Source organism: Schistocerca serialis, chromosome 4, assembly GCF_023864345.2.
Source record: "Schistocerca serialis cubense isolate TAMUIC-IGC-003099 chromosome 4, iqSchSeri2.2, whole genome shotgun sequence".
In the NCBI taxonomy this organism is placed as follows: Eukaryota; Metazoa; Arthropoda; class Insecta; order Orthoptera; family Acrididae; genus Schistocerca; species Schistocerca serialis.
The window spans coordinates 14,527,481-14,599,569 of NC_064641.1; positions in this window are offsets into that span (position 1 = coordinate 14,527,481).

Below are 72,089 nucleotides of genomic sequence, written 5' to 3' on the forward strand. Positions count from 1 at the left end.
CCGCAGAAAAAGCAAATGCTTGATAGAAAGAAGACTGGAAGTTTGCTACACGAGAATGTCGGCGAATGGTGCAGCACATAGCAAACTCCGTCAGCCGGAATATTTTAACAACAGAGACGCGGGCATATCGGTTGGAGTCCGCAGATGAAATTTGTTGCCTTAGCGGCGCCTTTCAAAGGAAAAGAAAATTGCGGATTCGCGTCGGGGGAACATTTATGAAACCTTTAAGACGCACATAAATAGGTCGATGAAATACCGGTTAGAATTCTCCGCGCTCCTCCGATCTCCTCTTCCGCCGTGTTTGTGAGCCACGCTTCCGAACGCCGGCTGTGAAAAGAATACGGAATGGGCGGGCGGCGAGTGTCGGAAGGCTTCGTTACGGGGGGCGGTCGGCTGGGGGCGGCTGACAGGAGCCCTCGTTAACACCGCCTCCGTTTCCTCCCTGGGTGCTGCCCTTTCCCCTTGACGGTCTCTGTCCGGACTGGCGTCCCGGCTGAACGTTCAAAAGACGCGGCACAGCCCGCTGATCGCCAGCGATGCTACGTCACGGATGCGTGCCGCGCAAACGCTGCGCGCCATTTTCAGCATCGGTAAAACTACGCCTAATCGTCTCGCGGGATCTGTCGCGTAATTGGTCCGAAACCACCGTGCCAGTTGTACCGAACTCCAAATGCCGCTGTAGACAGACTTACTTTTCCGACACAGATGAATACGTTTTGAAAGCTACTTACATCTACATTTGTTGATGTAAACACTGTTCGACATTTGTGGCTGTGTCCTTCAAAACTTTTTTTATAATGAATATTGTGTTTCACGGCATTTGAATGATTACGTTATGGCATTTTCGTACTATTACTATTTTTATACATTTGACTCCTAGTCTTAACGTAACAGTTTACGTAAATCACGAACGTTGTACTTCTAACTTCCCACGCCAGATGGTGGGTACTATGTTTTTTAAAAAACTGTGTTATACCTCATTTCATGTTATTCATATTTTATTCTTTTTCATTTTCTTTTTCTCTTTTACTTGTCCTGCACTCTGACAACTTATTATCGATTAAAAAACAATACGCCAGTGTATTTTAGATGTTTCCTTCCCCCTTCGTCTGCTATGTTTTTTACGTACATTTTAAATTTGAATTACTTCATGAGTCACAAATTCACAAGAGGTATTGTGTTAATATCTTGCAAAACCAGTAATATTAGGTATTCACGTGGCACATGTCACATAGAGGGCGTTCCAAGCCCTGTCACACCGAGGTCTGCTCTACAGGAGCATGTAAAGAGCGGCATCAGCTTTTGTGATCGCTCTAAGCTTGTGGTTATAGCTTGCCTACCAATTTAAATTGTATATTACAGGTATGTTCCTACCAACTGTTATGTTCATACGCAGGTATAGTTGTGATTCTCGGTTTTATACTCTCTGATCGTTATGTGAAAATTTTTAACTTCTAGCACTGAGGATGGTCACTAAGTGACCGAAAATCGATTTTGCTGACAATAAAACAACAAAATACAGCCAAAGCTGATTTTCCCTCCAATTCTATCCTTTAGTAAAGGTTGTATGATTACAAACCTGGCTGCCTCTTGGATTGACATGGCATGGGAGAGGGGGGGGGGGGAGGTGGAGGGAAGCCGTGGATTTTCGTATGCTAGGTCACATCAGAGCGCTCCGTAGAAAGAAAGGGTACTCCGGAAGTAATGGCCGGAATTTCCAAGAAGCTACAGAATATCACTGGGCTATATTACGTACGAAAACACTAAAAGTAATCTACACTAAAGCGCTAAAGAAACTGGTATAGGCATGCGTATTCAGATACAGAGATATGTAAAGAGGCAGAATTCGGCGCTGCGGTCGGCAACTACTACATAAGACAACAAGTGTCTGGCGCAATTGTTAGATCGGTTGCTGCCGCTGCAATGGCAGCTTATCAAGATGTAGGTGAGTTTGAAAGTGGTATTATAGTCGGCGCACGATCGATGGAACACAGCATCCCCTGAGTGTCAGCAGGGGACTGTGGAAGGTGGTGGAGGCTCTGTAATGAGGTGGGGCGTGTGCTGTGGCAGTGATATGGGACCCCTGATACGCCCAGATACGACACTCTGACTGGTGACACGTACGTAAGCATCCCGTCCGATCACCTGCATCCATTCATGTCCACTATGCATTCCGACGGACTTGGGCAATTCCAGCAGGATAATGCGACACCTCTACACCTCCAGAACTTCTACAGAGTGGCTCCAGAAACGCTCTTCTAAGGTTGAACACTTCCGCTTGAGGATATCTGGGATGCCTTGTAACTTGCTGTTCAGAAGAGATCCCCATCCCCTCGTACTCTGACGGACTTATGGACAGCCCTGGAGGATTCATGGTGTCAGTTCCCTTCAGCACTATTCCAGACATTAGTCGAGTCCATGGGACGTCGTGTTGAGTCACTTCTGCCGGCCGCGGTGGTCGTGCGGTTCTAGGCGCTTCAGTCCGGAACCGCGCTGCTGCTACGGGCGCAGGTTCGAAAGCTGCCTCGGGCATGGATGTGTGTGATGTCCTTAGGTTAGTTAGGTTTAAGTAGTTCTAAGGGGGGTGGGGGGACTGATGACCTCAGATGTTACGTCTCATAGTGCTTAGAGCCATTTGAAATTTGCGGTACTTTTGTGTGGTCGCGGGGGCCCTACGCGATATTAGGCAGATGAAGGAGTTTCTTTGGCTCTTCAGTGTAATACACCTGTGTGTTAAATGGGGGTGTCAAATTAAGCGTCTTGACTCCACGACCTCAATGCAGCATTCTTGTGCTCTAGTTGTTAATTGAGGATATTTTTTTATAAATAATATTAGCAAAACAGTTTAAATTATAGTACTGGTCAACCAGTACTTCCACAAACAGTATTTCAGACTGAATCTGAACTCACACTAACATAGCTCGACTGTAGCTTTGTAAGTAGGTTGTTTAGGTTTTTATGTTGGTAACGCCACGTAGCGCTCTGTATTAAAATCGCTGACTGTGCTGTGTGCAGTCTGTGGCTGGTTGGACTCATTGTTGGATTATTCGCTATTGTAGTGTTGGGCAGTTGAAGGTGAGCCGCCAGCAGTGGTGGATGTGGCGAGAGTTTTGAGATGTTAATATGAGTGGACGATCTGGATGTGTGAGAAAAAGGAAATGTGTCAAAACAGATGTCAACAATGACTTTTGAACGCTATTAAGGTAAATACATTGTTTGTTCCTATCAAAATCTTTCATTTGCCAACTATATGCCTATCAGTAGTTAGTGCTTTCAGTAGTTAGAATCTTTTACTTAGCTGGTAGTATTGGCGCTCGCTGTACTGCAGTAGTTCGAGTAACGAAGATTTTTGTGAGGTAAGTGGTTCATGATGGGTGTAGGTTATTGTTACTCAGGGCTATTGTATTGTAGGGATTATTAAAAGTCAAACTGCGTTGCGCTAAAATATTGTATGCCAGTTTAGTGATGATCAGAATAGCTAAAGTGAAAACTGTCTGAGTACGTTTAGTTTTACTCAGCTGTTTCGGTATCTAATAACGTAGTTTACCAGCACAGTCATTCTCTACATTCAAAGGGGAAGTTTCATATTTCTTTACATTCGAAGGAGCAGTTTCAATGTCATTAGATCCGGAGTAACTACGATTTTGATTAAAACTACTCGGTTAAATTGATTAGAGCAGATCGCAAATTCCAGCGAGCGTGTAATATTTCCGGCTTAAGGCCGGTATTACACTTGTCAAAATTGATATGTCGAATATTTATGTCAAAGAAGTTTGACAGTGTAATAGGGAACTTTGTCAATCCTCGCCTTTCGTCCAAGAAGTATGATCAAATCTAGAGCCTCTCCGTATAACAGCTGCACTCCGTCTTCAGGCCACAACTGGCCCATCGGTACCGTCCGACCGCCGTGTCATCCTCAGTTGAGGATGCGGAGAGGAGGGACGTGTGGTCAGCACACCGCTCGCCCGGTCGTTACGATGGTTTTCTTTGACCGGAGCCGCTACTATTCGGTCGAGTAGCTCCTCAATTGGCATCACGAAGCTGAGTGCACCCCGAAAAATGGCAACAGCGCATGGCGGCTGGATGGTCACCCATCCAAGTGCCGACCACGCCCGACAGAGCCTCTCTGTAGATTTTATCATAAAAGTCGTTCGTCTCCTATTCACTGCAATGTGAAATGTAACCGCTTGGAAGGGGGTGGAAGGAGATTACACACCTACATCTACATACATACTCCGCAATCCACCATAAGGTGCGTGGCGGAGGGTACCTCGTACCACAACTAGCATCTTCTCTCCCTGTTCCACTCCCAAACAGAACGAGGGAAAAATGACTGCCTATATGCATCTGTACGAGCCCTAATCTCTCTTATCTTTGTGGCCTTTCCGCGAAATGTAAGTTGGCGGCAGTAAAATTGTACTGCAGTCAGCCTCAAATGCTGGTTCTCTAAATTTCCTAAGTAGCGATTCACGAAAAGAAGCCCTCCTTTCCTCCAGAGACTCCCACCCGAGTTCCTGAAGCATTTCCGTAACACTCGCGTGATGATCAGACCTACAAGTAACAAATCTGGCAGCCCACCTCTAAATTGCTTCTATGTCCTCCCTCAATCCGACCTGATAGGGATCCCAAACGCTCGAGCAGTACTCAAGAATAGGTCTTATTAGTGTTTTTATAAGCGATCACCTTTACAGATGAAGCACATCTTCCCAAAATTGTACCACTGAACCGAAAACGACTATCCGCCTTCCCCACAACTTCCATTACATGTTTGTCCCACTTCATATCGCTCTGCGATGTTACGCCCAAATATTTAATCGACGTGACTGTGTCAAGCGCTACACTACTAATGGAGTATTGAAACATTACGGGATTCTTTTTCCTATTCATCTGCGTTAATTTACATTTATCTATATTTAGAGTTAGCTGCCATTCTTTACACCAATCACGAATCCTGTCCAAGTCATCTTGTATCCTCCTACAGTCACTCAACGACGACACCTTCGCGTATACCACAGCATCATCAGCAAATAGCCGCACGTTGCTACCCACCCTATCCAAAAGGTCATTTATGTAGATAGAAAACAACAGCGGACCTACCACACTTCCCTGGGTCACTCCAGACGATACCCTCACCTCCGATGCACACTCACCATCGAGGACGACGTACTGGGTTCTATTACTTAAGAAGTCTTCGAGCCTCTCACATATTTGGGAACCAATCCCATATGCTCGTACATTAGTTAGGAGTCTGTAGTGGGGCACCGAATCAAACGCTTTCCGGAAGTCAAGGAATATGGCGTCCGTCTGATACCCTTCGTCCATGGTTTGTAAGATATCATGTGGAAAAAGGGCGAGTTGCGCTTCGCAGGAGCGATGCTTTCTAAAGCCGTGCTGATGCATGGACAGCAGCTTCTCTGTCTCAAGGAAATTCATTATATTCGAACTGAGAATATGTTCGAGAATCGTAATGTACAGGGTGGCGCAGGGAAACGGGAAATTTCGAAACAACGTCATTTCCATGGATAAATTCAGAAAACTAGTATCTTATTAACGAAAGTGAATGTAGTGCCATTATTCAATATTTCTTTACAATCAAAATGTCCAAAAGTGTCTCTTTACTTTTTAAAGATGACATCGGAAAGATGTGCTCCCATTCGGCGTTCACACTCTAACAGCCTGTTATGAAAACTCTGGAATGCGCGGTGTGGCAAATCTTGGGGAATGGCAGTGATTTCGGTTTCAATGTTCTCCTTCAGTTCACGGATTGTTGCAGGACGTGTACGGTACACCTTGCCTTTAAGATATCCCCACAGGAAGAAGTCGCACACACTAAGATCAGGGGATCTCGCAGGCCATGCAATGTCACCGTTACGTGAAATAATGCGTCTTCCAAACAATTGACGAACTGCTGCCATCGATTGTCGAGCAGTGTGTGACGTGGCTCCGTCCTGCTGAAACCACATGTTTTCGACGTTAAGATTAAGCTCGTACAGTCTCGGTGTAAAGAGTGTTTGAAGCATTTCAACATATCGAGCGGATGTTTCTGTCACTGCACTACCATCCTCACGTTCAAAAAAATAAGGGCCGACAACACCATGACATGATACAGCACACCATATTGTGACCTTGGCGCTGTGTAGCGGTCGCTGGTGAAACTCGCAAGGATTGTCCCGTGCCCAATAACGAAAATTCTGTTCGTTCACGAATCCGTTCAGGTGGAAATGGGCTTCGTCTGATATCCACAAGTTACCAAGGAAATTCGCGTCCTCGTTGATTTTAGCCAATATCTGGCTACTAAACTCCTTACGTGACGCTGGGTCTCGTTCATGTAAGTGTTGCACAATCTGCAACTTATAGGGATGGAAGTCTAATTCGTGCAGTATTCTTTGTGAGCTTCGTCGCTTAATCCCTAGCGAAGATGCATGCTGTCGAACGGAGCGGCGAGGACTTGTCTCGATTGCAGCTCTAGCAGCTGCAATGTTCTCTGGGCTACGTACCGCTGGAATGCCACCTGGAGGTTTCTTTTTCAAGGCAGATCCTGTTTGTTCAAAATTACGCATCCACGTTGTAATCGCATGCGCAGATGGGACACGCCCATGACGTCCAAGCTGGTAATGCTGTCAAAATGTTCTCTGCGCGGCAGTCGCACCATCACCATTTTTGTAAAACGCTCTCACGGCTACTGCACGTTCCGCACCAGTCCAGTTCTCCATGATTACTAAATGGTAGACTTGGCCACTGTTTCGATAGAGTGTATCGATACGTGGAACTGTTTCAGTGTTTCGGAACGGCTGTCGTTCACTGTTTCGAAACCGTGGTGTTTCATTTCGCCCCTGTCTCCGACAACCGGACCAGATTCGATGTCGAGCCAGACACAGAAACTCCATCGCTGTTTCAAAATAAGGCTGTTTCAGTCCACCTGTGCTTGGAACGGACTAATTGTATCGAAACAGTGATGTTTCATTCCGCTCTGTGTCGGACGAGATTCGGGCTCGGCACATGTACTCAAACACAACATACCACTTCATGAAACACTTTCAAGAGTGTCGAAATCTTTTTGACAAGCAATAGCATGAAGCTTAAGATATCCGAAAATAAAGCTTTGTTTTTACCTGACTGTCCTATCCCGAAATGGCGTAACATCTGCTTTATAAACACTAACCAAACAATAAAACAACGCATACTATTCACATTCAAAATAATAAATATGTGAAAATCATTCAGTTAAATTACACCTTTTTTATAACATACGTTTCTCTGTTCATGTACAGTAATCATATTAAGAAACGCAAGTAAGCCTACAACATTGTGAATAAAAAAAAGGCGTAGAGTGACAGTTATTAGACATATAAATAAATTTGATGTAGGTATAATTGCAAGCAATCTGTTTGACATATCACTTATAGTGTAATGGTGAACGGGAAGGGCTGGGAAGCATGGTGAATTTATAGTAACGGTTCGAAACACCTTGGAAGACAAAATTTTTTTCTGTTATATTTTGTTATTTATTCGAATTATTTGTCATTATTTGCGAGGCTATAGTCACTGTGCCTATTATCCACAATGATTCCCTTTGTGTGCATGGAAATTAGCAGGATGGGTATATTACCCATACTAGCGGAATGTGGGAATCCCAGTAGCATATCCGTTGTTTCTGCAGTTTGCTCCCACCTCCAGTTCCGTTCGTGGTGGTTCTTCTGTCTTCGGCTATGGCTGTCCTCAGCCAATTGAAAAGTATGAAAGTCACACGACACAAAAGCAGCGCATTTGCTGCAGAAAACCCGAAACTGCCAAGACGCCTAAGTGATAGTTTCATGCTTTCTGCGATATGATTAGCGCTCTCGCACCTCATTTGTGTTTATATGGACATACTTATACAGTAGACATTCAAGACGATAAAATGTGTAGGTTTATTAGATTAAAAAACACAAACTGTTTCACTGTTTCGAAACAGCGTATCGAAACATTACACTGTACTGTTTCATTTGTTTCGAAACAGTTACGTGTTTCAGTTTGCCCATCTCTACTAAACGGCAATGCGTTCACATCAATTGTGCAAAGTTTCGAACATCTGCCGGCGCTACAGTGCTGCCAACTGCAACGTTCAAAATTTCCTGTTCCCCTGCGCCACCCTGTACAAAATTGTTAAGGCTTTCTTGGCCACTAGTTGGCAGACTGCCTATTGGTTTTCTGTGTTGTTCCGTCGCGGTCTCCCGCAGTAACAGTCGCACCGCCGGCGAAGACGTAACGGAGTACTTGTGCGAAGTGCTGTGTCGCTCCTAGAGTAGCTAGAGGCGGGGCGGCCACTGTTCTCTGGCGGGCGCAGGTGGCGGCTTCGGCCGGACTGCCACCGCAGTGGCCGACCAGACCCCGCGCCGGTAAACTCGTCTCGTCTCGGCGGATCCAATAAACGCGGCGAGCGGCGGGCCCATTGTGGGCAGCGCTTTGTCCCGACTCTGGCCCTTCCAATTAATTCCTGAATCGGAGGCAATTACTTAGGGAAACAATATGGCCTGCGCGGCGGTGATACAGCCGGCGCAAACAACCCTCCGCCGGCTGTTTGGGGTCGTTACTGAGCCCCAGCTGCCCCAACCGGGCACCCCGTGTTCCCCGTTTCAGTTCCGCGTCTTTCCATCGCTCTGGTACCACAGTTTCCAAGTTGCACCCACAATCTTCTTTTTCCTCCGCGTCAGTCCTAAAATGCAGAGGGCCCGATTATACAGGCTGAAAAGTATTTAAAGGGGATTACGACGCCTCTCCAACAAATTCCAGTAGATCCAGAATGAGATTTTCACTCTGCAGCGTGGCGTGCGCTAATGTGAAACTTCCAGGCAGATTAAAACTGTGTGCCGGAGCGAGACTCGAACTCAGGACCTTTGGAAGGTAGGAGACGAGGTACTGGCAGAAGTACAGCTGTGAGGACGGGGCGTGAGTCGTGCTTGGGTAGCTCAGATGGTAGAGCACTTTCCTACGAAAGGCAAAGGTCCCGAGTTCGAGTCTCGGTCCGGCACACAGTTTTAATCTGCCAGGACGTTTCAATTGCAGTAGATATTTAGCAATTTCGAAGCAGTGGTGGGCTCGCTATTAACGTATAAATACATATTTAAGATAGAAAAGAGAAACATTGTTACCAGAAACCAGTGTGCAGCTTTTCATTTGAAATTTAATAAATCATTTTCAGAGGAAAAATTAGTGACAGAAAAAAGTGCTAGGAGCGAAGGAGAATCGACTCCCGCGCCATAGAGCTTCTGTGTCACGCTCGTACCGATTGATATATTAATTTGCGACCAATAGTAATTCCTTATTTCAAAACACTCAGATTAGGACCCTTTGGGCTCTGTACAGGGTGAAAAGTATTTAAACCGACAAACTCTGGGAGGTTGTAGGGGAAATCAAAACAAATATTTTTCCTTAATGCCATTTTATCCTATGAGAAGTATTTAAACCAGTAGAGGAACATTTCACTGGCGGCAAATTAATTAAACCAACAAACACTTTTCCATTTTCTTATGACCAAGAGACAACACATTAACACAAGCCAATTTCAATTACAGTAGATTTTGAAAAATGTCTCCATTGGCATGTAAACAAAGGTTACCTGTTGGATCATATTCTATCTGACACGGGCAAAAGCCTCAGGAGTATCCTGAATTGTTCCTGCTGCTGCTACTATCCGGGCAACCAGATCCTCTTCTGATGCTACAGGAGTTGCATAAACGAGGTTGCGCATCTCTCCCCACACATATCTGAGGATCGAGCAGGCCACGGTACAGGACCACCTCTGCCAATCCACGTTTCTGGGAACCGTCGGCTCAGGAATCGACGCACACGACGACTGAAATGTGCCGGCGCCCCGTCATGTTGGAACCACATGCGTTGTCTTGTAGGGAGCGGGACGTCTTCCAGTAATTCTGGAAACGCTCTCGGGAGAATATTGTAATAGTGCCTACCATTCAATGGCCTAGGTGGCAGATACAGCCCAGTTAAACAGTCCCCAACGACACCGACCCACACATTAACGAAGAACCGCACTTGATGAGCGCTAGTAACTGTGGCATGTGGGTTATCCCCACTCCAAACATGCGAATTCTGCATGCTGAAGACTCCATCACGCCCGAACGTTGCTTCATCGGTAAACAACACAAGGGATGGAAATGTAGGATGCATTTCACACTGTTGCAGGTACCACTGCGAAAATTGTGCTCTGGGTAGCTTTACTTCTGCCAGTACCTCGTCTCCTACCTTCCAAAGGTCCCGAGTTCGAGTCTCGGTCCGGCACACAGTTTTAATCTGCCAGGAAGTTTCATATTAGCGCACACACCGCTGCAGAGTGAAAATCGCATTCTGGATCTACTGGAATTGGTTGGGTAAGCGCCGTAATCTCCTTCTACACCTTCTCTCTTTCCGCCTTGCTCGTCTCCTTTCTTTTCCCATTTTCGTCTCCTCCTCCTCCTTCGTATCCTTTCATCCCCTTCCCCTTCTCTGTCTCCTCCTACTTCTCTCCACCTCCTCTTCGCCCGCTCTCTATTTCCATCTCTTCCTTCCCACACTCTATTTCATCTCCTCCCTCTCTCTGTCGATCTCCTCTCCCCCCCCCCCCCCCCCCCCCCTCTGCCGGCCGAAGTAGCCGCGCGGTTCTGGCGCTGCAGTCTGGAACCGCGAGACCGCTACGGTCGCAGGTTCGAATCCTGCCTCGGGCATGGATGTGTGTGATGTCCTTAGGTTAGTTACGTTTAACTAGTTCTAAGTTCTAGGGGACTAATGACCTCAGCAGTTGAGTCCCATAGTGCTCAGAGCCATTTGAACCATTTGAACTCCCCCCCCCCCCCTGTTTGACCTTGAGCCTTGTTTATTGTCATTCCAAATAAAGCGTTGATTGGGAACTGAAGGCCGGCTGCTGTGGCCGGGCGGTTCTAGGCGCTTCAGTCCGGAACCGCGGTGCTGCTATGGTCGCGGGTTCGAATCCTGCCTCGGGCATGGCTGTGTGTGATGTCCTTAGGTTAATTAGGCTTAAGTGTAGAGGACTGATGACCCCAGATGTTATGTCCCATACTGCTTAGAGCCATTTGAACCATTTTTTGAGAATTGAAGTCGCTAAAAATGAGAGGGTAAATCGGTTGGGGTCATTGGTATAACTAGGGTATGAGAAAGCCCTCTCCAACTACTGTATATTGGCTTATCAGCTTCACAGTCAGTTTTTCGCGTAGTTTTAATTTGCAAAAAAATGTTCAAATGTGTGTGAAATCTTATGGGACTTAACTGCTAAGGTCATCAGTCCCTAAGCTTACACACAACTTAACCTAAATTATCCTAAGGACAAACACACACACGCATGCCCGAGGGAGGACTCGAACCTCCGCCGGGATCAGCCGCACAGTCCATGACTGCAGCGCCCAAGACCGCTCGGCTAAACCCGCGCGGCTTTAATTTGCAAGTGAGTAGAATTACTAAGTTTCGGACGATTCAGATTCTGTGGTTGTATTCTAATCGTAAGTCAGTGGGCCATAAATACAAGTTTTCTGTAAAACTATATGCGAGAAAGGAGACAAAACAACATATTGTTGTGTGTACAATTTTTGTAAAGAACATTATGTAGGGAGAAACGATTTGTCTAATGATTTAAATGCCCTACTATCGTAGTTAACATTAGCTACGAGAATGAAAACTAAACCGCACATTTTCAGAGAACAGCATACCACGAAACAGAACAGTTTATTCTTTCTCGCAGTCCCTTTCAACAGAAAACCTGTACATAATTGTGATTAAAATTCTTCTGCGTATTATGCCGCGTCATTGCTAAAAACTAACAACAATAATAAACTAAAACCGACGATTCGGCCGAATTGCAACGGCCTTCCTCAGGGCACGTGCCTAACAACAAAATAACAGCAATGACGCGGCATAATACCCAGAAGAATTTTAATCACTATGACACCGGCCGCGGAAGCCTACGCTCTTATATCTGTACATTGTTGTTTAAAAAGAAATTATGTCGTCTACGCCCGTCTCAATGTTTATTAGAGTATCGCGTAAAAATTAGCAGTAAAACAGAAAAGTTTTTCAGGTTTTTGCTAACAACTTTTCCCCTTTATGTATTGTACTTACCTTTATGAAACATATATATTAAAAAGATATGTAGCCGATGTCCGTCTGAATGTTTATTTGAGTACCGTGTAAAATTGTGAAGTAAATCGGTCAAGTCCTTATCGTGTTTTTTACTAAGAACATTTACCTTTTACACAATATATGTATTTTTACATTATATATACTTTAAAAAGTAGCACATTTTTGTCGAAATGTTTGTTAGAGTATCGTATAAAATTAGAAGTAAATCAGTCAAGAAAGTTTCGATTTTTGCTTACAACGTTTCCCCTTATATATGTCCGCCCCGATAGCTGAGTGGTCAGCGTGACACCATACCTTCCTACGAGCCCGGGTTCGATTCCCGGCTGGGTCGGAGATTTTCTCCGCTCAGCGACTGGGTGTTGTGTTGTCTTCATCATCTTTTCATCCCCATCCGGCGCGCAGGTCGCCCAATATGGCGTCGAGTGTAATAAGGCCTGCACCAAGGCAGCCGTACCTGCCCCGCAATGACGCCAAACGCCCATTTCCATTTTCCCTTATATATTTTTTATTACAGTACTGCATAAAAATCGTAAGTAAATCGGTCAGGAACTTTTTAAGAGTTTTGGTAATAACGTTAAACACCTTATTTTTCTAAAATACATAAAAAGCTATATACATAAGACGGCACTCCAGTAGGGACATAAACACGCCCGTGTTCGAACACAATGTCGTGTCAAAATTTCAACACAGACATTGAAGAACTTTCGGAGATTTAAGCGTTTGAACAAGCGATTATTTACTGTTTTATGTACATGTATTGTATGTAGTAAGAGAGCTGAATGTCATGTGTTTTTCTGTTCGCAGGTGAGACTGATCCCAACCAAGCATCGCTGAGAGCTGTTATGTGAGTAACTGTTTCCAGTAGAATACTTACCGCGTGCAGCGGCTGTGCTATCTATTTTTGCTTCTCTGTACTGACTGTTCTGCACGTCAAAGACATTCGTACCTGTTGGCTGTGTATGTTGCCTTTTACACACATAACACGTCCTTTTTGAACAGCGTGCGCGCAATGCCAGTAATTTCTAGAGAGCTGCGCTTTTGTTTCGTGCGCACATTTTTGTTTCGTCCGCGCGTGCGCAGATGATAGTAAAGCATCGCACCTAGCCCGGCGGCGCCACTGTCGCAGCTAGCAATCTATTCACACTCGTGACGCTCCCACCCAACAGGAAACATATACATCAGTCCCACTGACAAGCGCGGTATCCATCCTGCAAGCATTAATTATCGTTTCTTCTCCGCCCGCCCCTCCCATTCTTCCTCTTTTTCGCTGTTTATTCGCTGAACTCTACCGCTCGATACGCGCGCTCACTTCGCACACACAACGCAGCCTTAGCCGACCGAAAACATTTTCAGAATCGAGCGGAACGGTCTCTGCTACGTTCATTTTTTTCCGTCGGTTAAATAATTTAAATGATTTCCGCTTCAGAGTACCTCACCGAGAGCCGACTCAGTCGTTGCGATGCGGCATTGATTAATATTGAGAGCTGGGCTCCGAAAGCTCTCCTCTGGAACATTTTTATGCAGATATTCACCGTACATTAGGAGATGTAACTGCTTTTTGGAACTGCGCTCGCTAGCAGGATCCTTTCTTTCTTCCCCTCCGCATTGTGCTCAATCCGTTACGCGCGTAACGACTTTTTATTACAGTTCTGTTCAGCTGTACGCATACAGCTCGCCGCTTGCTCGCTGTATTGGCAAACGAGAGATCAGGGGGAAGCTCTCTGTTAATAATGGGGAAATTTATTTAGACGTCGAAATTGCAACTTGTCAGCAGTGAGTTGTACAGAGATCACATTAAGGCACTCTTTTACGGCTGTAAAGTAGCAACTGCTACTCTGTGCGATTTCAGTGGGTATATAAATATTACGTGCAGACTGGTACGTGGTCGAATCGCATTATCTCTGGATTTGCAGGACACAGCCACTCGGTGGAGAAGTTGGGAGACAAAAGAAGTATTATGAGCTGTTGACAAAAAACAAATCGCGGCAACAATGTAAGGGAGTAGACTTTGTTGCGGTCTAAAGCAGAATACTGCATGCCGTTCTGAAAATACTTTCACGAACTCAGTTTCGTGATGAGCATAAGTTCCAGAGACGTAGTGATGTTAAACTGTCACTTCTTTACAACATATTTGAATAACAGCCAGATACACTGCTATGTAAATTGTTTATATTTTATATCATTCACGATGAGCCCATTTCGGCAAATAGCCATCGTCAGTGACGGTCGTAATACAGTGGTCTTGTAACTGAGATCTGAAAAGCTATAATACGCCATACAGAAAATCTGATATATATCTCCAGTGTACGTTTGGGAGGAAGTAATAATTATAAAAAAAAGAGAGGACATGACAGCAATGATGTTACATGTAAGGTAAAACACCTAATGATGTAATATAGTTTTTCAGGTCTTATGTACAAGACCATTATATTAGTATTATATATATTTGCTGAAATGGGCTCATCGTGAATGATATAAAATGTAAACAATTTACATAGCAGTGTACTTGGCTGTTATTCGTAATAAGTCATTAAAAGACATATTTTGTACTGCGGGCTCCAGAGAACAAAACTTTACAACGTACTCTAATTCCAGACCAATATCGGTCAGAATGTGCTTTGCATTGCCCTTTTGTGTGTATAACAATTAAATGCCGCATACAGATTGAGTTAACCATAAGCGACTCGTATACTCACTCGAGCACTTCATTCTGTAATTCATCCTAGTTTACTGGTTTTTAAGGGGCAAACAAATTTCATTCCTTCAATCGTACCCGTTTTCATCCAACATCTGAGCAAAATGGCACTCCGAACAGGTGCTGCTGTTATTACGGACGACTTCGTGATCGTTGTCAGACACCATTCGACCAAAATTCATTACAATTTCGTCCATACTACCCTCCACGTATCCGCCGGTTTACCAGACCACATCCTTTGCACTGATGATAAGTTGACCACGTTTGCCACAGTTTATTGCGGTTACATACCAGCACTCTTTTCTCATTTTAGTGAGCTTTTCCATTGTAATTCCCCCATTTCTTCGCTATACGTCTTTCAACTTTCGGTCATACCAACCCTTCAGCCCTCACAGACATACGGAGACAGCTGCTGGGCTGTTAGCCCAAGAATTTTCAGCCGTTCGGTGAAACTGTACGCCTTTTCAGCACTTTTAAATCTTTGAATCAACTCAAACCGTTTGTAGGCTTCATTTTCGCATGGTGATCCCTGCCGCCAGATTTTTTTTCCTTCAATACAATGAGATGATCCTTACACGAAACTCAGTCGATCCAAAAACAAAACAAAAAATTGCCAGTTACTCATTTTTATGGACAACACACGTTTGACCAAAACTTTGATTATGGCAAAATTGTTTTCGCAAAAGAGCATCTAAAGTTTCAGAAGACTCTTTCCCTGTATCTTCTATCCCGATTTCCCTGAACTGACCCAGTTAAAGAAAACACTCTGTACGTATAGATAGCTTGTTTTCTAGGCAGCGTATCACGTTGAATCGTGTACCGCATTTTAAGTTAGACCTCCAACAACGCAACTGTGCAAACTGCATCCAGTGTCGTGCAGTAGCTTTTGCGTGATGCGCGTACAAACATACAGACAGAAAAACAAAAATCCTACAAATAATTATTTTGGCTTCTGCTGCCGTTATAAAGAGACTTCATATGAAGTTTTCTTAAATATTTCCTAAGTACAGGTGTCGGCCAGTTACAATTTTATTAAATGTATAGATAATCATGCTGCTTTTATCAGCAAATAGAATAGGATTCAACACTGGGATTCTTGTTGTTGCTGTGGTCTTCATGCAGCTCTCCATGCTACTTACTCTATCCTGTGCAAGCTTCATCATCTCCCAGTACCTACTGCAGCCTACATCCTTCTGAATCTGCTTAGTGTATTCATCTCTTGGTCTCCCTCTACGATTTTTACCCTCCACGCTGCCCTCCAATACTAAATTGGTGATCCCTTGATGCCTCAAAACATGTCCTACTAACCGATCCCTTCTTCTAGTCACGTTGTGCCACAGACTCCTCCCCAATTCTATTCAATACCTCCTCATTAGTTATGTGATCTACCCATCTAATCTTCAGCATTCTTCTGTAGCACCAATTTTCGAAAGCTTCTATTCTCTTCTCGTCCAAACTATTTATCGTCCACGTTTCACTTCCATACATGGCTACACTCCATACGAATACTTTCAGAAACGACTCCGTGACATTTAAATGTATACTCGATGTTAACAAATTTTTCGTTCTCAGAAACGCTTTCCTTGCCATTGCCAGTCTACATTTTATAGCCTCTCTACTTCGACCATCATCAGTTATTTTGCTCCCCAAATAGCAAAACTCCTTTACTACTTTAAGTGTCTCGTTTCGTAATCTAATTCCCTCAGCAGACACCCGAGTTAATTCGACTACATTCCATTATCCTCGTTTTGCTTTTGTTGATGTTCATCCTATACCCTCCTTTCAAGACACTGTCCATTCCGTTCAGCTGCTCTTCCGAGTCCTTCTTTGCTGTCTCTGACAGAATTACAATGTCATCGGCGAACCTCAAAGTTTTTATTTCTTCTCCACGGATTTTAATACCTACTCCGAACTTTTCTTTTGTTTCATTTATTGCTTGCTCAATATACAGATTCTGGGATTCTTACCAGTTAGTATTTGGGCGGGAAATACGGCACTCGGTTGTGCGAGGGAATACGGGGGGGGAGGGGGGAGGGAGGGAGGGGGGTGTCGCAGTGACGTTTGAGATATTGCGGTACATTGATGACGGGCATAAAGCGCCGATTGATGGTTTGTCGCTGCCTCCCTGTCGAGATGGCGCGGTGTGTCGTTTGCAGAGGCGTCAGCGGCCGCGCTCTGTACACGCGAGTCGCAGCAGCCGCTCTCACGACTCCCCCCCCCCCCCTCCCCCTCTCCCGCTCCCCTCCCCCCCCACCACCCGCTGTTAGTTGACGCTGTTTCCATATTTCAAGCGCGCCGTAATAGTCGCACCGCATTAACTCCGCGCGGGGGAGAGAGAGTCCCGTGCTCTTTACGATTTTTAGTATTCACGGCGGAATGGCGAGCCGCGAAATTTAAATCCCCAGTGTGGCCTGCCGGCGTTTTTCGTACCCTCTCGCCCACAGTCGGCGCGCAATAAAAAACTATGTTCTCTTCCTCCCTCTCACTCACTCTCTCCCTCTCTCTCTCTCTTTGTTTGGTTAGGCATAATTCTGCGCTTAATATTCAACAGCTGTGCATCATTTTTCAGGGCCTGGCCGTGGTGTGCAGTCCTCTGCTCCAATAAGCGCCACTTTCTCCCCCTCCCATTTCTCTCCAGACCGAGAAATTTATACCGAAGATAATGACGTCGGCGTTCGACATCCTTGTTTCTGTTTATGGTTCTACTCATAAATCGGCAACGAGAGACATCTAGTTCATCACGTAGCAAACCGGTATCCATGAACGATTTACATCAAATCTCTTGTATAGCGTGAGGCAGAAAATAGGCGGAAAATATGAATTACTCTATTCCTGTTAGCCGTTCATCTTTGGCGCTCCCCACTGTTTCTTTGACAGTGTCCTTTCGTGAGGGCTGCATAGGCGCGGTTATTTGTGTTTCGTCCGACAGAATACAGTTTTACTCATCTTTCGGTGATTCCTTCTTTTGCATTCCTGTCCACACGCCTTTCCTGTCAGAAAAATGCGTAATGTTCACCGGCTGCAAAAAGCTGTAGCGGAAACTAGACGCGCTACACATCCGTATAGGTCGCATCAAAAAGATTTCCAGTATCAGGTTAGGTGAGCGATTAACTGAAAGGTATTTTGTGAGTTGTTTGATACAAAACACCTCCAAGTCTGTGGCTAATCTTAAGCTACGGTTTCCTCATTCACACGCAATCAAACGTACCTGAGAGCTTGTTACACATGCTCGAAACTGCTTTGAGACTCTCCAGTGTACCATGCGTTTTTCAGAAAACTAGGCCGGCCGGGGTGGCCGAGCGGTTCTAGGCGCTACCGTCTGGAACCCCGCGACCGCTACGGTCGCAGGTTCGAATCCTGCCTCGGGCATGGATGTGTGTGATGTCCTTAGGTTAGTTAGGTTTAAGTAGTTCTAAGTTCAAATGGTTCAAATGGCTCTGAGCACTATGGGACTCAACTGCTGTGGTCATAAGTCCCCTAGAACTTAGAACTACTTAAACCTAACTAACCTAAGGACAGCACACAACACCCAGCCATCACGAGGCAGAGAAAATCCCTGACCCCGCCGGGAATCGAACCCGGGAACCCGGGCGTGGGAAGCGAGAACGCTACCGCACGACCACGAGATGCGGGCAAAGTAGTTCTAAGCTTTAGGGGACTGATGACCTTAGATGTTAAGTCCCATAGTGCTCAGAGCCATTTGAACCAGAAAACTAGAAATATGGAACCTGCCTGTTGCCCTTAGTCTATGGTTCGGAGCATACCTTGCGAGAAAAGGGCAAGCAGTGCTTCACATGAGTGATGCTTTGTAAATCAGTTTTGGTTTGTGGCTGGAAGCTATCCCGTATTCAAACTGAGAATATACTCTAGAATTCTGCATCAAACTGACATTCGGGATATTCGCGCGTAATTTTGGCGGTCCGTTCTTTTACCCTTCGCATACAAACAACTTTCTGGGAGGGCAACCACAGTTCAGAGAAATTATGAATGACAATAAGAACACTCACCACTCAGTAACCATTCAAATTATCGTAAAAATTATAGACATTAAAAAGTCAAGAGTGATGAGGCGTTTTCAAAAACCATATAGCTGTGTGGAAGTGCTTCATTCGCAACTACTGGTTTCACGTCGGTATAGACACATCTTCAGGTTTGTCTGTCAAGAATACAAATCAGTGAGTGAAAATTTTGAAATGGCGGAAATGCACAGCCATAGTGTTGACATTCAACAACAAACAATGCCGAGCACTGACAATGGATATATTCCATAATATAATTCCTTAATGGCCGAAAGCCATAATTGTGTAAAACTTTTTGTTGTGCCTATCGCGACTCAACATAGCCGCTATGTGGTGCGTAGCAACTGTCCCTCTCTAATATTGTTACATTCCGTCCTCGATTTTCCATTGTTTGATATTTCATAATATAGATGGACAATTACGGAGTCCCAGCTTTGTGGAAGTTATCCACTTTAAGAGGCAAAACCACAGTTGTGGGTGTCATAATAAAATTGAGTACACCCAACAGATACTTGTCAACAGTACAAATCATGAGTGCTGAGCCAGGCCCACAAGAAAAGGGAGAAAGAAAGTAACAATGAACGGGATACGATTGTGAACGGTCATAAAATGCCTAAAAAAATTAACTAACGTCTATGCAAAGTATTGCAAGTTGGACGGGAAATATCATCCAAAAAATATTACTCTAGTATGGAACCAAAACGTCGAGAATGGAAGAAATTTGAAAAATAGCTTACCGGAAAAAACCCCGAAGGATGTATTATAATATCCGTTAGACACCAGCTCTATAAAAGCAGTGAAGTAAAGCTTAAAATGCCGCGTAATGCGCGTGCGTTCGCGGTATTGCCAACAGGCCGATGTGGTGTATGCAGCCCGTGGAGGCTGGCAGTTTACTGGAAGGTGGAAGGCCACAGTGTCTGAGAGGAAAAGAAAGTAAACACACGAGCAGCTGCGAGGAGGGAAACAACTGGAGACTCTGAACCGCATTACGTAACTTCAGAAAGCCTTTATTTGGCGTAGATATAAAACGAAAAATGAAACATAATATTCTTTACATTCAGTACCTGAATATTAAAAAATTAGCAAAGGTGTACTATTTGAGTATTGTGCAGTTGCTAAATTAAAGAGAAAATCACTTTAGTAGCTAACGGAGACAATTCAAATAATAAAAATTCAATAGTATATTGAAGTGTCTCAATTCAATCTGATTATTCAGAGTTGAACCTGAGGCTTGCTTTAATGCCGTCATGATATGTATTTCTTTCTTCCAAAGCATTTAAAACATTTACTTTTGTTTCCTTAAATATGCAGTTTTTTTCAGTATTGGAAATGGAGTGATCTGTTTCTTTTAGATGAGCTGAGATAGCTGATTTGGAGCCGGCGACGTTTAAGTGTTCTTTAAACTGTATGTTAAAATTGCGCCCAGTCTGACCTACGTATTTGTGGGGGCAGTCATTGCAGGCGGTCTCATGAACCCCAGAGCCCTTATACACCCATGCTCATAAATTAAGGATAATTGCAGAACGTAGCACTACACAAAACTGGCGCTAGTAGCATAGGCACATAGGCAACACACACACAACACAGTCCACGGTATTGGCGATAAGTTGAGAACCCGGCCCGAAACACACGTGCTTCAAAACGCCGCCGCGCGGGATTAGCTGAGCGGTCTCAGGCACTGCACTCATGGATTGTGCGGCTGGTCCCGGCGGAGGTTCGGGTCCTCCCTCGGGCATGGGTGTGTGTGTTTGTCCTCAGGATAATTTAGGTTAAGTAGTGTGTAAGCTTAGGGACTGATGACCTTAGCAGTTCAGTCCCATAAGATTTCACACACATTTTATTTCATTTCAAAACGCCGCTGTTTCCTGCGCATGTACCCCTACATCAATATTGGTTATGATCACCATGCACACGTACACAGGCCGCACAACGGTTTGGCATACTCTGGATCAGGTGGTCGAGCAGCTGCTGGGGTATAGCTTCCCATTCTTGCACCAGTACCTGTCGGAGCTCCTGGAGTGTCCTATTTGTCTGAAGACGTGCAGCGATACGTTGACCGAGAGCATCCCAGACGTGCTCGATGGGGTTTAGGTCTGGAGAACAGGCAAACCACTCCATTCGCCTGATGCCTTCTGTTTTAAGGTACTCCTCCACGATGGCAGATCGGTGGGGCCATGCGTTATCATCCATCAGGAGGAAGGCGGGACCCACTGCACCCCTGAAAAGGTGGACATACTGGTGCAAAATGACGTCCCGAAACCCCTGACCTGTTACAGTTCCTCTGTCAAAGACATGGAGGGGTGTACGTGCACCAATCATAATCCCACGCCACACCATCAAACCATGACCTCCATACAGGTCCCTTTCATGGACATTAAGGGGTTGGTATCTGCTTCCTGGTTCACGCCAGATGAAAACCCGGCGATAATCACTGTTCAGACTGTACCTGGACTCGTCCGTGAATATAACCTGGGACCACTGTTCCAGTGACCATGTTCTGTGTTCTTGACACCGGGCTTTTTACGGGCTGTCCTGTGACCAGGGGTCAGTGGAATGCACCTTGCAGGTCTGCGGGTGAATAAACCATGTCTGTTCAGTCGTCTGTAGACTGTGCGTCTGGAGACAACTGTTCCAGTGGCTGCGGTAAGGTTCCTAGCAAGCTACCTGCAGTACTTCGTGGGCGTCTGCGGGAACTGATGATGAGATATCGGTCTTCTTGTGGTGTTGTATACTGAGGACATCCCATACTGTAGCGCCTGGACACGTTTCCAGTGTGCTGGAATCTTGAGATCACACTTGTCGCACACGGAGGACCCGTGCTACGACCTGCTGTGTTTGACCAGCCTCCAGTCGCCCTAGTATTCTACCCCTCATAACGTCATCAATATGTGTTCTTTGAGCGATTTTGAACACACAGTCACTATCAGCAGGTTTGAAAACGCCTGCACACTTTCTCGCTGAACCGTACCCTGACACGCCCCAACACACCTCTGTGTATGTGGACTGCTGCCAGCGCCACCGTGCGACGACCGCAGGTCTGATTTAATTTAATTTAATTTAATGTCAAGTTCCGTAGGACCAAATTGAGGAGCAAATCTCCAAGGTCATGGAACGTGTCAGTACATGAACTTACAACGTAAAAAGTAATAACAGATAAAAATAAATGTTCATGAACCTGAAAGAAAATCAGTCCATAAGTTTAAGCAAACGCTATCAGCAATACAATGAGAATCATCTTAATTTTTCAAGGAACTCCTCGACAGAATAGAAGGAGTGACCCATGAGGAAACTCTTCAGTTTCGATTTGAAAGCGCGTGGATTAATGCTAAGATTTTTGAATTCGAGTGGCAGCTTATTGAAAATGGATGCAGCAGTATACTGCACACCTTTTTGCACAAGAGTTAAGGAAGTCCGATCCAAATGGAGGTTTGATTTCTGCCGAGTATTAACCGAGTGAAAGCTGCTTATTCTTGGAAATAAACTAATATTGGCAACAAGAAACGACAACAAGGAATATACATATTGAGAGGCCAATGTCAAAATACCCAGTCTCGTGAACAGAGATCGACAAGAGGTTCGTAAACTCACACCACTTATTGCCCGAACCGCCCGTTTCTGATCCAAAAATATCCTTCTAGAATGGGAAGAGTTACCCCAAAATATAATACCATACGACATAAGTGAATGAAAATAAGCAAAGTAGACTAATTTACGTGTCGAAATATCACTCACTTTCGATACCGTTCGAATAGTGAAAATGGCAGTATTAAGTCTTTGAACAAGATCCTGAACGTGGGCTTTCCACGACAGCTTACTATCTATCTGAACACCTAGGAATTTGAACTGTTCAGTTTCACTAATCATATGCCCGTTCTGTGAGATTAAAACGTCAGGTTTTGTTGAAATGTGTGTTAGGAACTGAAAAAACTGAGTCTTACTGTGATTTAACGTTAGTTTATTTTCTACAAGCCATGAACTGAGGTCATGTACTGCTCTACTTGAAACCGAGTCAATGTTGCACACAACATCCTTTACTACCAAGCTAGTGTCATCAGCAAACAGAAATATTTTAGAGTTACCCATAATACTAGAGGGCATATCATTTATATAAACAAGGAACAGGAGCGGCCCCAACACTGATCCCTGGGGCACCCCGCACTTGACAGTACCCCACTCAGATCCCACATCACAGGCGTTATCAACATTCTGAATAATGACCTTTTGCTGCCTGTTGCTAAAGTAAGAGGTGAACCAGTTGTGAGCTACTCCCCTTGTTCCGTAAAGGTCCAACTTCTGGAGCAATATGCCTTTGTCAAATCAAAAAATACGCCAAGCGTTCGAAACTTTTTGTTTAGCCCATCGAGTACCTTACAGAGAAAAGAGAATATAGCATTTTCAGTTGTCAAACGACTTCTAAAGCCGAACTGTACATTTGATAGCAAATCGTGTGATATAAAATGATCAATTAACCTTACATACACAGCCTTTTCGATAACGTTTGCAAACACTGATGGCATAGAGATACGTCTAAAATTATTTACATTATCCCTTTCTCCGTTTTTATAAAGCGGCTTTACTACTGAGTATTTTAATCGCTCAGGAAACTGACCATTCATAAAGGAAAAATTACAAATATGGCTAAATACAGGGCTAACATGTGCAGCACAGTACTTTAATATTCTGCTAGACACTCCATCATAGCCATGGGAGTCCTTAGTCTTCAGTGATTTAATTATTGACTCAATTCCCCCCCCCCCTCCTTGTATTTCAGACATCAATCTCAGAAAGGCATTTGCCAAGAAAGTTATACGATTTCCTGTGGAAACTAAATTTTTATTTAATTCACCAACAATGCTCAGATAATGTTTGTTAAATACTGTACATATATCTGATTTATCAGTGACAGAAATATTTTTACTGCGAACTGACATTATATCGTCAGCCTTGTGCTGCTGACCAGACACTTCCTTCACAACTGACCATATGGTTTTAATTTTATCCTGTGAATTAGCTATTCTATTTGCATACCACATACTTTTTGCCTTACTAATAACATTTTAAGCACCTTACAATACTGTTTGTAATGAGCTACTGTAGCTTGATTGTGACTACTTCTAACATTTTGATATAATTCCCGCTTTGTTGCACATGATATCCTTATCCCACTAGTGAGCCAACCGGGCTGTCCATTACTGCTAGTACCCCGTTTAGAATGTTCTAATGGAAAGCAACTCTCAAAGACCATGAGAAATGTGTTATGGAAAGCATTGTATTTATCATCTATATTATCGGCACTATAAACGTCTTACCACTCTTGTTCCTTGACAAGTTTTGAAAAACTCACTATTGCTGTTGGATTAACTTTCCTACGTAGTTTGTAATTAAATACGACATTGGTTAGAGTACAAAAACCTTCTAGTGTTAAAATTTGTGCATCATGGTCTGAAAGGCCATTCACCCTTTTACTAACAGAATGCCCATCTAGTAATGAAGAATGAATAAAAATATTGTCTATGACTGTGCTACTGTTCCCCTGCACCCTAGTTGGAAAAAACACAGTTTGCATCAGATCATATGAATTTAGGAGATGTACCAACATCCTGATGCACCACATGGTCCTACCCCGAGGTGATTTAAACCCGCAAACCGCCCACCAGAGCGTTGTTTCGCCATGTATCACCATTATCCTTCATTTATGAGCATCAGTGCAGTTATTGTATTCGGCCTTTTCACTGCTCCTGTATCTAATACCAACTTTCCTTGCAATAATGAATGCTGAATGGATATTTTTCTTTTTTAACTTTCTGCCAACACATTCCGATACACTACCAGAATCTGTACTCTACTGTAACTTGGCCTGACACTATTTTGATAAGATGGAATTAACATTATGGTCGAACCAACACTAGCATCACCTGCGCTTTTTTTTGAAGTCGCTTCGGACTCACTGCTGCAGTCTGGAGTCTGTGTTAATTGCGGGTTGGCTCCCTGTATGTTGTCGCTGATAACTTCTGAAGGAGCAGATGGACAAAGACAGTGAACACGTCACAGAAATATCAGGTACATGTAGTGATGTCGTCAAAAAAAGAGCTCTATCTCTTTTTCTATAGATTGACAGCCACTCTGCACTGACACGCACGCAACCCGCTGGGAAACGAGCGGCACGAAGTGAGTGCCTCTTCGGGCTCGGAGGGACAGAAGTAGCCGAGTCGACGCGGCTATTGACTTGCGCGCATAAATTATCGGCGCGGACCGGCCGCTGGTCGGTAGACGCGATGGCGCTGTCAGCGGTCCGCCATGATTGATCTGCGTATTTGGGCGCGTAGACGCGCGCTGCGTGGCGCGTGGCGCGGGCAGAATGCCGGCTGAATAATGCATGCGGGCCGGCTTTGTCGCCGCAGCCACTCGCGGCGCCAGATAACGCCGTCACGGAATTTTAAATAGGCGCGTCCTGTGTGTTGCGCGCCATCGACGCAGCCCGCGACATCGGACCTACTCTAACGAAGGCATTGTCGGGGCGCATCGGCCGGCGCGGAATGCGATTTGTTCTGGCGGTGAAAGCGGCAGAAACCTTGCCGTGGGTGTACCGACGGGATGGGACGTGCTGGGTGGAAACAGCTGGTCTTTCGTTCGAAAAACTTTCGGGGATGCGGTCGCGTGACATCTTCGACAACCAACGACATTTCGACAGAGGAACCACGCCCCCACCCCTCCCACTTTCAAAGCACATGTAGAGGAGAGATCACTGTGCGTGGCATTTCAAACCCTTGGTGGACAAAAGATGACATATGCAGAAGAACGATACACACCGTAAACAAGCAAAGATAAGCAATGCTGTACCTTACAAGGAGGCTGCTATCGACGGGGCCACCTAACGAACATGTTTAATAAAATCCTCGGAGACAGTAATAAACATTTTACTTTCATTCGAAGTTGAACATTATTTTTTTCACTTCACTATAGTAGACACAGAAGCCACAAATGTTCACTGTTAATGAAATAATTAAAAAATAAAAAGCCGCCCGCTGTGGACGAGCGGTTCTCCGCCCTTCATTCCGGAACCGCTCTGCTGCTACGGTCACAGGTTCGAATCCTGCCTCGGGCATGGATGTGTGTGATGTCCTTAGGTTAGTTAGATTTAAGTAGCTCTAAGTCTAGAGGACTGATGACCTCAGATGTTATGTCCCATAGTGCTTACAGCCATTTGAAAAATGAAAACATATGTTATCGGCCCAATCAAAGAGACTGATTTCCTTCTTCAGACCATACAGTTTCCGTGAGCTGTGGAGTGACACCTGTTAAATACAACACACATCTAAGTAAGTGTCAGTATATTATACACTACTCGCCATTAAAATTGCTACACCACGAAGCTGAGTGCTACAGACGCGAAATTTAACCGACAGGAAGAAGATGCTGTGATATGCAAATGATCAGCTTTTCAGAGAATTCACACAAGGTTGGCGCCGGTGGCGACACCTACAATGTGCTCACATGAGGAAAGTTTCCAACCGATTTCTCATACACAAACAGCAGTTGACCGGCGTTGCCTGGTGAAACGTTACTGTGATGCCTCGTGTAAAGGGGAGAAATGCGTACCATCACGTTTCCGACTTTGATAAAGGTCGGATTGTAGCCTATCGCGATTACGGTCTATCGTATCGCGACATTGCTGCTCGCGTTGGTCGAGATCCAATGACTGTTAGCAGAATATGGAATCGGTGGGATCAGGAGGGTATACGGAGCGCTGTGCACGATCCCAACGGCCTCGTATCACTAGCAGTCGAGATGACAGGCATCTTATCCGAACGGCTGTAACGGATCGTACAGCCGCGTCTCGACCCCTGACTCAACAGATGGGGACGTTTGCAAGACAACAACCATGTGCACCAACAGTTCGACGACGTTTGCAGCAGCATAGACTATCAGCTGCGGTTACCCTTGACGCTGCATCACAGTCAGGAGCGCCTGCTATGGTGTACTCAACGACGAACCGGGGTGCACGAATGGCAAAACGTCATTTTTTGGGATGAATCCAGGTTCTGTTTACAGCATCACGATGGTCGCATCCGTGTTTGGCGACATCGCGGTGAACGCACATTGGAAGCGTGTATTCGTCATCGCCATACTGGCGTATCACCCGACGTGATGGTATGGGGTGCCATTGGTTACACGTCTCGGTCACCTCTTGTTCGCATTGACTGCACTTTGAACAGTGGACGCTACGTTTCGTATGTGTTACAACCCGTGGCTCTACCCTTCATTCGGTCACTGAAAAACCCTAGATTTCAGCGGGATAATGCACGACCGCATGTAGCAGGTCCTCTACCGGCCTTTCTGGATACAGAAAATGTTCGACTGCTGCCCTGGCCAGCACATTCTCGAGATCTCTCACCAATTGAAAACGTATGGTCAATGATGGCCAGTCACTACTCTTGATGAACTGTGATATCGTGTTGAAGCTGCATGGGCAGCTGTACCTGTACACTGCACCCACGCTCTGTTTGACTCAATGCCCAGGCGTATCAAGGCCGTTATTACGGCCAGAGGTGGTTGTTCTGGGTACTGATTTCTCAGGATCTATGCACCGAAATTGCGTGAAAATGTAATCAAATGGTTCAATTGTCTCTGAGCACTATGGGACTTAACATCTATGGTCATCAGTCCCCTAGAACGTAGAACTACTTAAACCTAACTAACCTAAGGACATCACACAACACCCAGTCATCACGAAAATGTAATCACATGTCAGTTCTAATATAATATATTTGTCCAATGAATACCCGTTTATTATCTGCATTTCTTCTTGATGTAGCAATTTTAATGGCCAGCAGTGTAATTTATATATTTTATCCCAGTTACGGATCAGAAAAACTTTTGTAATATCGTTATTGTTATGTGAAAGAACCAAGAGGGAACAATAAAAAAAGAATACCAAAACCCATTTCTCGTATTAGAAAGAGTGTAAAGAAGGGATGCATTCGCCCTAATGTTCAATTTATACATCGAAGAATCAATGACGAAATTAAAAGAATCGCTCATATCAATGTGAGTTGCGCTAATGACATTATTAACCTCATTGAAAGTGAAGAAGCATTACATGAAATGAACAGTCTAATGAGTTCAGAATATGGATTGAGAGTAAACCGACGAAAGACGAAAGTAGTGTGGGGTAGCAGAAATGCGATTAGCAGTGAATTTAATGTGAAAATTGATGACCATGGCGCAGATGAAGTTAAGGAATTCTGCTATTGGAAGCAAACACACACGTGATTGAAGAAGCAAGGAGGGCATGAAAATCAGGTTAGCGCAGGCTAAAATGCCATTCTTGGCCAAAATAGGTCTACTTGGGTCAAAGCCAGGTCTTAATCTGCGGAGGAAAGTTTTGAAAATGTGCGCTTGGAGCACATTACTGACCTCAGTGAAAGTCAAGAAACTTTGCGGGACATGTTGAATGGAAAGAACTTCTAATGAGTACAGAATATGGTGTGAGAGCAAACCAGGCTGAGGGAAAATCGGAAAAGAAAATAATCGAAATGTTTGGCATGTGTAGGATGTTAAAGAATAGAGAACTGACAAGAAATGAGCAGATTCTCAGCAGACTCGACGAAGAAAGGAACATATTGAAAACACTGACAAGAAGAAGGGACGAGATGAATGCACATGTGTTTAGACATCGAGGAATAACTTCTATGGTACCAGAGAGGAGATGTACAGAGCAAAAACTATAGACGAAGACAGAGACTGAAATGCATCGGACAAAAAATTGAGGATGCTGGGTGTGGAAATATTACTCTGAGATGATGTTGGCACGAGGGAGGCAGCATCAGACAAGTCAGAAGGCTGATGATCAAAAGTAGGTCACCGTTCGTTTGTTAATTACGAACATAAACCGAAACAATACAAACCGATAAAACAATTACTAAAATATTGGCAACTTCTATTATGTTAGCATTGAGTTGTATATTTTGGAATAACTTCACAATATATCACATTTTTATGACGGTTATTCTTGAATAATATCATCTGCAGCGTCATTAGTCCAGTATCGCGTAGAACCATAGATTAAATACAACACTACCAGTCACAAAAAGAGCGGGTAAGTGGAGAATTGAGAATCTCATGAACGCACGCACGTACTTTCGGAACTCCAGAAATACTGTAATTAGTATTTTTGTAATAAAAAGAATATGCCTCGCAACGCAGGTGCTTTTCACCTACAAATGATTCTTTTACTAGCTCCATGCGTGTTAGCCATTTGAAGATATTTAGTTTAAATTAAAAAAAAAAAAGCTATACCTGTGGGCGTTATGTGTAACGATTTAAAACTAAATTCCGGCCGGTTACTGTGTTCCACTACGAACTACAGTTCTAAAGCAATATCGTCATTTGAAAAATAGCATATACTGTACAATACACCAGTATCTAACCCAATTACAAATCTACATTTTTAACGGGAGTGAAAATAATTTATGAAGCATCGGTTGATGTTTTCCTATAACGTATTTCTTAATGTTTCATTTCGGGTTAACTTTAAATGCACATTGTGAGTTTAAATACCTTGCACAAGAATCGTTTTCAGCATAAAGCGGTCCTTACCAATACACGACAGATAAGCTCAAATTGCTCTGAGCACTATGGGACTTAATTTCAAACTTAGAACTACTTAAACCTAACTAACCTAAGGACATCACACACATCCATGCCCGAGGCAGGATTCGAACCTGCTACCGTAGCGGTCGCGCGGTTCCAGACTGTAGCGCCTAGAACCGCTCAGCCACTCTGGCCGGCGACAGATAAACCATAGGGTTAAGACATTCGAATAAAGAAATACTGCAGTATTGAATCGCAAAGGACTGGTGCTAACCTTCAACAGGTATTGAGCTGTTATGGTACCGTTGCCATTTTTCCCCTTATTCTCCGTGATGCTGGATATGCCAGTCGGTCGGTTGACCTGAACGGAGAATTATCCCAGAATTTAACTGTAATTTTTCTGAAATTTTATAACACGCCCGTTATTTGCAGCGCTGAATTCGCGTCTTGCTTCAGATACAATATGTTTAAAAAAAAGATTCATCTAAAAAACAAAGTCGTTGAATGGAGGCAAAGATAGGAAAAACAGCATTCAGGAAACTTGACGAGTAGCTCTCTGGTCTGTTGCTGGCAATACAGCCGTAATTGGCAGAAGAGTTTGAGGCGCGCCAATTAGCTTAGTCAACCACCCAGAAACGACGTTTCCAAAATACGCTGACAACAGCCTGACAGCGACACTCAGTTCCTCTTCCCCCCCCCCCCCCCCTACCACCCACGCCCCTTGAAACTCCTGCACCGCACTCCAGTTTTGTATACGCAGGGGCTCCTTTCGCTCGAACGACTTCGAATGGCAAAACATACCCAGCTTCTAGTAGTTAATCATGCGTACAAGCTATCGAAGCCTCACAAAAAGTGATTGGCCAAAATTAAAGATAAATTAAATAGTTAAGTCCTATAAAAATCGGAATTATATACGGTACACTTCTAAGCTGAAGCGCCTTGTGAGGTGAAGATGATATTACAAAATCGAAATTAAACCATTGGTTGTCACGAGTGCCGCTACATTATCAGGGACGCGTACTGCGTACCAGCCCGGCGGTCAGTACTTCCGTATTCTGTGCGTTGCACACTTCACATTCGCGTGTGTCGTATTTCTGTTCCATGCTCATATAAACAAATTCACACACAGCTAACACTTGTATATTTTCGTAATGTAAACCTAAACCATGTTTTTGCTACTGGTTAGGCGTATTTTTTTTAACAGCGACGTACTTTAAACCAACGTGAATTTAATGCAGTTCTTTCACAATGCAGCTTTGTCTGGAACGACATGTCGGACATTCAACAAAGCTTCGGCGCGAGCTGAGATCGAAGTCACGACAGGGACGTGCAGAGTAAAATTACATGAAACGATGCTTTGTGCCACATATGTTTCAATTCTTTTTATTTATGATGCATCCTCAGTGACGATTTTGTGATCTTATTATTCTGTATGTATCCTCCTGGAATTTCACTTAGTTGGCGGGCTTCCTGGTGTACGCAGGCAATCTACCTGTGCGACACGTAAGGAATAAGATCACAAAATCACCACTGAAGATGCTCCGTAAATTAAACACTAGCGAAACGAATATGGCACGAAACAAATTTCCTCGCATTCCGATGTATAGAAAGGCCACATCTCCATGCTTTGTTATATTCCCGACACTGTCGTTCCAAACATAGCTGGATTGTGAAAAACTGCAATACATTTACCGTACTTTCCCGTGCTCCGCAATTAAAAAGAAATACACAAATGCCGATCCAGAGCCAAGTAACATTGTTTAGGTTAGCAGTGTGATAATATTCCATTGTGTCATAGCTGTGAATGTGTTCATATGGACACGAAAGAGAAATACGACACCTACAAAGGCAAAATGTTGAAAGCGGTCTTTGTAACAAACACCGATCAGTACTTTTATGTGACGCCAGCCACCTGCTTTAATACACAAGATACACTTACCAACCTTCCTGATTTAGGCAGGAGACTCCCGATTTTTCACTTTTTCTCCTGCCTCCCGATTATTCCATTATGTCTCCCAATATTTAGATAATTATCGTCAACCTAATGCACTCCTGGAAATGGAAAAAAGAACACATTGACACCGGTGTGTCAGACCCACCATACTTGCTCCGGACACTGCGAGAGGGCTGTACAAGCAATGATCACACGCACGGCACAGCGGACACACCAGGAACCGCGGTGTTGGCCGTCGAATGGCGCTAGCTGCGCAGCATTTGTGCACCGCCGCCGTCAGTGTCAGCCAGTTTGCCGTGGCATACGGAGCTCCATCGCAGTCTTTAACACTGGTAGCATGCCGCGACAGCGTGGACGTGAACCGTATGTGCAGTTGACGGACTTTGAGCGAGGGCGTATAATGGGCATGCGGGAGGCCGGGTGGACGTACCGCCGAATTGCTCAACACGTGGGGCGTGAGGTCTCCACAGTACATCGATGTTGTCGCCAGAGGTCGGCGGAAGGTGCACGTGCCCGTCGACCTGGGACCGGACCGCAGCGACGCACGGATGCACGCCAAGACCGTAGGATCCTACGCAGTGCCGTAGGGGACCGCACCGCCACTTCCCAGCAAATTAGGGACACTGTTGCTCCTGGGGTATCGGCGAGGACCATTCGCAACCGTCTCCATGAAGCTGGGCTACGGTCCCGCACACCGTTAGGCCGTCTTCCGCTCACGCCCCAACATCGTGCAGCCCGCCTCCAGTGGTGTCGCGACAGGCGTGAATGGAGGGACGAATGAAGACGTGTCGTCTTCAGCGATGAGAGTCGCTTCTGCCTTGGTGCCAATGATGGTCGTATGCGTGTTTGGCGCCGTGCAGGTGAGCGCCACAATCAGGACTGCATACGACCGAGGCACACAGGGCCAACACCCGGCATCATGGTGCGGGGAGCGATCTCCTACACTGGCCGTACACCACTGGTGATCGTCGAGGGGACAATGAATAGTGCACGGTATATCCAAACCGTCATCGAACCCATCGTTCTACCATTCCTAGACCGGCAAGGGAACTTGCTGTTCCAACAGGACAATGCACGTCTGCATGTATCCCGTGCCACCCAACGTGCTCTAGAAGGTGTAAGTCAACTACCCTGGCCAGCAAGATCTCCGGATCTGTCCCCCATTGAGCATGTTTGGGACTGGATGAAGCGTCGTCTCACGCGGTCTGCACGTCCAGCACGAACGCTGGTCCAACTGAGGCGCCAGGTGGAAATGGCATGGCAAGCCGTTCCACAGGACTACATCCAGCATCTCTACGATCGTCTCCGTGGGAGAATAGCAGCCTGCATTGCTGCGAAAGGTGGATATACACTGTACTAGTGCCGACATTGTGCATGCTCTGTTGCCTGTGTCTATGTGCCTGTGGTTCTGTCAGTGTGATCATGTGATGTATCTGACCCCAGGAATGTGTCAATAAAGTTTCCCCTTCCTGGGACAATGAATTCACGGTGTTATTATTTCAATTTCCAGGAGTGTATATTTGTTTTGAAAACCCGCCATTTCAATTATCTTTCGGCCGGTGATCGGATATACTTCACTCAATACTATTTTGTAATGTTCATGGAAATCAGAAAGTTGCGCGAGATCTGTATATCGATTGTTATTTTTCCTCATTCTTGCGCATTTTGTGAAGTGTGTACTCGCATTGCTCAGTATTGTGTTCTGGGCTCTTATCTGTGTGTTGTTATTGTGCTTAAGTGAAGTCGCTTATTACTCAACGTTTTTATAAAGGGCTAAATATGTAGAATGGATGATTAAGCGGATTAGTTTGTTGCTTCAATCCCTGAAAGGCTTTATTTTCGTGTAAGCGGTTATTTCATATGTATATTATTCAACGTATTCACACTATTTTGATTTAATGATTCGTTTCTCACTGTGGCAAAAAATATGCAACGCAATTTTCTTGAAGCAGCATTCGGAACAATTTCTGTGCTTTATCAAGTTTAGGAAAGGATTATCGCTAGCACTTTCTTGTCTTCGCGATGTGACATTTGTATGTCGCATGGTCGAAAAAATTATGTTTCAAAACACGGGTGAACGAAAAAGCACCAAGACAATGTTAAGTATGTGTATAATTATAAGAAAGAGGAATTCGATGTTAAAAGTGGAAGTGATGAGTTGATGAACGGTGAATGCTTATTTACTTCGTTTATTTTAGAACACAAGTTACCAATCAATTACGCTGATGATACTTATCAGCTGTTCAGAAGGGCCGGCTGGGGTGGCCGAGCGGTTCTAGGCGCTACAGTCTGGAACCGCGCGACCGCTACGGTCGCAGGTTCGAATCCTGCGTTGGGCATGGATGTGTGTGATGTCCTTAGGTTAGTTAGGTTTAAGTAGTTCTAAGTCTAGGGGACTGATGACCTCAGAAGTTAAGTCCCATAGTACTCAGAGCCATTTGAACCATTTGTTCAGAAAGATGTTCCTGGACAGCAATATAGCGAAAAAAAAGTACAGCCGGAAAGACCGAAAACTGTCACAATTATAGGAGAAATGGTGAAAAAGGAGAAAGAAGTAATCGTAGAAACTTAGAAAATTTGCCTGTTTTCTATTTCTGAGTCCGTAAGCAGGGTTTCATTAAATATTTTTGAAAAGAACAAAAATTTTCTTTCATGTGAGCGTGATCATGTGTGCAGGTTCGAACCACCGATTCAGTTTGCACTAACCCGAACTATCTGTATAGGACAACGTAGTAATGCGTATTACTGAATGCAGGTTTCACCAAAATTAATCTCGAACGCTTACGTTTTTTCATTGTAGCAGCTTGTATTTTGCAGACAATAGATTTCCTACAAAATTCTGAACAGTACCAATGTTATTTCTTATGATGTTTTTGGAGCATGAAAATCCGCTCTCTAAAAATCAACATGGATTCCGAAAAGAGAGATTCTCTGAAACTCTGCTCGCTCAGCTCCTCAGGTTTATGACGTGTTCCTTCATTTCAGGAAGGCATGTGACACCATCCCGCACTGCCGTTTAGTGAAAAAAATACGAGCTTATCTAGTATCGGTGCAGATTTGCGACTGGATTCAAGATTTCCCTGCGGATAGAACTCAACACGTCGCTCTTAACGGAACAAAATCGACAGATGTAAAGGTAATTTCCGGAGTACCCCAAGAAAGTGTGATAGAACCGTTACTGTTTACAATATAAATGATCTAGTAGAAAGTGTGGAGTCCTCTTTAAGGCTGTCCGTAGATGATGCGGTTGTCCATAACGAAGTAGCAAAGCCAGACGACAGTAAAGATTTGCAGAATGACCTCCAGAGGCAGGCTCTGGCAGTTGACCGTGAACGTAAATAAAGGTAACATATTGTGCATACATAGGAAGAGAAATCGACTGCTTTACAGCTACACTATCGATGAAAAATCACCGGACGTAGTAGTTACCGTAAAATATCTAGGAGTAACTATCAGCCGGCCACTGTGACCGAGCGGTTCTAGGCGCTTCAGTCCGGAACCGCGCTGCTGCTCCGGTCGCAGGTTCGAATCCTGCCTCGGGCATGGATGTTTGTGATGTCCTTAGGTTAGTTAGGTTTAAGTAGTTCTAAGTTCTAGGGGACTGATGACCTCAGAAGTTATGTCCCATAGTACTCAGAGCCATTTGAACCATTTGCGGAGTAACTATCCAGGGCGAGTGTAAGTGGAATGACCATATAAAACAAATAGTGGGAAAAGCAAATGGCATACTGAGATTCATAGCAGGAATCTTAACGAAATACAGGGTGAGTCACCTAACGTTACCGCTGGATATATTTCGTAAACGACATCAAATACTGACGAACCGATTCCACAGACCGAACGTGAGGAGAGGGGCTAGTGTAATTGTTTAATACAAACCATACAAAAATGCACGGAAGTACGGACTTTAACACATACCTACGTTTTTTTAAATGGAACCACGTTAGTTTTGTTAGCACATCTGAACATATAAACAAATACGTAATCAGTGCCGTTTGTTGCATTATAAAATGTTAATTACATCCGGAGACATTGTAACCTAAAGTTGACGCTTGAGTACCACTCCTCCGCTGTTCGATAGTGTGTATCGGAGAGCATTGCAACATACATCGCGTTTCTACAGAATGATCTGCCAACGTTGCTCGAGAATGTCCCACTGGAAACGCGTCGACGTATGTGGTATCAGCATGATGGTGCACCTGCACATTCCGCAATTAACACTAGGCCGACCCTCGACAGGATGTTCGACGGGCGATTCATAGGACGTGGACGCATAAATTGGCCAGCCCGTTCTCCTGATCTTACACCTCTGGACTTCTTTCTGTGGGGTACGTTAAAGGAGAATGTGTACCGTGATGTGCCTACAACCCCAGAGGATATGAAACAACGTATTGTAGCAGCCTGCGGCGACATTACACCAGATGTACTGCGGCGTGTACGACATTCATTACGCCAGAGATTGCAATTGTGTGCAGCAAATGATGGCCACCACATTGAACATCTGTTGGCCTGACATGTCGGAACACACTCTATTCCACTCCGTAATTGAAAACGGAAACCACGTGTGTACGTGTACATCACCCCTCATGGTAATGTACATGTGCGTCAGTGAAAAAGACCAGTAAAAAGGTGTTAGGATGTGGAGTTGAAGTTATTTAGTGCTTCTGTAAAAAAAAAAAAATGGTTTAAATGGTTCTAAGCACTACGGAGCTTAATATCTGAGGTCATCAGTCGTCTAGAATTAGAACTATTTAAACCCAACTAGCCTAAGGACATCACACACATCCATGCCCGAGGCAGGATTCGAACCTGCGACCGTAGGAGCAGCGCGGTTCGGTACTGAAGCGCCTAGAACCGCTCAGTCACAGTGGTCGGCAGTGGTTCTGTAATCAAAGATGTTATCCAGTAAAACGAAAAAGCAATTCAAGTTGCAAATTTTACGTTTTACTCATACGATAACTAGTTTCGGGCGAGACCCAATTTAAAATCATCATAGCGAAGTAAGAAATAGCATTTTGCGAAGATCTCACAAATGTTGAGGAACATTTACACAGCATACAGATAGCGACATTTTCGACTTTTTTATGATGATTTGAAAATGGGCCTCTGCCCGAAGCTAGTCATCGAATGTCTGAAAAGTAAGAATTTGCCATCGAATGAATAAAAAGTAAGAATTTACGAGTCGGATCGGCTTTTCGTTCTGCTGATTAACAGAAATTGCTAACCTAAGCTACTGCAGCATGTTGGATGTTCGTAAAGATATTGTTTCTCGCTAACGCCATACACTTCTTCTTTTTCTTCTCTCGTAATTCGCTATCCTTCTTTGCCCGCTTCTTTTATCCCTCCCCATTCTTGCCGCCGTTCACGAAACTGCGTCCCCAAGGAAACGCCCCGGCTGCCGTGTCTCGGTTATGTCTCGCTCTGCCGCTGCAGTAGCGGGTTTAACACGCCGGACAGATGGTAAACGCCGTTCGCCGGCGTCAGCCATTTACGGCGCCGGCGGCGTCCGCCGTCGCCTTTCGGCGCCGCGGCGCGAGCTCTAACAGATGAAGGCACTCCACGGGCCGGACAAATGAGCGTCGTCGAGCCGGGAAAAAGGCGCGCCGGCTGAAATATGTAGCGAGGTTTTGCCGGGGGGCGCGCGCCATTAGCTCGGGGCGACGCGATTGTGCGCCAGATGCCATCGCTCACCAGGCGGCGGAGGGTGGGTCGGCGGAAATGCGACCGGACCGGGCAGGCGGCGCTGCCAGCGTCCCATCGAGTGACCGCGAAACGGCGCGGCGGTGGGCCCGAGGAAATGGACTCCGAGGATGCTGCTGCTCGCTACCACTTGTTACCGAGCGCCTGCCCGCCGGGGTGGACACATTACGACGACTGAGCCCGGAGCTCTTCCCGGCATCTGGCCGTCGTCCAAGACACCCGACGGCTTGTTGAGTTCTCTGCCACTCCTAACGACGTCGAGTCGTACACGCTGTAATAGTTCAGGTCAACGTACGGGGGTGGGTCTCATCCAGTGACGTCTGGTAACACGCTCGTGGTTCCCTGCCACGCCACTTGGGGCGCTGCAAGTTTATCATTCCGTCATCCCGCTTTCTTATTGACTTGAGTTTTAGTCTCCATGTTTGTTGACCGAAATACTCTCTTTCAAATTCTGCAGGTGGCAGGGGTAAAATACAAAGAGCGAAAGGCTATTTACAATTCGTACAGAAAAATGGTTCAAATGGCTCTGAGCACTATGGGACTTAACATCTGTGGTCATCAGTCCCCTAGAACTTAGAACTAATTAAACCTAACTAACCTAAGGACATCACACACATCCATGCCCGAGGCAGGATTCGAACCTGCGACCGTACCAGTCACGCGGTTCCGGACTGCGCGCCTAGAACCGCTAGACCACCGCGGCCGGCATTTGTACAGAAAACAGATGGCAGTTATGAGTCGACGGGCATAAAAGGGAAGCAGTGGTTGGGAAGGGAGTGACACAGGGTTGTAGCCTATCCCCGATGTTATTCGATCTGTATATTGACCAACCAGTGAAGGAAACAAAAGAAAAATTCGGAGTAGGTATTAAAATCCATGGAGAAAAAATAAAAACTTTGGGTTTCGCGGATGACATTGTAATTCTGTCAGAGACAGCAAAGCACCTGCAAGAGCAGCTGAACGGAATGGAGAGTGTCTTGAAAGGAGGGTACAAGATGAACATCAACAAAAGAAATACGAGGATAATGGAATGTAGTCGAATTTCAAGTCGGGCGATGCTGAGGGAATTAGATTAGGAAATGAGACACTTAAAAAATGGTTCAAATGGCTCTTAGCACTATGGGACTTAACATCTGAGATCATCAGTCCCCTAGAACTTAGAACTTAAACCTAAGTAACCTAACGACATCACACACATCCATGCCCGAGGCAGGATTCGAACCTGCCACCGTAGCTGTGAGACACTTGAAGTAGTAAAGTAGTTTTGCTATTTTGGGAGCAAAATAACTGATGATGGTCGAAGTAGAGAAGATATAAAATGTAGACTGGCAATGGCAAGAAAAGCGTTTCTGAAGAAGAGAAATTTGTTAACATCGAGTATAGATTTAAGTGTCAGGAAGTCATTTCTGAAAGTATTTGTATGGAGTGTAGCCATGTATGGAAGTGAAACATGGACGATAAATAGTTTGGACAAGAAGAGAATAGAAGCTTTCGAAATGTGGTGCTACAGAAGAATGCTGAAGATTAGATGGGTAGATCACATAACTAATGGTTCAAATGGCTCTGAGCACTATGGGATGTTAAATCTATGGTCATCAGTCCCCTAGAACTTAGAACTACTTAAACCTAACTAACCTAAGGACATCACACAACACCCAGCCATCACGAGGCAGAGAAAATCCCTGACCCCGCCGGGAATCGAACCCGGGAACCCGGGCGTGGGAAGCGAGAACGCTACCGCACGACCACGAGATGCGGGCACATAACTAATGAGGAGGTATTGAACAGAACTGGGGAGAAGAGGAGTTTGTGGCACAACATGGACTAGAAGAAGGGACCCGTTGGTAGGACATGTTCTGAGGCATCAAGGGATGATCATTTTAGTATTGTAGGGCAGCGTGGAGGGTAAAAATCGTAGAGGGAGACCAAGAGATGAATGCACTAAACAGATTCAGAAGGATGTAGGTTGCAGTAAGTACTGGGAGATGAAGAAGCTTGCAAGGATAGAGTAGCATGGAGAGCTGCATCAAACCAGTCTCAGGACTGAACACCACAACAACAACAACAACAACAACATGTTCATAGTTAACAGAAATTGGTTTCATCACAGTGTGCTTCTGATTACGACTTTTCGTAAGTATTTCACTCTGAACTGCGTTGTAAATATGTTACTCCTATTCTGACTACGTTCTTCTCGCATCTGCAATTTCGGGCGGGGTAAATGATATCAAATTTGTTTTTGTTTCATATAAAAGAGAAGCCTCTTTCATTGCATGGTGGTCTGCGGACTTTTGTGTGTCTGTTATTGCTTACGAATCTGAGTGTGAACTGCTCAATTTAAACGTATTGTAAATATGTCGCTCGTATTCTACGTTATTTTTGTTTGCATTAGTTTTCCCCACTTTCTTGCATATAATGGAGAACTGCATGTTGGGACCTTTTGACAGCATTGGTATTCAGCTTCATTATATGTTACCACGGAATGGGTATAATCCTGCTTTGATTGGTGTTGTTTAAGCTCCATGTATTATACAGTCTCTTGGGAAAATTTGGAAAATTTGTGGTAAGTTCCTAGGGGACAAAACTACTGAAGTCATCGGTCCTTAGGCTTACACACTACTTAACCCAACGTAAACTAACATACGCTAAGGTTTCCATGAGTGAGTCTGCGAGTATCAAAAAATGTCACGTAAATCGCCGTATCTTTTGAATTCATTGATTTAGAACCTTCAGCTTTGTATAACGCCAAAAACCAATAGACCTTAGTATGTGACATAAAATTCAACTTGATATGTGTACTCGTTCCGGAGAGAAAATAGACAGACAGACCGATGCACTACAAGGTTTTTACCGACGGAGGTATGGAACCCTAGAAAGAAAGAAATTATCGAAAAGATTCATATAAATGTAATTTTATTTATAAATGTCCATTGCTGTTATGAACATAGTGGGCTACAATAGATAAGTCATAAGTCCATGTGAATTTTGGCCGGAGAACCGTGACATATGGAGGGTGAGTCAAATGAAAACCTCAAATATTTTTTAAAATATTATTTATTGTGCAGAAGTGGTACAAAGCTGTATCACTTTTCAACATAATCTCCCCCACGCTCAATGCAAGTCCTCCAGCGCTTACAAAGTTCATAAATTCCTTTAGAATAAAAATTCTTTTGGTAGTCCGCGCAACCACTCATGCACCGCGTGGCGTACCTCTCCATCAGAACGGAACTTCTTTCCTCGCATTGCGTCTTTGAGTGGTCCAAACATATGGAAATCACTTGGGGCAAGGTCTGGTGAGTATGGTGGATGAGGAAGACTCTCAAAATGCAGGTCTGTGATTGTTGCAACTGTTGTACGGGCAGTGTGGGGCCTTGCATTGTCATGTTGCAAAAGGACACCTGCTGACAGCAATCCACGTCGCTTTGATTTGATTGCAGGCCGCAGATGGTTTTATAGGAAATTGTGTATGATGCACTGGTGACAGTGTCCCTCTAGGAATGTAATGCCCCAAAATGACGCATTTGGTTCTATTCGAAACTTCTTTGGTTTTGGTGATGAGGAATGGCGCTCTCTTCGTTTTCGGTTGGTGGAAGTGAACCCAGGTTTCGTCCCCAGTAACGATTCTTGCAAGGAAGCCATTACCTTCTCGTCCAAAGCGCCGAAGAAGTTCTTCAAAAGCATCAACACGTCGGTCTCTCATTTCAGGAGTTAGCTGCCGTGGCACCCATCTTGCAGACACTTTGTGAAACTTGAGCACATCATGGACAATGTGGTGTGCTGACCCGTGACTAATCTGTAAACATGCTTCAATGTCATTCAGTGTCACTCGGCGGTTTTCCTTCGCTATGGCTTCAACTGCTGCAATGTTCTGTGGAGTCACAACTCGTTGTGCCTGACCTGGACGAGGAGCATCTTCCACTGAAGTCACACCATTTACGAACTTCCTGCTCCATTCGTAGACTTGCTGCTGTGACAAACATGAATCACCGTACTGAACCTTCATTCGTCCATGAATTTCAATAGGTTTCACACCTTCACTACCCAAAAACCGAATAACAGAACGCTGCTCTTCCCTGGTGCAAGTCGCAAGTGGGGGGGCCATCTTTATACTGATACTGCGACGGTATGTGTGCATCTGCACTATGCTGCCACCTACAGGCCATTCTGCACGCTGTTTGTAGCACGCTTACCAACTTACAGGATGCTGTTGCTGTTGTTGTGGTCTTCAGTCCTGAGACTGGTCTGATGCAGCTCTCCATGCTACTCTATCCTGTGCAAGCTTCTTCATCTTCCAGTACTTACTGCAACCTACATCCTTCTGAATCTGCTTAGTGTATTCATCTCTTGGTCTCCCTCCAATGCTGAATTTGTGATTCCTTGATGCCTCAGAACATGTCCTACTAACCGGTCCCTTCATCTTGTCAAGTTGTGCCACAAACTCCTCTTCTCCCCAATTCTATTCAATACCTCCCCATTAGTTATATGATCTACCCATCTAATCTTCAGGATTCTTCTGTAGCACCACATTTCGCAAGCTTCTATTCTCTTCTTGTCCAGACTACTTATCGTCCATGTTTCACTTCCATACATGGCTACAGTCCATACAAATACTTTCAGAAATGACTTCCTGACACTTAAATCTATACTCGATGTTAACAAAATTATCTTCTTCAGAAACGCTTTCCTTGCCGTTGCCGGTCCACATTTTATACCCTCCCTACTTCGACCATCATCAGTTATTTTGCTCCCCAAATAGCAAAACTCATCTACTGCTTTAAAGTTTCTTATTTCCTGATCTTATTCCCTCAGCATCACCCGAGTTAATTCGACTGCATTCCATTATTCTCGTTTTGCTTTTGTTGATGTTCGTCTTATATCCTCCTTTCAGGACGCTGTGCATTCCGTTCAGCTGCTCTTCCAAGTCCTTTGCTGTCTCTGACAGAATTACAATGTCATCGGCGAACCTCAAAGTTTTTCTTTCTTCTCCATGGATTTTAATACCGACTCCAAATTTTTCCTTTGTTTCCTTTACTGCTTGCTCAATATACAGATTGAATAACATCGGGGACAGGCTACAACCCTGTCTCACTCCCTTCCCAACCACTGCTTCCCTTTCATGTCCCTCGACTCTTATAACTGCCATCTGGTTTCTGTACAAATCGTAAATAGCCTTTCGCTCCCTGTATTTTACCCCTGCCACCTTCAGAATTTGAAAGAGAGTATTCCAGTCAACATTGTCAAAAGCTTTCTCTAAGTCTACAAATGCTAGAAACGCAGGTTTGCCTTTTCTTAATATTTCTTCTAAGATAAGTCGTAAGGTTAGTATTGCCTCACGTGTTCCAACATTTCTACGGAATCCAAACTGATCTTCCCCGAGGTCCGCTTCTACCAGTTTTTCCATTCGTCTGTAAAGAATTCGCGTTAGTATTTTGCAGCTGTGACTTATTACACTGATAGTTCAGTAATTTTCACATCTGTCAAAACCTTCTTTCTTTGGGATTGGAATTATTATATTCTTCTTGAAGTCTGAGAGTATTTCGCCTGTCTCATACATCTTGCTCACCAGATGATAGAGTTTTGTCAGGACTGGCTCTCCCAAGGCTGTCAGTAGTTCTAATGGATTGTTGTCTACTCCCGGGGCCTTGTTTGGACTCAGGTCTTTCAGTGCTCTGTCAAACTCTTCACGCAGTACGGTCTCTCCCATTTCATCTTGATCTACATCCTTTTCCATTTCTATAGTATTGTGCTCTAGTACATCGCCCCTGTATTGACCCTCTATGTACTCCTTCCACCTTTCTGATCCTCTACATACTCCTTCGACCTTTCTGCTTTCGCTTGTTTGCTTACAGGATAACGGCGCGAAATTTCGGTTTGTTATTCCAAATTTAAGGTTTTCATTTGCCTCACCGTCGTATCTTTTACCTGAACATTTCATAGGCAGCGAGAGTCAGGTAGCGATATGGTTCGCAGTTCTCACATTTGCTAGGAGACGCAGTGACGGAAATGGTTCTTCAGATGAGCTATTCGTCGCTGCGTGTGACGTGTTTACGTCGGGCGGCGACTGCGGTGTGCAGTCAGCTGTCACACACATGACAGCCGGACTGTTCGCGAGTAGTCGTGCGTTTCGTTTGCTAACAGTTTCTGCGCTGTCGGCTCGGCGGGCTGACGCTGCGGCCGTAACCAGCGTAATTCATTCGAATTGTCCCCGCGAGTGTACTCCGGCGTCGTACAGCCCCGGCTGGCTGCGGCGTTTTACGGTACCCGGGTGGTCGCTTCGCACCGGCAAACGTCCTCCGAGCGCTGCAACAACAGTCCGGCGTAATGGAATGTAAGCACCGGCGCGTGCTGCGCGCATGCGCCACACAACCCCGGCACCTCCTGACCCCCCTCCACCCCCTGACCCCCCCCCCCACACACACACCCACATTTTTTCCTCCCACGCAGCGGTGGTTTTGCGAGGCCTACCGAGTTTCCCTTCCTGCCGGAAGCGCAGCACCCACCACGTAGGGCCATTCGCAGCGGCCGCCCTAATGCCAGGTGCTTCATATTTGATGGCGCGCACTTTGTTACACACACACATACACACACCGGCGCGGGTTCACGCTCTCGGCGTCGCATTGGTGACCCAGAGCTGGCCACGAAACGTTCCGGAGTGGGAACAAGTAGCGAATCAGCCGCACCACATAATATCAGAGTAAAAATTTTAACGGCCGTCACAGATCGTTGAATGTGGTTCTGGGCCGGCCGGAGTGGCCGAGCGGTTAAAGGCGCTACAGTCTGGAACCGCACGACCGCTACGGTCGCAGGTTCGAATCCTGCCTCGGGCATGGATGTGTGTGATGTCCTTAGGTTAGTTAGGTTTAAGTAGTTCTAAGTTCTAGGGGACTTATGACCACAGCAGTTGAGTCCCATAGTGCTCAGAGCCATTTGAACCATTTTGTGGTTCTGGAAGCACTGAACACCCCTTCTACTACAAGTGGCATCTACATCCAAATCCAAAACGACCACGACCATAATGGAGCTTAACAGAAGAGACGGTTCAATCCTGCGTCCGGCCATCCTGATTCAGGTTTTCCTTGATTTCCGTAAATCGCTCCAGGCAAATGCTGGGGTGGCTCCTTCGAAAGGACACGGCCGACTTACTTCCCCGTCCTTCCCCGATGACCTCGCTGTCTGGTCTCCTTCCCCAAACACCCCCCCCCCCTTCCAAACAACTATGAATGGACAACGCACCGAGCGAGTAAATAGAAATAACTTACAGAGCCTGACAAGAAAAGTGTCACACCCAAAAGGTGGAGTAGGAAATTATATGAAACAACGGTTGACAGAATATGTGATGTTATTTCAGTAATTAAAAATACCGAGTCAGTTTTACAAAAAAATGCCAATATCAATCCACCTATCAGCGTGACATTGCACCCCCCCCCCCCCCCTCCCTCTAGCCTGGATGCGTGCTCTGTATCGTTTCCTTGAGGAAAGTCGGCCCGAAACTAACGGATCCTGGATGCCGGCAGTGGGATGGAGTTGTGGTGCCAGACTTGTTCCATCAGTGACAAATGTGGGGGTCGTTCAGTATCTCACCAACATAGAGACAGTTCATGGAGAGCCGTGATACCTATTGAAAAATGGTACCACGATACACTCTCATGACAGGTAACACATTAGGACGTGGGATATCCGTGACGTACCGCTGTGTCATCAGAGTGCCCTCAGTCATTACCAGACGTGACCTGAAGCCATACCCAATGGGGCCCCACACCATGAAGCCAAAAGTAACACCGTTCTGACTCCCCAAAACATTAGAAAATGGGACTTGCCCCAAATTCTCCGCCATACTCATCGATGATGTCCATCCAAGGTAGTGCAGAACTGAGCACAATGCGTCATTGTTCGTCAGCATTGGTTACAGCAACTTACGGACTTGTGTGATGTAAATGTGCAGACAATCAAATGATCACAATTTCAGAAAAATTGGATGACCTATTCAGAGACCGGGCTTCACGAATAGAGCAAGTCAGTAATGCGGTGGTCTACCTCTAACCCTCAAGCGAGCAGGTATTCGGCTTGGCATTGATTGATAGAGTTGTCAGATGCCCTCGTGAGGGATATAGTGCCAAATTCTGCCCAATGGCGCGTTAGATGAGCTGGTTGGAGGGTCCTGCGCATGAAATGCCCCAAACGTTCTCAATTGTGGAGGAATCCGGCGACGTTGTGAGCCAAGGTAGGCTTTGGCAAGCACGAAGACACGCGTCAGAAACAGTCGCCGTGTGCGGGCGGGCATTATCTTGCTGAAATGTAAGCCCAGATTGGCTTGCTGTGAAGGGCAACAAAACGTGGCGTAGAATATCGCCGACGCACAACTTTGCTATAAGGCTGCCGCGTATGACAACCAAAGCGGTCCTGCTATGAAATGATATGGTACACCCAGATCAAAAAAATGGTTCAAATGGCTCTGAGCACTATGGGACTTAACTTCTGAGGTCATCAGTCCCCTAGAACTTAGAACTACTTAAACCTAACTAACCTAATGACATCACATACATCCATGCCCGAGGCAGGATTCAAACCTGCGACCGTAGCAGTGCCGCGGTTCCGGACTGCAGCGCCTAGAACCGCTCGGCCACCGCGGCCGGCTCACCCACGTCATCAGTCCTGGATGTTGGCCGACAGTCAGGTTAGTACTCCGCCGCTTTCAGGGCCCAGCGCGAAGCAGGACTCACCACTGAAGAGACCGATGCGCTGGCAGTGTTGGGAGCTGCAGGGCCGCCCTCCGCTGCCGAGATTTCTTGTCAAGGGCGTACCACCTGCTGCCCGCAACCCGTGACTACGCAGTAATTACCGCAACTTATTGCCTCGCGTTTTTTCGCCGACTGTCGGCCGCGTTTCTTATTAGCTTTAAGCGGCGTGACTCCCCACGCCTTCTGTTCGATGGGAATCGTGATTGCGGCAGAGCCGGCAACGCATCAAAGGTCAACAGCAGAGCTGCCAGGCGGCGGCGGCAGTTGGTGCAAGAGAAGAGAGCACAGCGCATCAGTTCCGGCCGTCGGCGTTGCCTGTCGGCGCTGCTACTCTGCCGCGTGCTCTTCCACTCCTTACCCATAAATTAGCCGTCCAACAGTTTTCACAAAGACTCCGTGACCCAGCCGCTGGACTGTAAGACGCCTCTGTTAACAGCTAATACACGCCTCAAACTGGCTCCTGCCAACTTCCACTGCACATCTCCACAAAGATAAAGCAGGGTAACAGATTGCAGGGGAGACGGAAGGCAATTTTTATCCCTATTCTGCCAATATTTTACCCTTTGAATAGGTACACTTTTCAAAAGAACTATTTAAGTGATAAAACAATGAAATTTTTACTGCCCATACAGGGTCGTCCATTGATAGTGACCGGGTCAAATATCTCACGAAATAAGCATCAAACGAAAAAACTACAAAGAACGAAACTCGTCTAGCTTGAAGGGGGAAACCAGATGGCGCTATGGTTGACCCGCTAGATTGCGCTGCCATAGGTCAAACGGATATCAACTGCGTTTTTTTAAAATAGCAACTCCCATTTTTATTACATATACGCGTAGTATGTAAAGAAATATGAATGTTTTAGTTGGACCACTTTTTTCGCTTTGTGACAGATGGCGCTGTAATAGTCACAAACGTATAAGTACGGGGTATCACGTAACATTCCCGCCCGCATCTCGTGGTCGTGCGGTAGCGTTCTCGCTTCCCACTCGCGGGTTCCCGGGTTCGATTCCCGGCGGGGTCAGGGATTTTCCCTGCCTCATGATGGCTGGGTGTTGTGTGCTGTCCTTAGGTTAGTTAGGTTTAAGTAGTTCTAAGTTCTAGGGGACTGATGACCATAGATGTTAAGTCCCATAGTGCTCAGAGCCGTAACATTCCGCCAGTGCGGACGGTATTTACTTCGTGAAACATTACCCGTGTTAAAATGGACCCATTACCAATTGCGGAAAAGGTCAATAACGTGTTGATGTATGGTTATTGTGATCAAAATGCCCAACGGGCGTGTGCTATGTCTGCTGCTCGGTATCCTGGACATCATCCAAGTGTCCGGACCGTTCGCCGAATAGTTACGTTATTTAAGGAAACAGGAAGTGTTCAGCCACATGTGAAACGTCAACCACGACCTGCAACAAATGATGATGCCCAAGTAGGTGTTTTAGCTGCTATCGCGGCTAATCCGCACATCAGTAGCAGACAAATTGCGCGAGAATTGGGATTCTCAAAAACGTCGGTGTTGAGAATGCTACATCACCATCGACTGCACCCATACCATATTTCTATGCACTAGGAGTTGCATTGCGACGACTTTGAACGTCGTGTACAGTTCTGCCACTGGGCACAAGAGAAATTACAGGACGATGACAGATTTTTTGCACGCGTTCTATTTAGCGACGAAGCGTCAATCACCAACAGCGGTAACGTATACCGGCTTAATATGCACTGCTGGGAAACGGAAAATCCACGATGGTTGCGACAAGTAATAAAAAAAAGGGGGTTCCTATTTTAAAACATGCAGTTGATATCCGTTTGACCAGTGGCAGCGCCATCTTGCGGGCCAACCATAGCGCCATCTGGTTTCTCCCTTCAAGGTAGACAAGTTTCGTTGTTTGTAGTTTTTTCGTTTGACGCTTATTTCGTGAGATATTTGGCCCTGTCACGATCAATGGACCACCCTGTATATAACATATATGCCTCAATTTGCAAGTAAAATGAACATAACACCTCGTATGGTTTTGGAGAAAGAAAAGTTTATTCTTTGACTAGTAAAATTTAACTTTTTTTTGTACATTAATTATTATAAAACAGTTTATGATTGTTTGGTGGTTCTCGATTTACTTGTAAATCCATCTCCAGTACAAATTGACCAAGTTTCATGTTTCTAACCCCATTAGTTTATCAAATAATGGTACCTCAAAGTAAAAAAAAAAAAAAAAAGTAGTTTTGAGAAAAATCCATTACAGTTTAATATTACAATTCTAGTATAGTTATTGATGAGAATCACTTACCACTAATATTTTCCTGCACCATACTGACCATCATCTGTATCATACTGATCTTCTTTTCTTCTCCTGGTCCCTCTTCTTTCCTGTCTGCCTTCTTTTGTGCATTTTAAATTAGCTATATCTGCTTTATCTATTTTTTTTATCTCTTTGCACCAAGGATTTTGCAGTATTTTCACTAGATTTTATGCCCAGTAATTCCAAAACATCCATTTTTCTATTTACACTATCGCTGAAGCATAAAATAGCTCCCATAAACACCAAATTTGGAGGTTGTAAGCCGAACAAATACAGTTTTCCGTAACCGGTTCCAAATGACAGAATTCACACAGTCATTCAAATTTTGGGTTTTTCCATGAAGACATTTCTTCAACAAGGTCTGTAAATATGGGTTTAATTTCATTCATTACTGAAGCAGGTAAAGAATGTTTGTGGACATATCTGGCACCTCTCCTGTAGTTGCACCAAGTGTCAGGATCATTCGGGCAAAGACTGTGCACTGGAGTTTCATTTGTGGAAAGCTTATGGAAAAAGATAGCCCATACAGCTTTTTTCATGTTTTCTAAATGCCCCACATTTCTTCCTATGGCCAATCCATAATAATTCTGCTATCTATCTATTTCAACATTTGTCAGGCGATCTTCACCACGTATCTTCTTGCCATCTTCCAAAACTATTTTTGACTTTCCTTTCAATAATCTTCTCAACCTGGATCCCATTCTCTTCTGGACATGCCCAATGCACTCTAATTTAGAAATTGTGGCATTAGGACCATAGGGTTGTTCTGCACATACCCGGTTATTGGTCTTGCTGTCACCGTCCCCAGATTGCACAGAGCGTCAGGAAAACCACCATATCCCACGAAAAAATTGTCGTATTTATATAAAGCAAAAACTGTTTCACGCACGAAAGACCAGACGTTTCAAATATGCCAAAATCTAAAATTCGAATTTTTGAAGCCCATTTGCCTTCCGTCTCCCCTTAAATTTCTTTGCCATTGCCTTTCTCGAGATGTTGGAGATTCATTGCCCTACTGGACTGGCGGCCGTTTAATTATCCCCTAATTAGCTAATCAGCGTTTTATTCGTCTTATGAGTGATTTTTGTAGTAAATATTACGTGGCGCCCTTTTTCCTCCCTGTGCGGTTCGTGAGCGATTGCACTACACTCATTTCAAAATTGTCACCAGTATTAGAATAGACTCTTCCTTCAGAAGAGTCTGTTGCACACTTTCCTCCAACTAACCCGCGTTATTATCCTTCGGTAACGATGGCTTTCCTCACTGTAAAATTTCATTAGGTATATGCGATCACGATCAATTATATCCAGTAGGCTGATTAGGGACGGAGAAGTTACAATATCCACCACAAGTCCTGTACAATGTTCATGACACTCTCTCGCCTGTTTCTCTGGTCTTTGAACTTTCTCAGTGCGCTCCGTTAATCTTATCTGGCATGGATCCCACACCGCGCAGGAGTTCTCCAAATGAGGACGGACAAGCGTAGTGTAGGCGGGCAAAAGTTTCTCTCATTTTATAACAAATTCGTAATGAGTCCCCTCCCTATAAGCGACTGCGTTACTGCAAACAGTCCCACCTACATCATCTAACAGGCCAGTTAAGTTTGCCGTGGACCGTAGCGCTGCTTTTCCACTACTTCCACGTCACGTTCGCCGGATGTTCCGTTCGCTTCTGACGTCATAACAATAGTGGCCTCCTATGACGACGATCATTTGCAGCTTCCACTTGCTTACAAGTACTTTATCTACATCTGCATCCGTACTCTGCGAAGGATTGACGGAGGACATCGAAAAAGTGCAAAGAAGGGCAGGTCGTTTCGTGTTATCGCGCAATAGGGCTGAGAGTGTCACATATACGCGAGTTGAGGCGGCAGTCTTTGAAACAAAGCTGGTTTTCTTTGCGGCGAAATCTATTTACGAAATTTCAGTCACCAAATTTCTCTTCCGAAAGCGTAAATATTTTGTTGACGCCCACCTAGGTAGGGAGAAATGATCATCATAATAAGATAAGAGAAATCAGTGCTCGAACGGAAAGATTTAGGTGTTCCTTTTTCCCATGCGCCATTCGAGAGTGGAATGGTAGAGAAGTAGTATGAAAATAGTTCGATGAACCCTCTGCCAGGCACTTAGGTGTGAATTGCAGAGTAACCATGTAGATGTAGACTGTGAAGTGGCTGGCAAAGTGTACTTCAAAAATGGTTCAAATGGCTCTAAGCACTATGGGACCTAACATCTGAGGTCATCAGTCCCCTAGAACGTAGAACTACTTAAACCTATCTAACCTAAGGACATCACACACATCCATGCCCGAGGCAGGATTCTAACCTGCGACCGTGGCAGCAGGGCGGTTCCGGACTGAAGCGCCTAGAACCGCTCGGCCACAGCGGCCGGCTGGCAAAGGGTACTTTCCATTGTACCACGTACTGGGGTTCCCCCGCTCTATTCGCTTCTGAAGCTGGGAAAGAATGGCTGCTTAAAGTCCTCGTTGCGCCCTGAAGTAAATCGAATCCTGTCGTTAGGGAAACCTTACAGAGCGAAAGGAAGACTTGTCTTATAAGCCTTGCTATCAAATCCGCGAATGATGCGCAGGGGCGAGGACCACCGCTAGTCCTCGATGCAGGCATATACTTTTCTAGTTCTTGGTACATATAGAAAAATACACTTTGCTTTTTGATTGCAAAGAAACCGCCGAGTTCAGATAGCGGGTAACGGCGCTTCCAAGAACACATTGTTCTGTAACCGGTGTAGGCGACAGTCTTTTGTCTAGCCGGATACGACCTCTCTATACTGAAACACGTATGTAACATAGCAGCGATGGCGAGGCATTGTAGCATCTGTGACCAGAGAGTATGCGCTTGACCGCGCGAGTGTTGCGAGCGGTTCTCAGTCAGTCAGTCTGTCAGTCAGTCGTTGCGAGTCTGTCAGTTCAGTCGTTGCGAGTCTGTAGCTCTGTCTATTTGAGAGCAGTACTCAGTCTGTAGTCGTCATGCAGAGCGGTCGGTCAGTAGTAGCAGCCCAGTGCGGTTGTGTGATGTAGGCGGTCGGCAACACTGGTCAAGATGAGGAATAAGGTATACTGTTAATTAATATAATCATTAGATAATGAAAAATTTTATTTATTGTAATTATTCTCCAACAAGTCTCCCAATAATAATTTTTTTATTTCAAAAGCATTTTCTCAAAAATTTAATTTTTTATTGAACTCAAGATTTCGTTGCACTTCCCATTTCATTCCACTTCTTTTGAAGAAAAACTCCACTAAAATCACAAAAAAAGAGAATATTATTATTTGCAATGCAGTTCCTCCAAGCGGTGCGCAACAACAAGAGCAGATATGTGACATCCATTTATTCTGAGGTAAGACTTTAATTCTGATTGTTTTACACAGGGCCAAAGACCGATATTTCGGTTTAATTGAATTTTCTTGTCACTGAATGGACTTTAATTTTTTGAAGGATTTATATTTGAGTCAGATTGCGAATTTCACATTTTTTGTTGCCATTGTCAGTACATTTCATTGTGGGCAGGTTACGCATAGAGCCATGTCCATCAGCACTTCTAATTAGTATCGTCCTTTTCTTTTAAAAATTTTTGTGGGGAGGTTACACTTGGCTCCCATTTCTATTAAGTATTGCTATATTTTCTTTAAAAATTGCGGTGGGGAGGTTACAATACTGACACGTGTGTGGGACGGGATGCAGGTCGTGTGTGTGTACCGCCGGAGCTACCGTTCAAGGGGGGAGATTTTAATGAGACTGCAAGGAGCTGTTCTTCATGGCTTTTTGTCTGTGAATAACAAACCACTGCCTCCTTGTTTAAACCTTTTGTTTAATTCTATGCTGTTCTCTTTTAATGTAGACTTACACAAAGATAGCTTGTAAAATATTCCAGGTTGCATTAATAGGGCGCGAATTCAAATGAGTGAATGACCAGACATCGTTAGGACGTACTATTCTGCGTGTGTGGTGTGGCAATAAACACGCAAACGCAGAGATCATGTTTATAGACCGACTTGCAGTACACGTGTCTACATTACTGAGTGGCCAAGCCGGTCCACGGGGCACAGTATACGTTGCGGGTTGCCTACGTAACGCCTTCCGTGGTAACAAAAATTTGATTCTCAGAGATTTATATAATCATTGACTGAATTTAAAAATGCTGTCATAATCTACTTTTTAGCAGGTATAATCTTACGGTAAAGGTTTAACAAAGTGAGGCAAATATTAAAGCTAGAAATTATGTAGAAGTCTCTAGGCAACGTAAGCTATGGCCTGCAAATTACCAGACTATATTCGTCCAGTATTGCAGAATAAGTGCACTTAGCGACTTTCAACAAACTTTACACATAATTTGAAACCTTTAAGAAAAGTTATCTCAATGACAAAATAGTGAAATATAAATGTGCTGCCAGAAAATGCTACGTGCCTCTTAATAAAATTTGTACCGTTAAACAGTTATCGTTTGCAGACCACTGGTGGTGCCTAACCAGAATAAGTGAAACACGTTTGGTTAAAAACAGAATGAACACTTAGTTGCAAAAGGCCGATAATATTTACTCTGAACGTCACGATAAACGTATTTGAAATAGAGGGTGAGGAAGGATGGTTGCAAATATTAACATTATTGTCTGTGTTCGCCTCAAACGTCCAGACGATCGACACCCATGGAGATATAATACGGGGAATTGTCACGACATTGCAAACTTCAAGCTGACGTCCGCCATGTTAGTAACCTCAAACATTAGCTTTCGATGGAAGTAGTTTTATAAGAAATGCCAGTTTGCATCGTTTACAAGTACACTACTTGTTCTGATTATAGTCTAAATTGTAAAGGAATGACATTTCACACGTAAGTGGACTCGTTCAAGCGATATTTGCTTTTATATACATGATGTTTATTTGCGCTGGTTGCTTTTACTGTGGTGCTTTTCTTTCTGTACTTTGACATCAGATTTCCTATCAATACAACCCAAAGAGCGCTCTGGTTGAATTGTAAGAAGTAAATATTGCAAACTGACGAGACACAGCAAAATATGTTATCAGCATTTTCCGGAAGAGAACGTACACGGAACATCACTTTGATCGTCGCAGGTTAAGGAAAATGTTTGATTTCGATAGCAGCTTTTTCACTTCACATACTTCGCCTCTTGGTTTCTCGAAACGTGTCACAAAAGGAAACTGCGTCATGCTGGTGGATTAAATACGCATGTAAGACCAGAAAAACGTCTGAAAATGTATTCCTGACATTGTGTTACTCACGAAAGCACTGTAATATTTACTTTTTAAAACTACAGTTCTGTGCATACTCACGAAAGCACTGTAATATTTACTTTTTAAAACTACAGTTCCGTGCATACTCACGAAATCACTGTAATATTTACTTTTTAAAACTACAGTTCTGTGCATACTCACGAAATCACTGTAATATTTACTTTTTAAAACTACAGTTCTGTGCATACTCACGAAAGCACTGTAATATTTACTTTTTAAAACTACAGTTCCGTGCATACTCACGAAATCACTGTAATATTTACTTTTTAAAACTACAGTTCCGTGCATACTCACGAAATCACTGTAATATTTACTTTTTAAAACTACAGTTCCGTGCATACTCACGAAATCACTGTAATATTTACTTTTTAAAACTACAGTTCTGTGCATACTCACGAAAGCACTGTAATATTTACTTTTTAAAACTACAGTTCCGTGCATACTCACGAAATCACTGTAATATTTACTTTTTAAAACTACAGTTCCGTGCATACTCACGAAATCACTGTAATATTTACTTTTTAAAACTACAGTTCTGTGCATACTCACGAAAGCACTGTAATATTTACTTTTTAAAACTACAGTTCCGTGCATACTCACGAAATCACTGTAATATTTACTTTTTAAAACTACAGTTCCGTGCATACTCACGAAATCACTGTAATATTTACTTTTTAAAACTACAGTTCTGTGCATACTCACGAAAGCACTGTAATATTTACTTTTTAAAACTACAGTTCCGTGCATACTCACGAAATCACTGTAATATTTACTTTTTAAAACTACAGTTCCGTGCATACTCACGAAATCACTGTAATATTTACTTTTTAAAACTACAGTTCCGTGCATACTCACGAAATCACTGTAATATTTACTTTTTAAAACTACAGTTCCGTGCATACTCACGAAAGCACTGTAATATTTACTTTTTAAAACTACAGTTCCGTGCATACTCACGAAATCACTGTAATATTTACTTTTTAAAACTACAGTTCCGTGCATACTCACGAAATCACTGTAATATTTACTTTTTAAAACTACAGTTCCGTGCATACTCACGAAATCACTGTAATATTTACTTTTTAAAACTACAGTTCCGTGCATACTCACGAAATCACTGTAATATTTACTTTTTAAAACTACAGTTCCGTGCATACTCACGAAATCACTGTAATATTTACTTTTTAAAACTACAGTTCCGTGCATACTCACGAAATCACTGTAATATTTACTTTTTAAAACTACAGTTCCGTGCATACTCACGAAATCACTGTAATATTTACTTTTTAAAACTACAGTTCCGTGCATACTCACGAAATCACTGTAATATTTACTTTTTAAAACTACAGTTCCGTGCATACTCACGAAATCACTGTAATATTTACTTTTTAAAACTACAGTTCCGTGCATACTCACGAAATCACTGTAATATTTACTTTTTAAAACTACAGTTCCGTGCATACTCACGAAATCACTGTAATATTTACTTTTTAAAACTACAGTTCCGTGCATACTCACGAAATCACTGTAATATTTACTTTTTAAAACTACAGTTCCGTGCATACTCACGAAATCACTGTAATATTTACTTTTTAAAACTACAGTTCCGTGCATACTCACGAAATCACTGTAATATTTACTTTTTAAAACTACAGTTCCGTGCATACTCACGAAATCACTGTAATATTTACTTTTTAAAACTACAGTTCCGTGCATACTCACGAAATCACTGTAATATTTACTTTTTAAAACTACAGTTCCGTGCATACTCACGAAATCACTGTAATATTTACTTTTTAAAACTACAGTTCCGTGCATACTCACGAAATCACTGTAATATTTACTTTTTAAAACTACAGTTCCGTGCATACTCACGAAATCACTGTAATATTTACTTTTTAAAACTACAGTTCTGTGCATACTCACGAAATCACTGTAATATTTACTTTTTAAAACTACAGTTCCGTGCATACTCACGAAATCACTGTAATATTTACTTTTTAAAACTACAGTTCCGTGCATACTCACGAAATCACTGTAATATTTACTTTTTAAAACTACAGTTCCGTGCATACTCACGAAATCACTGTAATATTTACTTTTTAAAACTACAGTTCCGTGCATACTCACGAAATCACTGTAATATTTACTTTTTAAAACTACAGTTCCGTGCATACTCACGAAAGCACTGTAATATTTACTTTTTAAAACTACAGTTCCGTGCATACTCACGAAATCACTGTAATATTTACTTTTTAAAACTACAGTTCCGTGCATACTCACGAAATCACTGTAATATTTACTTTTTAAAACTACAGTTCCGTGCATACTCACGAAATCACTGTAATATTTACTTTTTAAAACTACAGTTCCGTGCATACTCACGAAATCACTGTAATATTTACTTTTTAAAACTACAGTTCCGTGCATACTCACGAAATCACTGTAATATTTACTTTTTAAAACTACAGTTCCGTGCATACTCACGAAATCACTGTAATATTTACTCTTTTTAAAACTACAGTTCCGTGCATACTCACGAAATCACTGTAATATTTACTTTTTAAAACTACAGTTCCGTGCATACTCACGAAATCACTGTAATATTTACTTTTTAAAACTACAGTTCTGTGCATACTCACGAAAGCACTGTAATATTTACTTTTTAAAACTACAGTTCCGTGCATACTCACGAAATCACTGTAATATTTACTTTTTAAAACTACAGTTCCGTGCATACTCACGAAATCACTGTAATATTTACTTTTTAAAACTACAGTTCTGTGCATACTCACGAAAGCACTGTAATATTTACTTTTTAAAACTACAGTTCCGTGCATACTCACGAAATCACTGTAATATTTACTTTTTAAAACTACAGTTCCGTGCATACTCACGAAATCACTGTAATATTTACTTTTTAAGACTACAGTTCTGTGCATACTCACGAAAGCACTGTAATATTTACTTTTTAAAACTACAGTTCCGTGCATACTCACGAAATCACTGTAATATTTACTTTTTAAAACTACAGTTCCGTGCATACTCACGAAATCACTGTAATATTTACTTTTTAAAACTACAGTTCCGTGCATACTCACGAAATCACTGTAATATTTACTTTTTAAAACTACAGTTCTGTGCATACTCACGAAATCACTGTAATATTTACTTTTTAAAACTACAGTTCCGTGCATACTCACGAAATCACTGTAATATTTACTTTTTAAAACTACAGTTCCGTGCATACTCACGAAATCACTGTAATATTTACTTTTTAAAACTACAGTTCCGTGCATACTCACGAAATCACTGTAATATTTACTTTTTAAAACTACAGTTCTGTGCATACTCACGAAAGCACTGTAATATTTACTTTTTAAAACTACAGTTCCGTGCATACTCACGAAATCACTGTAATATTTACTTTTTAAAACTACAGTTCCGTGCATACTCACGAAATCACTGTAATATTTACTTTTTAAAACTACAGTTCTGTGCATACTCACGAAAGCACTGTAATATTTACTTTTTAAAACTACAGTTCCGTGCATACTCACGAAATCACTGTAATATTTACTTTTTAAAACTACAGTTCCGTGCATACTCACGAAATCACTGTAATATTTACTTTTTAAAACTACAGTTCTGTGCATACTCACGAAAGCACTGTAATATTTACTTTTTAAAACTACAGTTCCGTGCATACTCACGAAATCACTGTAATATTTACTTTTTAAAACTACAGTTCCGTGCATACTCACGAAATCACTGTAATATTTACTTTTTAAAACTACAGTTCCGTGCATACTCACGAAATCACTGTAATATTTACTTTTAAAACTACAGTTCCGTGCATACTCACGAAATCACTGTAATATTTACTTTTTAAAACTACAGTTCTGTGCATACTCACGAAATCACTGTAATATTTACTTTTTAAAACTACAGTTCCGTGCATACTCACGAAATCACTGTAATATTTACTTTTTAAAACTACAGTTCTGTGCATACTCACGAAATCACTGTAATATTTACTTTTTAAAACTACAGTTCCGTGCATACTCACGAAATCACTGTAATATTTACTTTTTAAAACTACAGTTCCGTGCATACTCACGAAATCACTGTAATATTTACTTTTTAAAACTACAGTTCTGTGCATACTCACGAAAGCACTGTAATATTTACTTTTTAAAACTACAGTTCCGTGCATACTCACGAAATCACTGTAATATTTACTTTTTAAAACTACAGTTCCGTGCATACTCACGAAATCACTGTAATATTTACTTTTTAAAACTACAGTTCCGTGCATACTCACGAAATCACTGTAATATTTACTTTTTAAAACTACAGTTCCGTGCATACTCACGAAATCACTGTAATATTTACTTTTTAAAACTACAGTTCCTGTGCATACTCACGAAATCACTGTAATATTTACTTTTTAAAACTACAGTTCCGTGCATACTCACGAAATCACTGTAATATTTACTTTTTAAAACTACAGTTCCGTGCATACTCACGAAATCACTGTAATATTTACTTTTTAAAACTACAGTTCCGTGCATACTCACGAAATCACTGTAATATTTACTTTTTAAAACTACAGTTCTGTGCATACTCACGAAAGCACTGTAATATTTACTTTTTAAAACTACAGTTCCGTGCATACTCACGAAATCACTGTAATATTTACTTTTTAAAACTACAGTTCCGTGCATACTCACGAAATCACTGTAATATTTACTTTTTAAAACTACAGTTCCGTGCATACTCACGAAATCACTGTAATATTTACTTTTTAAAACTACAGTTCTGTGCATACTCACGAAAGCACTGTAATATTTACTTTTTAAAACTACAGTTCCGTGCATACTCACGAAATCACTGTAATATTTACTTTTTAAAACTACAGTTCCGTGCATACTCACGAAATCACTGTAATATTTACTTTTTAAACTACAGTTCCGTGCATACTCACGAAATCACTGTAATATTTACTTTTTAAAACTACAGTTCTGTGCATACTCACGAAATCACTGTAATATTTACTTTTTAAAACTACAGTTCCGTGCATACTCACGAAATCACTGTAATATTTACTTTTTAAAACTACAGTTCCGTGCATACTCACGAAATCACTGTAATATTTACTTTTTAAAACTACAGTTCCGTGCATACTCACGAAATCACTGTAATATTTACTTTTTAAAACTACAGTTCCGTGCATACTCACGAAATCACTGTAATATTTACTTTTTAAAACTACAGTTCCGTGCATACTCACGAAATCACTGTAATATTTACTTTTTAAAACTACAGTTCTGTGCATACTCACGAAATCACTGTAATATTTACTTTTTAAAACTACAGTTCCGTGCATACTCACGAAATCACTGTAATATTTACTTTTTAAAACTACAGTTCCGTGCATACTCACGAAATCACTGTAATATTTACTTTTTAAAACTACAGTTCCGTGCATACTCACGAAATCACTGTAATATTTACTTTTTAAAACTACAGTTCTGTGCATACTCACGAAAGCACTGTAATATTTACTTTTTAAAACTACAGTTCCGTGCATACTCACGAAATCACTGTAATATTTACTTTTTAAAACTACAGTTCCGTGCATACTCACGAAATCACTGTAATATTTACTTTTTAAAACTACAGTTCTGTGCATACTCACGAAAGCACTGTAATATTTACTTTTTAAAACTACAGTTCCGTGCATACTCACGAAATCACTGTAATATTTACTTTTTAAAACTACAGTTCCGTGCATACTCACGAAATCACTGTAATATTTACTTTTTAAAACTACAGTTCCGTGCATACTCACGAAATCACTGTAATATTTACTTTTTAAAACTACAGTTCCGTGCATACTCACGAAATCACTGTAATATTTACTTTTTAAAACTACAGTTCCGTGCATACTCACGAAATCACTGTAATATTTACTTTTTAAAACTACAGTTCCTGTGCATACTCACGAAAGCACTGTAATATTTACTTTTTAAAACTACAGTTCCGTGCATACTCACGAAATCACTGTAATATTTACTTTTTAAAACTACAGTTCCGTGCATACTCACGAAATCACTGTAATATTTACTTTTTAAAACTACAGTTCTGTGCATACTCACGAAAGCACTGTAATATTTACTTTTTAAAACTACAGTTCCGTGCATACTCACGAAATCACTGTAATATTTACTTTTTAAAACTACAGTTCCTGTGCATACTCACGAAATCACTGTAATATTTACTTTTTAAAACTACAGTTCCGTGCATACTCACGAAATCACTGTAATATTTACTTTTTAAAACTACAGTTCCGTGCATACTCACGAAATCACTGTAATATTTACTTTTTAAAACTACAGTTCCGTGCATACTCACGAAATCACTGTAATATTTACTTTTTAAAACTACAGTTCCGTGCATACTCACGAAATCACTGTAATATTTACTTTTTAAAACTACAGTTCTCGTGCATACTCACGAAATCACTGTAATATTTACTTTTTAAAACTACACCGTGCATACTCACGAAATCACTGTAATATTTACTTTTTAAAACTACAGTTCCGTGCATACTCACGAAATCACTGTAATATTTACTTTTTAAAACTACAGTTCTGTGCATACTCACGAAAGCACTGTAATATTTACTTTTTAAAACTACAGTTCCGTGCATACTCACGAAATCACTGTAATATTTACTTTTTAAAACTACAGTTCCGTGCATACTCACGAAATCACTGTAATATTTACTTTTTAAAACTACAGTTCTGTGCATACTCACGAAAGCACTGTAATATTTACTTTTTAAAACTACAGTTCCGTGCATACTCACGAAATCACTGTAATATTTACTTTTTAAAACTACAGTTCCGTGCATACTCACGAAATCACTGTAATATTTACTTTTTAAAACTACAGTTCTGTGCATACTCACGAAAGCACTGTAATATTTACTTTTTAAAACTACAGTTCCGTGCATACTCACGAAATCACTGTAATATTTACTTTTTAAAACTACAGTTCCGTGCATACTCACGAAATCACTGTAATATTTACTTTTTAAAACTACAGTTCCGTGCATACTCACGAAATCACTGTAATATTTACTTTTTAAAACTACAGTTCTGTGCATACTCACGAAAGCACTGTAATATTTACTTTTTAAAACTACAGTTCCGTGCATACTCACGAAATCACTGTAATATTTACTTTTTAAAACTACAGTTCTGTGCATACTCACGAAATCACTGTAATATTTACTTTTTAAAACTACAGTTCCGTGCATACTCACGAAATCACTGTAATATTTACTTTTTAAAACTACAGTTCCGTGCATACTCACGAAATCACTGTAATATTTACTTTTAAAACTACAGGTCCGTGCATACTCACGAAATCACTGTAATATTTACTTTTTAAAACTACAGTTCCGTGCATACTCACGAAATCACTGTAATATTTACTTTTTAAACTACAGTTCCGTGCATACTCACGAAATCACTGTAATATTTACTTTTTAAAACTACAGTTCTGTGCATACTCACGAAATCACTGTAATATTTACTTTTTAAAACTACAGTTCCGTGCATACTCACGAAATCACTGTAATATTTACTTTTTAAAACTACAGTTCCGTGCATACTCACGAAATCACTGTAATATTTACTTTTTAAAACTACAGGTCCGTGCATACTCACGAAATCACTGTAATATTTACTTTTTAAAACTACAGTTCCGTGCATACTCACGAAATCACTGTAATATTTACTTTTTAAAACTACAGTTCCGTGCATACTCACGAAATCACTGTAATATTTACTTTTTAAAACTACAGTTCTGTGCATACTCACGAAAGCACTGTAATATTTACTTTTTAAAACTACAGTTCCGTGCATACTCACGAAATCACTGTAATATTTACTTTTTAAAACTACAGTTCCGTGCATACTCACGAAATCACTGTAATATTTACTTTTTAAAACTACAGTTCTGTGCATACTCACGAAATCACTGTAATATTTACTTTTTAAAACTACAGTTCTGTGCATACTCACGAAAGCACTGTAATATTTACTTTTTAAAACTACAGTTCCGTGCATACTCACGAAATCACTGTAATATTTACTTTTTAAAACTACAGTTCCGTGCATACTCACGAAATCACTGTAATATTTACTTTTTAAAACTACAGTTCTGTGCATACTCACGAAAGCACTGTAATATTTACTTTTTAAAACTACAGTTCCGTGCATACTCACGAAATCACTGTAATATTTACTTTTTAAAACTACAGTTCCGTGCATACTCACGAAATCACTGTAATATTTACTTTTTAAAACTACAGTTCCGTGCATACTCACGAAATCACTGTAATATTTACTTTTTAAAACTACAGTTCCGTGCATACTCACGAAATCACTGTAATATTTACTTTTTAAAACTACAGTTCCGGGCATACTCACGAAATCACTGTAATATTTACTTTTTAAAACTACAGTTCTGTGCATACTCACGAAAGCACTGTAATATTTACTTTTTAAAACTACAGTTCCATGCATACTCACGAAATCACTGTAATATTTACTTTTTAAAACTACAGTTCCGTGCATACTCACGAAATCACTGTAATATTTACTTTTTAAAACTACAGTTCTGTGCATACTCACGAAAGCACTGTAATATTTACTTTTTAAAACTACAGTTCCGTGCATACTCACGAAATCACTGTAATATTTACTTTTTAAAACTACAGTTCTGTGCATACTCACGAAAGCACTGTAATATTTACTTTTTAAAAGTACAGTTCCGTGCATACTCATGAAATCACTGTAATATTTACTTTTTAAAACTACAGTTCCGTGCATACTCACGAAATCACTGTAATATTTACTTTTTAAAACTACAGTTCCGTGCATACTCACGAAATCACTGTAATATTTACTTTTTAAAACTACAGTTCTGTGCATACTCACGAAATCACTGTAATATTTACTTTTTAAAACTACAGTTCCGTGCATACTCACGAAATCACTGTAATATTTACTTTTTAAAACTACAGTTCCGTGCATACTCACGAAATCACTGTAATATTTACTTTTTAAAACTACAGTTCCGTGCATACTCACGAAATCACTGTAATATTTACTTTTTAAAACTACAGTTCTGTGCATACTCACGAAAGCACTGTAATATTTACTTTTTAAAACTACAGTTCCGTGCATACTCACGAAATCACTGTAATATTTACTTTTTAAAACTACAGTTCCGTGCATACTCACGAAATCACTGTAATATTTACTTTTTAAAACTACAGTTCTGTGCATACTCACGAAAGCACTGTAATATTTACTTTTTAAAACTACAGTTCCGTGCATACTCACGAAATCACTGTAATATTTACTTTTTAAAACTACAGTTCCGTGCATACTCACGAAATCACTGTAATATTTACTTTTTAAAACTACAGTTCTGTGCATACTCACGAAAGCACTGTAATATTTACTTTTTAAAACTACAGTTCCGTGCATACTCACGAAATCACTGTAATATTTACTTTTTAAAACTACAGTTCCGTGCATACTCACGAAATCACTGTAATATTTACTTTTTAAAACTACAGTTCCGTGCATACTCACGAAATCACTGTAATATTTACTTTTTAAAACTACAGTTCTGTGCATACTCACGAAAGCACTGTAATATTTACTTTTTAAAACTACAGTTCCGTGCATACTCACGAAATCACTGTAATATTTACTTTTTAAAACTACAGTTCCGTGCATACTCACGAAATCACTGTAATATTTACTTTTTAAAACTACAGTTCCGTGCATACTCACGAAATCACTGTAATATTTACTTTTTAAAACTACAGTTCTGTGCATACTCACGAAAGCACTGTAATATTTACTTTTTAAAACTACAGTTCCGTGCATACTCACGAAATCACTGTAATATTTACTTTTTAAAACTACAGTTCCGTGCATACTCACGAAATCACTGTAATATTTACTTTTTAAAACTACAGTTCCGTGCATACTCACGAAATCACTGTAATATTTACTTTTTAAAACTACAGTTCTGTGCATACTCACGAAAGCACTGTAATATTTACTTTTTAAAACTACAGTTCCGTGCATACTCACGAAATCACTGTAATATTTACTTTTTAAAACTACAGTTCCGTGCATACTCACGAAATCACTGTAATATTTACTTTTTAAAACTACAGTTCCGTGCATACTCACGAAATCACTGTAATATTTACTTTTTAAAACTACAGTTCCGTGCATACTCACGAAAGCACTGTAATATTTACTTTTTAAAACTACAGTTCCGTGCATACTCACGAAATCACTGTAATATTTACTTTTTAAAACTACAGTTCCGTGCATACTCACGAAATCACTGTAATATTTACTTTTTAAAACTACAGTTCCGTGCATACTCACGAAATCACTGTAATATTTACTTTTTAAAACTACAGTTCTGTGCATACTCACGAAAGCACTGTAATATTTACTTTTTAAAACTACAGTTCCGTGCATACTCACGAAATCACTGTAATATTTACTTTTTAAAACTACAGTTCCGTGCATACTCACGAAATCACTGTAATATTTACTTTTTAAAACTACAGTTCTGTGCATACTCACGAAAGCACTGTAATATTTACTTTTTAAAACTACAGTTCCGTGCATACTCACGAAATCACTGTAATATTTACTTTTTAAAACTACAGTTCCGTGCATACTCACGAAATCACTGTAATATTTACTTTTTAAAACTACAGTTCCGTGCATACTCACGAAATCACTGTAATATTTACTTTTTAAAACTACAGTTCCGTGCATACTCACGAAATCACTGTAATATTTACTTTTTAAAACTACAGTTCTGTGCATACTCACGAAAGCACTGTAATATTTACTTTTTAAAACTACAGTTCCGTGCATACTCACGAAAGCACTGTAATATTTACTTTTTAAAACTACAGTTCCGTGCATACTCACGAAATCACTGTAATATTTACTTTTTAAAACTACAGTTGCGTGCACATGACAGAAATTAAGAACAAGAAGCAACTGTAAAAAGTAGTCTACTAATGTTTACAGGCTACTAACATGTCGGCACCGGCTTCTGAGCAATGTACAGCCTAAGTTTGTAGCGCTACCTCCCCTTAATACGAAGGTTGTCCAGAAAGTAAATTCCGATCGGTCGCGAAATGGACACTACTGTGAAAACCTGATGAAGCTTTGCACAGATGTGTTGGGTAGTGTCTCTAGTATTACCGTCGATCGCATCAAGACGTTCTTTTCAGTTGCGAGCGCACTGTGAGCGAGTAAAGGTGCCTAGAACAACGATGTCTCCCGCCAAGTAGGAGGGCCCGCTGAGAGACTTCGCCTTAATGAATGCAGCCCTCCTGACACAACTGCCACGCACTTCCTTCCTCATGGCAATTCTCTGCCGCACTCTGCAGGGGCAGTGGGGATGCTCCTGCAGCCTTTTCCATGGGAAGTGTTCCATCACCCACAATACAGCCCTAATTGGCTCGTCCTGAGTATCATCTCTGTTCACATGAAACACTGGATATGAAGACAACACTTGGGGCAGGCTACGCGCTGTAGACCAGCGTAGAGAATTATCGGAAAGCACAGGCGGCTGCCTTCTATGACGATGGTGTTGGAAATTTGGTATGACGCTCCGACAAATGTCTAAGTCGAAGCGGCGACTATGTAGAGAAGTATCTGGAAAGTATAGCTAAACCTTTTCAAATAAAATGTTTCTAATTTTCTCTGTGGTTTCCATTTAGCGGAACTTATTTTCTGGACAACTCTCGTAATACCTCTATGTCGACATCAGACGGAACGAAATTCTTTTTTCCGCGCAGAGTTATCTGTGATTGCTTGCCCCCACGCAGAAATTACAGGCTGTAACAGTTTCGTTCTTCAGAAGACTCCAGACGCAGTAAAACTTCTGATTGCTATATCAAGAACGGCAGTGGATAAAAAGGTTCGACCTAATACATTTCCTAAACCTGCAGATAGAGAGAAAAAAATTAAGTTAAACGACGCAATTGCTGGAGAGAGCTCTGTCACGTGCTATTTTATCAGCAGATTCAATTTTCCAGCTTTTAACTCGATTATTTCCAATCTCGTGAAACCCATCGCGTAAGCGTTTGCAGGGCAGTAGCGGGTTTCGCTTTGGCCTGAATTACGAGTGCGTCCACTCAGCTATGGAGTACACTCGTACGCTCCCGGCTGGCGGCGGACGCGAAGCCGTAGCTGTGGTCGCTGGAGACTCTCGAAGGCGATAGGAAAGCGCCGTCCCAGATTTAAATCGATTTCGATTCGCGCAGCGACTCCCGTGCTGATAGGAGGGAAGAAATTGTGGCAGAAAATGTATCTATGAATTTGCCGTCGTCTGGTCAGGTACGAAACGTTGTTGTGGTTGTTGTTGTTGTTGTTGTTGGATCTAGATTACAAAGACTGGCATTATACAGCTCTCCACGTCTGTCTACACTGTACACATCTTTTCATCTGTGTATGAAAAGTTCAATCTCTATCTAATTGTACCTCCTTACTGTAAGTACGCCTTCATCTGCCTTCGTAATTTTTACCCCTCACCCTTTCTAGTTTTAAAATCTAACCATGTGCATTAGAGGCAAATGGCACTGAGCACTATGGGACTTAACATATGAGGTCATGAGTCCCCTAGAACTTAGAACTACTTAAACCTAACTAACTAACCTAAGGACATCACACACATTCATGCCCGAGGCAGGATTCTAATCTGCGATCGTAGCACTCGCGCGCTTCCGGACTGAAGCGCCTAGAACCGCTCGGTCACAACGACCGGCCGTGTGCATTAGATGTGGTGTTTTTATTTCCCTTTAAGTTTCCTATCATCTGCTTCTTCATCGATATTACGCAAGTATGTGGGCTCAAAATGGCTCAAATGGCTCTGAGCACTATGGGCCTTAACACCTATGGTCATCAGTCCCCTAGAACTTAGAACTACTTAAACCTAACTAACCTAAGGACATCACACACATCCATGCCCGAGGCAGGATTCGAACCTGCGACCGTAGCGGTCGCGTGGTTCCAGACTGTAGCGCCTAGAACCGCTCGGCCACCCTGGCCGGCATTCTGAATATTAATTTCGAGTAAATATACTACTGGCCATTAAAATTGCTACATCAAGAAGAAATGCAGATCATAAACGGGTATTCATTGGACAAATACAATATGGTAGAACTGACATGTGATTACATTTTCACGCAATTTGGGGGCATAGAACCTGGGAAATCAGGACCCAGAACAACCACCTCTGGCCGTAATAACGGCCTTGATACGCCTGGGCATTGAGTCAAACAGACCTTGGATGGCGTGTACAGGTACACGTGCCCGTGCAGCTTCAACACGATACCACAGTTCATCAAGAGTAGTGACTGTCGAATTGTGACGAGCCAGTTGCTCGGCCACCATTGACCAGACGTTTGCAGTTGGTGAGAGATCTGGAGAATGTGCTGGCCAGGGCAGCAGTCGAACATTTTCTGTATCCACGAAGGCCCGTACAGGACCTGCAACATGCGGTCATGCATTATCCTGCTGAAGTGTAGGGTTTCGCAGGGATCGAATGAAGGGTAGAGCGACGGGTCGTAACACATCTGAAATGTAACGTCCACTGTTCAAAGTGGCGTCAATGCGAACAAGAGGTGACCGAGACGTGTAACCAATGGCACGCCATACCATCACGCCGGGTGATACGCCAGTATGGCGATGACGAATACACGCTTCCAATGTGCGTGCACCGCGATGTCGCCAAACACGGATCCGACCGTCATGAAGCTGTAAACAGAACCTGGATTCATCAGAAAAAATGACGTTTTGCCATTTGTGTACTCAGGTTGGTCGTCGAGTACACCATGGCAGGCGCTCCTGTGTGTGATGCAGCGTCAAGGGTAACCGCAGCCACGGTATCCGAGCTGATAGTCCCTGCTGCTGGAAACGTCGTCGAACTGTTCGTGCAGATGGTTGTTGTCTTGCAAACGTCCCCATCTGTTGACTCACGGATCGAGACGTGGCTGCACGATCCGTTACAGCCATGCGGATAAGATGCCTGTCATCTCGACTGCTACTGATACGAGGCCGTTGGGATCCAGCACGGCGTTCCGCATTACCCTCCTGAACCCAGCGATTCCATATTCTGCTAACAGTCATTGGATCTCGACCAACGCGAGCAAGAATGTCGCGATACGATAAACCACAATCGCGATAGGCTACAATCCGACCTTTATCAAAGTCAGAAACGTGATGGTACGCATTTCTCCTCTTAACACGAGGCATCACAACAACGTTTCACCAGGCAACGCCGGTCAACTGCTGTTTGTGTATGAGAAATCGGTTGGAAACTTTCCTCATGTCAGCACGTTGTAGGTGTCGCCACCGGCGCCAACCTTGTGTCAATGCTCTGAAAAGCTAATCATTTGCATATCACACCATCTTCATCCTGTCGGTTAAATTTCGCGTGTGTAGCATTTCATCTTCGTGGTGTAGCAATTTTAATGGCCAGTAGTGTAGGTACCCCAAAGTTAATCGACAGCAATTTCAATTAATTAGCTTCCACCGACAGATACATCCAGTGCGCCAATGAAGAATCTGAACGGGACGACATTTACGAGAGCTACACGGCGGACAGGCGTAAAGAATGGCAGCTAACTCTAAATATAGATAAATGTAAATTAATGAAGATGAATAGGAAAAAGCATCCCTTAATGTTTCAATGCTCGATTAGTAGTGTAGCGCTTGACACAGTCACGTCGATTAAATATTTGGGCGTAACATTGCAGAGCGATGTGAAGTGTGATAAGCATGTAATGGCAGTTGTGGGGAAGGCGGATAGTCGTCTTCGGTTCTTTGGTAGAATTTTGGGAAGATGTGGTTCATCTGTAAAGGAGACCGCTTATAAAACACTAATACGACCTATTCTTGAGTACTTATCGAGCGTTTGGGATCCCCATCAGGTCGGATTGAGGGAGGACATAGAAGCAATTCAGAGGCGGGCTGCTAGATTTGTTACTGGTAGGTTTGGTCATCACGCGAGTGTTACGGAAATGCTTCAGGAACTCGGGTGGGAGTCTCTAGAGGAAAGGAGGCGTTCTTTTCGTGAATCGCTACTGAGGAAATTTAGAGAACCAGCATTTGAGGCTGACTGCAGTACAATTTTACTGCCACCAACTTATATTTCGCGGAAAGAGCACAAAGATAAGATAAGAGAGATTAGGGCTCGTAGAGAGGCTTATAGGCAGTCATTTTTCCCTCGTTCTGTTTGGGAGTGGAACAGGGAGAGAACATGCTAGTTGTGGTACGAGGTACCCTCCTCCAAGCACCGTATGGTGGATTGCGGAGTATGTACGTAGATGTAGGTGTAGATGAGGAAATCGGACGACACGACCCAACCAGGCGGATCAAGGAAGGTCCGAGTTATACACTCGCAAATTCCGGGTGGAAATGCTGACCAGCTATACTGTACGTCACATACAGGGTGTTTCAAAAATGACCGGTATATTTGAAACGGTAATAAAAACTAAACGAGCAGCGATAGAAATACACCGTTTGTTGCAATATGCTTGGGACAACAGTACATTTTCAGGTGGACAAACTTTCGAAATTACAGTAGTTACAATTTTCAACAACAGATGGCGCTGCAAGTGATGTGAAAGATATAGACGACAACGCAGTCTGTGGGTGCGCCATTCTGTACGTCGTCTTTCTGCTGTAAGCGTGTGCTGTTCACAACGTGCAAGTGTGCTGTGGACAACATGGTTTATTCCTTAGAGCAGAGGATTTTTCTGGTGTTGGAATTCCACCGCCTAGAACACAGTGTTGTTGCAACAAGACGAAGTTTTCAACGGAGGTTTAATGTAACCAAAGGACCGAAAAGCGATACAATAAAGGATCTGTTTGAAAAATTTCAACGGACTGGGAACGTGACGGATGAACGTGCTGGAAAGGTAGGGCGACCGCGTACGGCAACCACAGAGGGCAACGCGCAGCTAGTGCAGCGGGTGACCCAACAGCGGCCTCGGGTTTCCGTTCGCCGTGTTGCAGCTGCGGTCCAAATGACGCCAACGTCCACGTATCGTCTCACGCGCCAGAGTTTACACCTCTATCCATACAAAATTCAAATGCGGCAACCCCTCAGCGCCGCTACCATTGCTGCACGAGAGACATTCGCTAACGATATAGTGCACAGGATTGATGACGGCGATATGCATGTGGGCAGCATTTGGTTTACTGACGAAGCTTATTTTTATCTGGACGGCTTCGTCAATAAACAGAACTGGCGCATATGGGGAACCGAAAAGCCCCATGTTGCAGTCCCATCGTTCCTGCATCCTCAAAAAGTACTGGTCTGGGCCGCCATTTCTTCCAAAGGAATCATTGGCCCATTTTTCAGATCCGAAACGATTACTGCATCACGCTATCTGGACATTATTCGTGAATTTGCGGCGGTACAAACTGCCTTAGACGACACTGCGAACACCTCGTGGTTTATGCAAGATGCTGCCCGCCCACATCGCACGGCCGACGTCTTTAATTTCCTGAATGAATATTTCGATGATCGTGTGATTGCTTTGGGCTATCCGAAACACACAGGAGGCGGCGTGGATTGGCCTCCCTATTCGCCAGACATGAACCCCTGTGACTTCTTTCTGTGGGGACACTTGAAAGACCAGGTGTACCGCCAGAATCCAGAAACAATTGAACAGCTGAAGCAGTACATCTCATCTGCATGTGAAGCCATTCCGCCAGACACGTTGTCAAAGGTTTCGGGTAATTTCATTCAGAGACTACGCCATATTATTGCTACGCATGGTGGATATGTGGAAAATACCGTACTATAGAGTTTCCCAGACCGCAGCGCCATCTGTTGTTGAAAATTGTAACTACTGTAATTTCGAAAGTTTGTCTGCCTGAAAATGTATTGTTGTCCCAAGCATATTGCAACAAACGGTGTATTTCTATCGCTGCTCGTTTAGTTTGTATTGCCGTTTCAAATATACCGGTCATTTTTGAAACACCCTGTATACTACCCTCTACGGACTCGCGGCTAAGCTGAGTAGTAACAGTATCAGTTTAGAAGCGAGGAGACGTTGCAGCCTCTAGACCGGAGCGTCGGTGCGTGACAGAGGCTAGTGGGCGACGGTCGGGCGCCATGGCCGGGCTATAGCCGGCCGCCGGCTCCTGGCCGGTGCCTCTCGGTGAGTCAGCCGGCCTAACAGGAAGATTGCGGAGGCCGCCCATTCACCGTCATCATCTAATGAGCCCGGATTCGGCCCGGCCCGGCCCGGCTGGGCCTCGCTGAGGCGCCCAGGTCACGCGCCGCCCTGTGAGAACAGACCAGACTCCCAGCTGCGTCCCGCGCCGCCGCCTCCTCGCTACTTGCTGTGTACGCACCGCCACCGCCGCCACACTCCCGACACAGTGCCACGTTCCCGCCTTCCGAGGCGACCTGGCGGGCCGACACAAGTGACTCCTTCAGCCATCTGGACCTGTCTGACACAGCAGCAGTATTCCCACTAGTGTAGAAAACCAATTACCGCACAGTTCTCCAGTGGGCTGTGCCATTTTGGTTTGGCCCCTTTAGCGGCATTCCAGATACTGTGCCGCGGCGTTTTCAGTTAATATACTGTCGGGCCAAAAACATTACGAGTACGCGCTTAATAGCTCGTTCGTTTACCTTTGGACCACTATAAAGCAGCGATTGTGCGTGACATGCATTCGGTAAGTCCTTGGTTGGTTACTATGGGTATGTAGAACCACGGATATACCCACAGAACACGCCATTCCGACAAATTACGGCCGTCCTCTGTGGCCGAGCGGTTCTAGGCGCTTCAGTCCGGAACCGCACAGCTGCTACGGTCGCACGTTCGAAACCTGCCTCGGGCACGGATGTGTGCGATGTCCTTAGGTTAGTTAGGTTTAAGTAGCTCTAAGTTCTAGGGGACTGATGATCTCAGATGTTAAGTCCCATAGTGCTCAGAGCCATTTGAACCATTTTTTCGGATAAAAAATAAGAACGTGACTAAGAAAGAAAGGTGCAGTAATGACCGAAGCATTGGTCTATAACATATCTACGCAGTTACCTATTCAGAAGAATTTTATTGCAGCAGATTCATTGAAACTGTAACGCCAAGGAAGGGTATTATTAACAGACCAGAATAGTAAAATTGTGACCAAGAGAACGAAAGGTGTCTGTTTTCTATGACATTTTATAGGGTTTTGAGAATTTCAATTCTCCTGCATGGTCAGAGAAAATGGAAAATGGGACGTAAAACAGCTATGAAAACTTCCACTAATAAAATTACCCGACCTTTGGTGTAAAAAGGAAACAATACAATTGAGTTCACAATTACGGAAATATCCTTCAATTGCGTACTCACTAAAAATTCACATATCACAAGATAAACGAACTTTGCCGACATACACTACTGGCCATTAAAATTTCTACACCACGAAGATGACGTGCTACAGACGCAAAATATAACCGACAGGAAGAAGATGCTGTGATATGCAAATGATTAGCTTTTCAGAGCATTCATACAAGGTTGCCGACTGTGGCAACACCTACAACGTGCTGACACGAGGAAA